Source organism: Ostrinia furnacalis, unplaced genomic scaffold (genome assembly GCF_004193835.3).
Source record: "Ostrinia furnacalis isolate ACB-3 unplaced genomic scaffold, ASM419383v2 OfSCF6815, whole genome shotgun sequence".
Lineage (NCBI taxonomy): Eukaryota > Metazoa > Arthropoda > Insecta > Lepidoptera > Crambidae > Ostrinia > Ostrinia furnacalis.
The window spans coordinates 37,599-94,726 of record NW_021137054.1 but is presented as its reverse complement, the minus strand read 5'-3'; the positions used below and the strand labels follow the sequence as shown (position 1 = coordinate 94,726).

The window sequence follows — 57,128 nt, the reverse complement described above, 5'->3', positions numbered from 1 at the left end:
ACAACTCCGTTTTATGCAGGCTTCCCCGTAAATACCACGTGACATCAAACAAACAAAAAATAACCGAAGTGTTGCCCAACCAGCTCGGCAGCTGCCAATATAAAAGGATTCGTAAACATTCGCTCGCAAAAGCAATCAGTTTCAAAATAGGCCAGTAGAATTAAACACAAAAATTGATTAAATCGGAAATAATTCCTACAAAAGATTTTTTTGCTTTAATGGCTTCATTGGTTGCCCATTAAGACTCTCCTAAGTTTTCGACTTCGACGGAGTTGTGCTTAAGTGGTGGGGGCCCCGAAAGCGGCGTTTTTTCAGTTTTCCGGTTATACCGCGTAAAGGACTTACCCTATCGAAAAGTGGTCTTCATGATGGTTAAAGGGCACTTAATCCTGCATTGAATAAGATCAAATTCATATGTTTTGGACAAACCGTTCTCGCGCTAAAGTTCGGCAAAGTAGAAAATATACGTATAATTCATGACAAGCCATTGGACGTGGAGAGGCCACGTCCAATGGCTTGTTACCCACATGCTTCCAAGCCTTGTAAAGGGTCGCCTTAATCAGTGTAACCCTAACAAGGCTCAAGAGTTTGATTCGCTTATCCTTGTTCGTCCCAGCCGTTCCTTAACTGCGGTTGCTGCATCTCTTCCTGACACTCTCCTGAACGACTCTGTGTTACCTTATGTGGCTGCCTCTCTTCCTTGTACCCTCCTGTACGATTGCATTGCTTAGCTATATGCCTGGTCCAAGGTTCGACGCCACAAAATCAACTTTGTACGCGTGAAAATAGTTTAAATACTATTTTCCGTGCTTGCAACATTTTTCTTTACTGCTTCGCCTCTATTAGTCGTAGAGTGATTGTATATATCCTATAGCCTTCCTCAATGTATGAGCTATTCAACACAAAAATAATGATTTCAATCAAACTAGTAATTCTTAAGATTAGCGCGTTCAAACAAACAAACAAAAAACTCTTCAGCGTTTTAATATGAACTTGTTGTTGTTGATTTTTGGCGTCGAACCTTAGACCAGGCATACGGCTAGGCAACGTAGTCATGCAGGAGGATACAAGGAAGAGGGGCAGCCACAGTAGGTAACACAGAGTCGTTCAGGTGAGTGCCAGGAAGAGGTGCAGCAACCGCAGTTAAGGAACGGCTGGGACGAACAAGGATAGGCGCATCAAGCTCGTAAGCCTTGATAGGGTTACACTGGTTGAGGTGGCCCTTTTCAAGACTTGGAAGCCTGTGGGTAACAAACCATTGGACGTGGAGAGGGTCATTAATTATACGTATATTTTCTACTTTGCCGAACATTAGCTCGAGAACGGTTTGTCCAGAACATATGAATTTGGTCTTATTCAATGCAGGATTAAGTGCCCTTCAACCGTTATGAAGACCATTTTTTGATAGGGTAAGTCCTTTACGCGGTATAACCGGAAAACCGAAAAAATGCCTCTTTCGGGGGCCCCCACCACTTAAGCACAACTCCGTCGAAGTCGAAAACTTAGGAGAGTCTTAATGGGCAACCAATGAAGCCATTAAAACAATAAAATCTTTTGTAGGAATTATTTCCGATTTAAAAGCTAATTCTACTGGACTAAAAAGGCCAAGCCGATAACTGGGTTTTCATCAAAAATCTCCAGTTCGGAGATTTCAATCAAATCCCTCTACAATATTTGGAATTTATCAATGAACCCAGTTTTGTGTAGCTACAAGGTTTATGAAAAAATACTTCAATTTATCAAGAATTTCAGGTAAAAAATCAAAAGGTATTTTTCAGACAATTTTATGACATAGCTTCCATGGTAGGCAAACTATTCAAGTATTTTGTTATGTGACCTAGATTCTAAAGGTTGCTGATGTACCAAGTACCAACCTAAGCAAAAATGTATAGTTTTTTTGATAGGACATCGCAAGAAAGGCCTCGCACCGAACGAAAGCTTCTTTTGCCCTTTAATTCTAATAGCTTCTAATTTAGATCGAACTAAAACATTTTGAAAGTTGAAAACTGTAGTTTCTATGTGACCTATTTTAAAAATCCTTGAAATACCCGATAAATAAGTACTACCTATTGCTTAGAAACGTATAATTAGATGAGGGCCATATGTTGGCCTCCCTAGACAAATTGCTGTTGACTTTATTATACTTTATGCATCAGCACCATGACCCAATGCAATTCAAACCAATTTACTAGATATCCATGGTCAAATGGAAAATAGATCAAAGCTTTCTTTGATTGAATACTAGCCTTCGCCCGTCCTTCGATACAGCGAGCCCTCTGTATCTAGGAGCTCTACTTTTGTAGAATAAAATATACATACTTGGAAATTGTGTTTCATCTGGTAAAATAATATTCATAATCGGATTAGAGATCCAGAAATGTTTAAAAACATTTTAAACGGGTAAAAGCCATTTTTTGCTTTCGAATTTGTTTCTCGTAGTTTGCATGCCACTGTTTAAAAAAGTAGAGTTAAGTAGTACCTTGTTTTCAAACTAAGCTTTTAGACGACTGGGCAGCTCAATTATTACTGTTAATTCTATTACCCAGCGGGGATTTATTTTAGTCTATTTTTCAATATCCATTAGCTAATCGGGTTAAAGGTGAAATTTATTTAAAATGTTATTTTCGGTCTGATGTGGCTCTAAGATTAAAGTAGAAATGTAGCATATTACGCCTAATACTGGGAGATTACCTATTCAGATTGGTTCATAGTGAGTTCGTGTCTCAGCATCATAAACAAGATTGCTATTACTCTGAAGACACCTGATAGGTACTCGTAGTTTGAGCCGTTCTTTTTCTATTGTTGCTTTGTGTGGTAGGCAGCATTATATTCCGCTATTTTTTTTTAACAATCCAATGTTTGTCTACGAGTAGGCAAGGTTATAATGTAACGCATACGAGGTGTTTTCGTAGGTTATTTAGGTCTTTTCATTCTAAGACACAAATCACAATACACATCATACCTAAGCCGTAATAACCTTTTTATTCGTAGAGCAAGAACTACTTTGCCATTGCTTCGTTATTTTTATAAAAGCCGAAAGCATTTCCAATCTCCGTAGTTTATCTTGGAACTAGCGGCCGCCCGCGACTTCGTACGCGTGGTTCCAGTTTTACCCCTTTAGGGGTGGAGTTTCGTAAAATCCTTTCTTAGCGGATGCCTATGTCATAAAATCTACCTTCATACCAAATTTTGAGCCCGATCCGTCCAGTGGTTTGGACTGTGCGTTGATAGATCACCATGTCAGTCAGTCAGTCAGTCAGTCACCTTTGAGTTATATTTTTAGATTAGGCTTCTTCAAATCTAAATGAAGAGAAAGATTTACTTCAATATTGCAGTCATTAAGTTACGAGTATGATACTTGAAATGAAATTTCAGTGGTCTGAAACTAAAAGGCTAAACTGAAGCTAAGAACTAAAAGCTTGTCTTTTCTGAAAAGCTGTATTTTAGTAAGCGGACGGCAACGCGTTGTGCACTTACGTTTTTGCGCTTGTAATTAAGGTTTTGACCTATATGGACTAAGCGCTGCCTCTGGGAGCTTTTCTCTTTCTTGGTGACAAGGGGCTTGTAGAAAGTAAGAAGCATCCTACAAGCTTAGGCTGAGTTGCACCATATTACTTTAACTTTGACAAACGTCAAAAATCTATCAAACTCCATACAAAAGCACCGGTTATTGTTATAAGTTACGGATAAAGTAAGTTGGCGCAACTCAACCTTATTAATGTTTATGAAATGAAACACAATTATTATTGAGCTAAATTTAATAGTGATCAACACGAACAAGAAGATGTCGAAACGATGTCTACGTAACAACTTTATATGTTTCTGTTAATTTGATGTCTTAATTAATTTTAATATTAGTTCAATGTAAATATTTATGTATTTCAATAACAATGTTGCTTGGTGTTTTGAATTACATCAGGTATTTGTGTAGTGCCATGATTGCAATATCATACTAACGGATAATATTATTAATGTGTATTCCATCATAATCTGTCGTACTTTAAGCGATATACAATTTGTGTTTAATCACTAATAACAAACTTTTCTTAGCACTAGTACAAAAAATAAACTGTCGAATACAACAAATATTCCTTATTATAAACTTTATTTTCGAACGCTGTTTAAGTTTAAGTAGTACTAAAAATAAATGCTATTTAATTTGTTTCTTTTTAAATCTAGCGAGAGGAATTGACTAGTAGCTGGGGCAAACTCGGGACGTCCTGAAAAGCACACCTACTAATAGGTACCTACATAATAATAAATGACACGCATTTTGTGCTACTTCATGAACCAATGACGCTTTGATGCATGTCATTACTGTGTGGTAATGGAATGGGAGCATGCCACTACCCTACTGACTCTGTCTATACCATATTTATATTTTCATTTAAAATTATGCTATCATAAATCCGCATGCAATATTATATCTACCACACGCAAACAATGATTTAAAAGTACAGTTATTTATTAACATTGAGGTACAGTGTGATCTACAGATTTATTTTATAACATTTAATGAAATCCTTTCCCATTCGTGAATTTATATTCCGACACCGGTCACCGGCAACGATACGGGCGGCACCGACAGGCATGAAACGTCGTTTTCCATACATTTTCAATGAGTTTTCATAGAGATACACACATTAAAAATTACTGCGCCGTGTCCGGGGTCGTAATAATGCCTAAAAATATGACAGTTTTAATTCCACGCAGCACAACTACTACAGAACCTTTATATCTGAGGACCACGCAAAAATACCATTTAACAGTCATGATGACCCTTATTACATCTAAACTAATTAGGTACTTGCAAAGTTACAAACCAAGTCCTAGAAAGAGATAATCACTTGGAGAACGCTTTAAACGCATGAACACATAATGAAACATAGACTACGATACGTCAATGTTCTAATCATTGGCGACACTCGCGCGCATTCTTCGGTCTTTCTGTCTGGACTGACCTCTAAACCTCTCCAATACCATATCTTCGAAACAGCGTTCGTTTTCACAACCACGATGGGATGGCGATGACAACTATACATAATGAACAATATGATGTTTTTTCAGTCAGCAGCTGAAGGGTACTCTTTGATTTGTAGATGGAAGATACAAATGGCACTGACTCCGCAATCTCGGTCACTAAATTAAATTGAGTAGGTACGTATAAGATTTATTATATTTAAAATTAAGGATAAAACGGCAGTTATCAAATCAGCTGACATTATTTTTAAAATTATTATCTGAGATACATATTGTCCAAGAAGGTAAAGATGGAACGGATGATTCTCTGACTACCCATGTCCATTGCAAAAGAATTGCAAAAGTACCAAATATAAACCTAAGAATAGCATTCTTTAGACACTCAATTATGATATGCTTGAGTAAGAATCAGAAGCGACACAAACGCCTATCGGTCTTCTTTGACCTAATATAAATCTCCGAGTGCAGGCACTTTTAAAATACTCGGCTATACGGCTTTAGACGAACTACTAACTAGTACCTATGTTCTAAGGTGAGAGAGATTTTTCCACTTTTCCTCAGCCTTTAAAATAAAATAAGCTTCTCATAACTGTGTGAATTCATAAAGTATTTTTCTGTCGAAACTGCAGTTCTTATTTTCTTTGAACATGTCACGTGGAACATGGTTAAGATACACATACCATTTGCTTTGGTTACTTAGAACAGGATCTGGTTTAAACAAACATATCAATTACCTACGACGACTCTAATATCGTATCTAACATCCATTTTTTATCCATCAGCAGCTAGCTATGATTCTCTCTGGTCTAATTGGATTTTTGTTCCATAATTAGACCAGAGAAAAACAAACTACCAACCGGAATAATGCCCAAACACCTTTTATTCCGGAATAGTTCATGGAAATCTCAAAATTACCTCGTTAATTAATTACAAACTTGTTAGCGCTGCTGGTGAGAATTCTGGGAAAACGTTTTGCATTCATATTTAGCTGTAAAAGTTTAAAACAATATTTACGTATGTCTCGCCCAACTTGTAGTCGGATTCGTTGAGTTTATCGTGACCGTCTGCGACCCGTCAGCTGCTGCTTCAAAATAAATTAAAGCTTTAAGCAGACAAACAATGCACTTTGCATACCCAAAGAATGCATTCCAGGTAATAGAAATAACGTAAATGTTATGGTCTAGAGAATCACCCGTTTATGCAGGAATTATTTGTTTAAAGGCGAACTCTACGGCGACAGTGCTGCCTTTTTAGTGTTTCTAATGACTGGGAATTTATTAGATACAATATCGGTCCTTTTCATTAGTTAGTTATTAGGTAGCTTTATAGGAATTCAAACCACATAAAATTACAAATAAATAATGAATAAGTATAAAAATCACACGTCAATATCATGCAAAAAACATTTAAATATATTTCAGGCAGCACACCAGTTAATCGCCTTAACACTCGTGACGATTCGACTTTTATTGTAAAAAACAGTTCGTAAATAATGTAATCTCTTGCATTCCATTTTTTTTTAAATATTATTGAAATATTTTTGCAAATTGAATTGAAAGCCATTCCAAATCGTCACGAGTGTTACTAACAAATAAAAAAGAAATGAAAAAATATTTAAACTTAATTTGTACTTATATTGGTGTTTGTTTAACTATTCCATATAAAAAGTAATTAGCCTTAAATTATGCATTAAATTGTAAATATGTACTAAAGAACAGATTTGGCAGCATTTTCGGACGAATCCTTTACAAAATAAACATCATCACCTATCTACATACTTAAATATATTACTTATACTTAAAATTAAAATACATGCATAAAACTTATAATAATTATACATGTTGTTTACAGAATGAGAAAATGACCTGATTATGAAACAAGAAATCGCTACAATAGAAAGATTGCTTGCGAAATTGATTTGCGAAATTGTAACTTCATAGTTATTGACAGTGACTGAATTTCTGTTATTTGGTAGCGTACTATTTTGAAACATGTGTACACGGTCCAATAAGCTTCTCTTGTGTATATGTCAACGTGAAATTGTGAACTCTGACAGTTTATAATATACCACGTTAGATTGTAAACTAAGGTTAGATTGTAATTTAACTACGTCAGATTGTAATCTGACGGAATTCACAATTTTACGGTGACATCTAGACAGGTATAGATCGTTTCATCCACAAAGACGCGCCCCACCAATATTTGGTCGAGGGAAGCTTATCCGAGCAATCCGAGCACGTCGAGCGTCATTATTTTAGTGTCTGTGTGCATGAGTGCACATGCATGTATAATTTAGCGTGTACCGATATCACTCAACTCACTCAACATTAGCGGAATAATGGTGGGGCGCGTCTTCGTGGATAAAACGATCTATGTATATAAAAATACCTACTTTAAACATATTAGCCAGTTGTTTCTGATTAGACTAGAGATGGGTATCTCAGCACTTGCATCACCTCAGTAACAAGAAATTCTAACTTGCGGCATGGTGTAACAAAATGGAACTGTTAATATCATCATAGTTTCCCTATTCCATTCTTTATACTTTATACCTTCCCTCGCATTCTCTCGTTAGTGCGCTACATGTGCGTGAGTTGCCACAGGCGCAGTTAGGGCGCTTTCACACTATCGTGTAAAGTTTACACTGTAATCACACTTGAAATTCGAATTTTTACGGATCGGTTTTTGCGGGACACTGCAAATGGAATATTCGTGTGAATGTTGATAAAAAAAACACATTAGGTACTAAACAGAATCTTGAAAAAAAACAGTTCCTGCAAATCGGGATATCTCCGTGGGAAAGAGCCCTTAACTGGGTTTACGTATTGCGTTACCCATCACTAGATTAGACACCTTGTTTGTGAGCCACGCGAGTAATATAAGTCGAATCTAATCATCGGACCATTAAACAGTTATCATCCAATAACACACAGTTCCCAACTTGCCTCCGTACGAACCAACATCGCAAGTTTCAATGCACAAGTTAACCTAATGATATTAACTATACTAACATCCCAGACACTGATATGTTTACAAACCACTACTACTTACTAGAACCAATTAGATGGATGTACAGAAATACAGTAATTTGTATAGATATTACACTTAACGTAGTAGAGTATTTGAAACATCAGTACAACGTGCTAGGAAATAAAAACACACAGCTCATATCACTAGCTATTTAATATAGCATATGAATATAACTTCTATTTAATATTGTCGTACAAAACGAATATCAAGCAGACTGTAAATGCTTTCGAGAAAAATATTTTGCTTATTTTATTTAGAATACTAACACACCATATTTAAAACTATCCGGATTAAGCCCCAGCTTTACACAAAACATTTTATGACCAAAACGAGAAAACATATCAACACACAGATTTAAAAGTTCTAATATTTTATCTATATTGTAATTTAATGCATTTTTTATACTTTTGTTACAATTTAGGACACTATTTATTGTACTGCAATGAACTATAACATTTTCTCGGCTGAGAATTGTTTAAATAGAATTCTATTGGATAAAATCTACTGTAGTTAGGCACGTAGCGAACATTATCTCGAATTTTAATCGAATGTTTTGTTGACAAGCACCAGATTTTTATTGCTGAAAATTTGTGAACAAATCCAATTATTTCGGTAAACTTTGTTCAAAATAATAACATCGTTGCGGTAAATTTTCAACCGGCCAGCGTAAATAAAGCTGGCTTTACTCTACCATGGATATTTTGGAGGCATGTATCGTTTAATAAGCGCATCAAAAGCCTTATAGCCGTAAGCTCCGCGCGTGCATGACCACGTACAAAGCTCTAGTCGAGCTTACCACGTCGTAAAACACAAAACATAATTCCAGCTTTTGTCAATTTGTCGCTTACAACCTGTATTGTGTATTTGGTTCTGAGCACAGTTCTGTATATAACAATATCAATCCGACATAAATCAGCAAACCGTTTATCATTTGTTAGAAAAAACTACATCGCTGTCTCTATCGGTTTCAAGATCTACGACAAACAATCACAAATTATTAAGACTGAGTTGCACCACCTAACTTTAACCGTAACTGTAACGATAACCGTTGCTTTTTGTATGGAAATCGACATATTTTTGACGTTTGTTAAAGTAAGATGGAGCGACCCAGCCTATGAATTTTTCACAGGGCTGCATTAAAAATAAAAATAAACTTGATGGTGGCAGCTCTTTAGCGTCAGTAATGGTCTTTAAATATGTCCCCGAGCTCAAAGTACCTGCTAATAGAATCATGTAATTAATTAGGTTTTTATGAAGACTTTCTTTATACCTCTTAACCGTTTCTTGTTACTTACTTCTTATTTTTTACTCTCTTTTACATTCTATATTAAAATAACAAGTAGGTACCTATTCGGTAAATATTATTTATTGACAGTAACTGAATACAAATTAAATATGTAATATCAATAATTTGAACAATATTGGAAATAAATCTATACCTAGACTTTTCATAAGAACTTTATGTAAATACCTTACACATTTATATTATTTCATCATTATCATCATCATTTCAGCCCTATGGCTGCCATTTCATATTATCTAACTTACGTATAACAACTTGTAAAATATGTCAACTTTAAATCACTCTACTTAATATCAACATTTCTATATTAATTTACTAATAACTACGCTAACCCATGCAAAGTAAAATAAGCCTTACCTACACGTATGTTACTAAGAATTTAGTGAATTTTGAGAAGTGAAGTATTAAAATATTTTTAGTTCGTCACTATGGGATTAAAACCGTAGTAGTTATATTTTACATTTATTTTTAACATAAGTTACTTATTTAACGACACATTCAACCTATTCACTGAATAAGAGAAGTCATCTGAAAATAGACCATTAAAAAAGAAACAGAATTCATATATTATTTTAATTTTTATTTTTCCATGAGTGCACCAAGGCAGGATCTCTTTCGAATTCCATTTCTAGCAGCACGGGGAGAGTTTGCACGAAAGTTGCTAACGGAAACTTACTTTACGGAATGGAAAATTGCAGGCGAAGTTTATTTATCCTTGAATTAATGTTTATCATCGCTTAGTTAGTGCTCTAACTCCGGCTAAGAATTTCCGAGAGCTCACCTTTGATAGTTATACTATAAATTAATCTTCAAAGTTACTAAAATTATTGTCATTTTCTCGGACAAGCTTTGTTCTGCGAAATTTAGAGCTTAGCTGAGAACGAAAGTCATCAACACACACAAAACTACAATTTTTACTGATTGGTATTCTTAAATTCCTATTCACTTTAAAAATACGCTCAAAAGCTTTGAAAATTCTTGCTGCAGATGCAAAAACATAATATTTGCTACCTTCTGATAAAAACGTACGTGAAACATTAATTCCAAAATATCATAACTAATCTATCAATTATTGAAAATAAATAAGTGAACAACAAACCAATCTACTGAATGCCTTGTTCGTTGATGCGACAATATTGGATTAATTAATTGCGTGTATAATTATTGCACCCCAATTGAATTCAGCTTAATTACACTTCTGTTTCCAGTGATCTGTATCATTATCATCTGATAAGTGATGAGTAGATCGATTAGATCGACCGCAAGCTATTGCACTAATCCTGATAGTGTGAAATTATCAGAGTATATAGTACCTAAGTACATACAGGGTTGTCCAGACCAGACGGACATAAATTTGTTTTAGAAATTGGTTTAGGGACCCATTAGACCCCGCTGCGCCAGGACAAAAGTCGCTTTCCATCCGATTACGAGTTATAATTTTACTAAATATCTCTTTTTTGTTAGCTAATGCTAATTCCAGTTTTTTTATTGCAACTTAGATACTGCACTCTCTCAAAACAAAAATCTGATTGATATGCAGCAAGATAATTCTGGTAAAGTGACTTTGTTCGAACTCTACGGATTTGTTTAAACTCCATCGATTATGAAATGAAGTGATTCTCAGCACTATTTTCCGGTGGGATCCGATAGATACCTAAACCAACTTTTTAAAAAAATGTATGTCCACCTGGTCTGGACCACCCTGTATAATCAATGGCGGTCTGTCCGGCATTACGATACCATAATAGGCTTAAACATTGACCCCGATGACGTGTCCGCCCTACTTAAATATCTGACTATAGTGTTTACTATGGGGCTTCATTGGACACATGGACATTAAATTGTACGAAAGCTTTATAGTAAGTGTGCCGTTCACTCGTGGAAGACTGCGAAATATTGCAGCACAAAACTATTTAAACTGTCGAAGCGCGATTTTATATGTTAAATCGCGCTTTCAATAAATCGCAACAAATTCGGATCAAACGGAATCTATTAGGTATTACTTACTTGTTCACCAATTTACTAATATAAATTTTAAATCCAAAGTTATAAAGTGTTTTATAACTATTCTATTATAATTATTGTTTAATGCATATCATCAACCCAACTGTCGCAATTTAGTAGGTAGGTACCAAACCTTAAGTAGGTACCTACTTTACGTACCAAATTTTTCACCAGACAAGAATTTTTCATACGTGTTGGGGATCAAAAATAACGATCAGAAAAATAGAGTTACGTGATATTAACGATACAGAAAGTGGAATACTTGTAAGTATATTTTCCAATTTCAGGCCCGGAGCAGGAATCCTCCCATGATATGCACGTTTTATTAAATACTACAATACGAGTACAGCATCCAATATAGCGTGCCGAGTGCTTGTGACATCCGTGATATGATCGCAACGAGAGCGGAGTTTACTAGATTAAACGGCAGATTTCCCCGTAAAGTTATTATTATGAGTTTTGAATTCCAATTTGCTGAAACTGGCTTGTCATGAGTGTTCCTGAAATTGAGTTGCTGTTCATTAACTGTCGAAATGATCAATGTTTATGAAAATGTGAACATTAAAAACATCTAAAATGCAAAAGCAGGAAACATAAACCCGTATTTCTTGTTAAAAAGTTTTGCAAAGTCTACCAATAGCGTTTCATTTGTTTTGTATTGTTAACGGGAATAATAGTTATGGGTCGACAAAAAAGAACGAAAGGAAAGCGCTGCGGGCTTTGTTAGCTACGGACTTGAATTTCAATGCTCATTATTATAACCATTTTCATTTTTATGCTTATTTTTCTAAGACAATAATTATTTTCAATCTAATTTTAAACAAACAATAATGAATGTTGTTACGTTTAATAAGCTTAACAAAAAATGACACTCTCTAATCTTTACATACTATATTCTGACTTTAAGACGGACGAAACATGAAGCCTTTTGCATTGCAACTGTTCTACTATACACCATCAAACTGTATATTTAAATAATCGCATAATAAATCTCACGAAATACCTCTACACCGAATATCCTTCTGCACAGCGAACATTTTTCACCGAGGTATTATGTGCCGATACGATAACGCCGCCTAGACTCGCGGCTTACTAAAGTATTGGCAATTTTCGAAGATTGTGCAGATACGGCTTAGCTTGAGATGAGAATTTGAGATGCTGCTGATTTGGTATCGAGACGACAAGAATCTAAGATGTCCCTGACGGTTTGTGTGTGTTGATGACCAACTACGAGTAGGTTAAAATAATCAAAATTCGCGGCTGTAGATAAACTAAGTATAATAATCTCTAAAAATATCTCCAGCATAAACCTTGACCGCAAACATCTATCAATGAATTGCCTTTTTATTATTTCTTAAATTGTCCTTCTAAGTTAAAAGGACTATTTGCTAGTAGGTATAGGGGAAGCCCGGGCAAACCGAATAACCCAGGTAAAGCGGATAAGCGATTTTTCTGGAACGCAATAAGAGATGGCTTTACAAGTTGCGGCTGCGTAGACGAGTGACCCCTCTGACTACGCCATGACAGTTGGTTCAAAGCGACTGGTGCCTTTCGTTTATTTTTGTGACAAAAAAATTGTTTAGTGTGTTCTTCTTACGATTTTCGATCAGGTTTGTTCTCATTTCATTTGTTTTTACTGTTAGCTAACCCAAGAACGATTTAGTTTTGCAGATTAACAATGTTTTCTAGTAATATTTGTAATATTAGTACCTATTACATTAAACCGCAATTGAAATGTTAAGAAAAGGCATGTTTAGAAATACACGTTTTGGGCAAAGCGGATAGGGCAAAGCGGATAACTTATCCTTGTATGAGTATAACTTGTATTTTATTTTTCTTTTCTTTTCTTTTCAGAATAGTGTTTAAGTATAAACGTAAAACAAATAAGAAACGTAAATGGTATTAACTTCTACACCAGTTAAAAGCAAACAAGCAATAAAATACAAAAAAATGATAGTAAAATGGATCCACCCATGGAGGACTGGATCCAATGCTCAGAGTGCCACCGTTGGGCACATTAAAATTGTATGTTATTATGATGGACTTGACAGTTATTTCTGCGATGACTGTCAGGAGTTACTGCCTAATATGCTATACCCGACGTAGCTTATCCACTTTACCCGACCGGGTCGGGTAAAGCGGATAATGGAAGAGGTTTAGAAAAAGTAATAATTAAGTATGAAGATATTATATTTTGCTACTTTTAACTTTACAATTGCAATTGTGATGATATGTGCCATAAATGAAAAATAAAGGTTGTTCCTAAGTTAAGTAATTCTGTGTTATTTTTTTGTTTTTCCTTAACTTATCCGCGCTGCCCGGGCTTCCCCTAAAAGAACTCTTACAACTTTCAAAGTCGAACGATTTATAAACTTTAGCCGGAGTTGCAACTGTTTATTCACAAATACATTCTACTCGTAGGTATTCCAAGGGACGTTTAAATGCTCTGGAAAATCAAAGTGTGTGATTCTTAGAATTCATACTACCGTTTCTGTTACATAAAATCCTCACCAAAACTAAAAGTAACCTAAAACGTCCAAGTAAGTAAATTAACCTAACGCCAATTATCGTAAAGCACAGCCATGTATTTGAGAAAAATTTGAACACACGATTCCAGGCGATAAATGCTATCCGCGACGTCTCCACGCATTTGCGAGACCATGAGCATGATATTATTTACACATTTTAACATCTACAACAATTACAGTATTTACTTAATCGGAATAAGTTACAACAAAAACAATTCAAAAACAACGTTTGGACAAACCACGAAATAATCCAATTACTTAACAAAAAAGTACTTAAGCAATTAAATAAATATGTGCGCTTATCGTGCTAGCTTTTCTTCTGGCATACGATTATTTCGCCGTAATTTAATGACTAACTCTAAAATAAAATTGTGAATTATTCCTCTTTTACGCTTTTTGACCTCAAAATATTAAATTGAGATTCACCGATATCAAGACAAAATCTACTAAAATATTAAGCTTACAATATCTACTTAATGTAAAATTAACCAATTCTGAAAATGATATGGATTTATTGCGAAATGCATTCAGTTTAGATAACATTTTATTGTCCGAACAAATTGATAAACACCGAGATTCTCTTATTACCTACTACCACAACAATAAGCAATGTTATTTCATGTTTTCTTCATTCATTTCATTCGCTTTACATTGTATGATCTAGAAAAAATATTTATTATTTTATATGCTTAACTAGATCTTCGGCTTTTACGAGTATAATAAAATATGTCTCTATGTCTAACCATATATTTTCCATATCGTGAATTTTATGATCACAGTGATTGGTGTACTGTCAGGTAACTATTTGGAATGATCGCGATCTCTATTCGTTTTAAGTTAATTAGCGTAAATGTACCTAGTCCTGAAAAACATATAAACTTTCTAACGTTAGGTAAATTCAGCTCCGACATAATTTGAGTCGGTTCTACAAAGAACATATTCTTGATGTCAACTTACTTTCTCGTCAATCATTTCCATAAATTCTATCTAAAATTTTGGAGCCATTTGTAACATATGTATGACATCAAGTTCAGTCGTCGTTGTCCATGCCGATCAGCTCCGCCTGCAGGCGGCCCTTGGTGCGGCAGCACGCCGTCAGACACAAGATACGCAGCGCCAGCCGAAATTGAGGACTAAGAGAAATCAGAATGACAATCTTCCAAAACGAGTTCATAATACCAAGCCAAACGACGCCGAAATGCAACATCGGTACTTTCAACTCTTGGTCGGTGATGTACTCGTATAACCTCACCCCCGCGTAGGGCGCCCAGCTGAGCCAGAACGTGGTGACCAGCACGAAGCTCATCCAGTGGCTCGGGTTCGAAAGGTTCTCCGCCAGTGCCGTTGCGTACTCCTTGTCGTGGATCGGGGCTCCACTATTCAGCTTGCGTTTCATCGAGAAAATGTAAAAATAGTTATAGACAATGGAGATGACGCTCGGCCCGAGAACAAGGATCCCAAGAGTGGCGGTGTAGGCATAGGTAGTGCCCCAGTCCAGCATACATATAAAAGTCTCCTTGTCGAAATTGGCCTCTTTTTTGTATCCGAGCAAGGGCGGGCAGCACAACATAGCGGCAGATATCCAAGTGAACACCATCCAACATTGACTTCTTGTGCGGGTTTGTACCTGATAAAATAACTGCATTAGTAAACCATTCATTTTGGAAATAATTATACTATAGCGATCAAATGAGATGAAGTCAACACGAAGTGATTTAGGAAATGACAACTATCGCTCTACATTTGGTAATGGGTCTACTGAAGATGAAACATTAACAGGTTGGAAGGGTTGTGCATTTACATGATCGTTCGAGTGTTACAAAAAGCATGATTTGGTTCGAAAGACTGTATGTTGCTCGTGCTAGTCAGAAGCTGAGAACATTTAAAGCTGATTTAAATATTGAAAAAGATATCTACCGTCGCACTAACCGTCTCATAACGGAGAGGCTTTCGGACTGCTAGATAACGGTCAACGGAGATCCACATGAATGTGTACACTGAGACGGACCAGAGGGTGACCTCGACGTAGCCGGCCAGGCGGCACATGAGGTCGCCGAACATCCAGCGGCCCGTGATGGCCGGGTACACCGACAGCGGCACCACGAACAAACCGCACAGCAGGTCGGCCACTGCCAGCGACAGCAGGTAGTAGTTGATCACTTCATTCGACAGACCTGAAAACAAAACGACCAGTAAATTAAACGCTGCCCGATTGTACACAAATTATTTTAATGAGCGACCGGTTGGCACGCGCGCCCATTTCAATTTGCATTGATTCACATTTTATAAACAATGATTTAATTATACAAGCCCTGTTTTGTTAATCGCTGCATATTAAAGCTATTTTGTGCGTTTTAACAGAATCGTAAATCTAGTTCAATTTGTGACCAAAATGTGCGTTAAGATTGGTCTTTGTTTAATTTAAACTAGGGTAAACCGTATAGCTATTGCCCACTTAAAGATTTCAAACACATTGAGATGAAAAATTAAAGAAAGTATTTAAATTTACGACCATTTATGACTTTTTTCTTATAACTCAATAAACTGTTAAACAGAATATTAACAGTTTTTAGTTAAAACTTACGTAACTTAAAAAATATTGAAATAAATTTAAAATCCTCCAAAAAGTACAGTCATTGCCCATTACTTACACTAATTGCCCACATCAAAGCACAGTAATTGCCCAGTATCTTAAAACAAAATGATCAATTTTAAAATTACAAAATAGGCTTTAAATAAACAAAACAAAACATTAAACTTAAATTCTAGTAGTACAGTCTTCAAAATTTCAAAATAAATTGCGTTTGGCCTTATTAACAAACTATAATATTATCAAATATTTCTTGAGCTGATGTTGATGAGTCAGAATCGGTAGAGACAGAATCATCTACTTCAAAACATAGATGACGCAAAAATTTGAATTTTATATGTAAATTTTATATGTATTTATTTTTTTATCTTCTTTGATATCAGTTCAAGTGGTTGCTCAGAATGTTCAATTAGCTGTTGGTTATTCTTCCCTAAAGTTGTATCTATTTCCTAACAATTAACATTTTCACTAGTAGATTTAACGTAAGATTTTCATTTTTTGTATTTGCGTTTGAATTTTTATCAATTTTTTCAAGCCAAACCATATGTTTCAGCAATTTCTCTTGTAGATAAATTGTTGGATACATCTTGTACAGCTTCGATCGCTTTTTGCAAATTTTCTATGCTATATTGAACTTTTGGAGTCTTTGGCATACTGAAAATGAAACATTAAAAGCCATTTCAATATTGTTACATTGTTATTACAGATTGATATTGTGCTGTGTACTATCCTTAAATAAATAAATAAATAAATAAATAAATAAATATTTATGCCTGTAAATTGCAAAACAAGTCTAGCAATGAGCAACTTAAACACTGCTACTGCATGGTGGCAACACTCTAATAATAATTTCCCTGGGCAATAACTATACATTAACATATGGCAATAACTGAAATGATGGTGGGCAATAACTAAAAATATACAGATTTACGTGCAGTGATTACCCACCGTTAAAATGACCGTTAGAAATCCAATTTTATCAGTTATTTTCGTTGATAATGGAGAAAACACTTATAATTTCATCATTTACTATACACCATTAGTTGAATATTAAATAACTTTAAAAAAAAATTTAACCTCTAAGCAAGTATTTCCTTAGTAAAATTGTTAAAGTCTTTACCTGTTTGAGTAACATTTTCACCCGTCTTGACAAAATCCGCCATAACTTTTTTTTTTTAGTGTTTCCTATTGTAAATTTTAAATCTACTGTACATTGATCTCGGAGCCATCTACTTAGTAAATTCAAATCTAACTAGAGTGATTCAAAGTCAGCACCATACAATATTATTCTTAAAGTGGGCAATCACTACCAGTGGGCAATCACTCTCTGGTTTACCCTATATAATATATGTATCATACATAACTACTTTTAATTTGATAAGTAGGTAATAGTGCTTGTTCAAACTTTTGCAAAACAAAATAAAAAATACGTAAGTAATCTTCTTCAACATACTTTGTCTTAGTTTTTACCTAATTAAATATAAACTTATTTCTTTATAACCATATCTAGCCGTTGCAACGCGTTACTATACTAAAGCCCAAGCAAAGATGTTCTCTCGTAATACTAAATACCTCTTTAATTAAATTATTTAACTTTCGTTGGCTGGGTTTCTTTGACAATAACTTATATCCAAGCATAGAATATTCAACATTTACTCACAACATAGAATATACACTTATAAAGCGTTTATTCACATATTATTCGCTTTGCGCTGCGACGCAAAGGTGAAAGCGGATTTTCTGGAAACCAGAAAATAAACTGCAGTTGATTGGATATGAGATTGCTAGCTCGGGGCATATTTCAAAGAGCAGAACAGAAGCGGGATTGTACGTAAGCATTCAAAGCCTACGAATCGGTTATTAAGGTTTCCTTAGTGAATTCAAAAATAGGAAACAAATTCGTCCCACTAACGTAAGTGCGCCTATTAACGACCCCCCAAAATTTGTATTCTATTACCGCCCTATTTTTCTTTCTTTCATAAAAGACATAATAACAGGTTCCAGAAAACACGTTACCTAAAAAATATCTAGATATGTTTATTGACTATCAAAACGATTAAAGTTTGTGTTCGTAAATAACCCGTAAACGGAGTTATTTGACATTAAATGGGACGCGCCCGCAACGGACGCACTTTTCATACTGACGCGCTCCCAGCTACTTAAGGTGCACCTTGTTATTAATTAGCGATTTTAACACATTTAAAATGAGTATACCAACATGTTTTTGCATAACAATATTAGTTCGTACTTTAGTTTCCTTAATAAACCCTCAATATAGCCCTCTCGCTGTATTTTTATGGATTAAATACAATTTTAAATAAGGGCGGTAATAGAAACACTTTTAATAATTTGGTTCCTAATAACGACCCATGGCGTTGTTAGAATTTTGATAACGTTTTTTATTTTGGTATTTATATCTTTAATTACGCATTTAACCTCCATTTTGTTATCTTGATCGGTTCATAAGAATATTTCACATTATTAAATCAATTAACGCCATACGTTAATTGTCATAGGTTTGGCATAAAACTGCAATGAACATTAAAGAATATCTCTAATAATGTATGACAATAGATTTTATAAAAACCTGTTAAATTCTAATTAGTACCTATTTGATATAAAATAAAACCTAATAAAAATGACACTTCACTGATCACGTCTTCATTAAAGTAGATATTTTAGCTAGTTACTGTTTTTTTTTACGGTCGCTAATAGAATAAATTAATATTCATACTTAATTCTATTACCGCCTCATAACTATAACGCCACCTGCGAAGACTTATAAGCCTGTATTTTGTATATAACTAACATTTATGACATGACACCAAACCAATCATGCGTTATCACAACTACTATGTAACTTTTTAAGATCTTTTGAATAATAAAAAAATAATTTAAAATAATTATACAGTGTAAATTAAAATACACAATCACACACAATTAAATTCAATAAAAAACTAATTAAAAATAATAGTCAAATTAAAAATAAAATATTTAATGAAAATTAAATTTTATTAAAACTCAAATACAGTTTAAATAATGACCCCCACTACTCACTAGAACACCAGGTACCGCGTAATAAAGTATAATAGAGGAATTTATTATTCTACTATTTCTGCTTGATTATTTGTTTATTTTAGAGAAGCGTGCCTTTTCTCTTTTAATTATAAAAAAAAATGGACTTGAAAAAAAAAAACAAATTTAACTAAAACTAAAAGCAAAACAAATTTAACTTGAAAAAATCAAGTGGTTCCCGAACCTCTGAGCGGGAATCGAACCCGTGCCTCTTGGAATATACCCAATTGAAGAGCAATATTCTTAGCGGTCGGTAATAGAAACAGAAAAAACGTTAATAGAAACACACCTCGTCTATAGGTCGGTAATAGAAGCAACTGCTTTTTCAGATTAAATTGCTATTTATTAATTATTGTGTGATTGTATACTCATTGTTACTACTTAAATTCAAAGATTAATTCATCATTGTTATAAATAACTTAAAGTGTCTTTTCTATCACCACGTCCTATATCTAATTTTCTAACGTTTATCCGAAGTCAGCTAAAACTGGCGGTAATAGGCGCATTTACGTTAGCCTACATTACATTGCACATTACAATACTTAATGCGATACAGCGAAACCCTACGATGCTATCGGATCGGGGTCGATTCAACATCACTTGTGTGTCGTCATTGATACAGTTTTTTTTAACACTAGCATTGAGATGAGAAGTAAAAGCCTTCAGAAACTAGGTTGGACGGGGTCAATAGGTGGCATTCCGATCGCAAGATGGAAAAGTTAAGCCGAGAATAAATGTTGGTGGAACAAATGAAAAAGCTTTTACGCTTCTCGTGTTCCTAGATCCTTGTTAGCAGTTGTGAACTCAATCTATTAAACTTACTTTCTTTCACCAATTACTTTTTATCATCCATTAAAGCTCGGATATCTTTCACTGAAGAGATAGCGAAAGTGAAGTACCATAACCTCACTTAACACTTGATATTTTATCCTAAATAAGAATACTATTATGTATTACCAATATATAAGATAAGATGTATTACCTACTTTAAGTTTGAATAAACTATGCTCCATCGTCGAAAAGAAGCAAAACCAAAACATGACCGACTTTGATCTCATAAAGCTTAAAATCTTTGCACTCAAAACGTGATAATAATACTCGTATGTATGTATGTGCATATGGAGGTGAAATGGCACCCATAGCTGGCTATTCTCTGGCACTTTTCTCGAAAATTATTTAGACATTTCTGAAACTATATCGTAAAATATACTTACCATACTTTAAGCTAACTCTAAAAAGCTACTACTCTGATTTTCAATTCGAGATAGTCATTTGAAATACTCGTTAACCTTTAATAATCACGAAATGAAAATCAGCGTATGCAAATGGCGTAGGTGGTACGGTACAGATGGATGAACGTGGAATAATACTCACTGTTACCTTTAAAGTTGAGAAAGGAAGCTATTATAAGAAGGTTAGAGACGACGATGGCTACGCCCATGACGGCTATGATGGCGGCCTGCGTGAGCGACTCGATGGTGGCCAGCGGGCTGTCAGCCACGCTGACGTCATCAGCGCCCGCGCCGGCGCCGCGCGCTCCCATCATCCTCGTAGGCATTTCGGCTGCAACAGACCTTGTTACTAAACGATTTACTTGACTTCTTGGCCGCAAAGCGAAGCGTCAAGTACGGTAATTTCGTCCGCGTGTGATATCAATCGAGTGCCTTATCTTTACTGGAACTCTATCGGTCATCTAATATCATTAATAGTTAATACCTATAATTATTTGAATTTTACATTCTATTGACACTGGCTAGCTATTTAGCTAGCCACATACATTTGTATGTGCAAACCGTACAATGTCATAAAAGAAAAAAATGGTGACCAATGGTCTTTTAGCCACGCCACGGTAATAATATCATACAGTATTATAACTTCATATAAACCGACGAAACGCGAGCTTTCCTTCGAATTTCAAATCTCGGGACGCGGTCGAAATCCAAAAGTTAGGGTTAGGGGTGTCGCGAATGTGCCGAACGGACGTCGATGGCCTAGCTAGTTTTGAAAATGACTAAGGTGATTAAATTTGACTACCGTCATTTACGGTCAAATTTGTCAAAAACAAGTTATTAACNTGTGTGTAGTTACAGGGCCCTAAAGTTGCGCATAACAAATATTCGCGCCATTTTGATCGGTGTAAAACACGACCGTCATTCGGAGTACAAACAGTAAATCACCCCTGGTCCAGTGATATTTAGAAATCCATTTTTTTTTAAATCTATTAGATTTTAATTGTACAGCCAGGGTTACTCAAGATTCTTTCTTAGTAAAATTGTGTAACCTTTTTTGGCATATCCAAGACCTGACCAGACCATATCTAAAAAGAAAAAGAAGACTTTGACATTATAGTGTCACTCTCGACAATGCGTCAGGGGTGGTAAGCATTGTGATTGAAACTTGAACAGGTGGCATGATGTCACGGCACCGCCTGTGCTGTGTTTGAAGTTCCACGTGAAAATATGGAGGTAATTTAAATAATTAATTTCTCAGCCATTTCTTGATGGATTTCAAAAATAACTTCACCGGCTTTTTTGTTGTGGTCTATATTTTAATCTCATTCAGTGAAACCTAATGTTTTTAACATCACGAAACTTCTCCATTATTTATTTAAAGTAAAAAATTACATTCGTAAAGATAAGTAATGTCCAAACCTGAAAAGACGGTTTATTGAAATTCATTAAGAGCTGCGAGATACTCGCAACTTCAACTCATTCATCTTCAGTAATGTTCTACGAATAATTTACGTTTTTGTGTTTCGTTATGAGTAATTCAAATAGTGCTTACAATAATTACCAATACTTAGGTTTGAACGACACTTCTTCGTTCTCCCAGCTTGTGTACACATATCAACACTCAGCAATACTAGAATAATAGTCGTACATGCCACTGTTAACGACACAATACTGAATGAGGTAGAACCTACCTCAATCAATTAGGTCTAGGTCGCTTTTGTCTTATAATTGCCTAGTCACCGGCGCGTACGGCTATCTGTCACCGGCTGTCGATCTTAATTACTGTTATTGATTGTGTTTTAATGGCATTGCCTCACACATACAATAAAAGAGATACAGTAGTACGACAGTAAAAATGTACTTTATCATATTGATGCAGAGATAGTGGATGTTCGTAGCATCAGAACATCGTCATACATAACTTGTTAGCGCGTCTTGCAATTACTTATTGCCTTCACGCTGTTGCATTCTAAAGTGGCAAATCAAGAAACAAATTACTGTCGTGAGATGCTCGTCTCTATTAAGGCGATTAGAGTCCTCAATGACCTTGAGCGTTTGACCTTCACGCTTCGCACAACACCCGCGCACCCCGCACGAAAACTCCGATTTGACACCGATCAAAAATACACGGGCATAGGTAGGTACAGAATAGAAGCTCTTTCTTCATACATTACTGCCTATTATTTTAAACTTGAATTGATGAACCTTGATTTCGATGTCATTCAACCCAGGCGCAAGTGATCGCCCGAAATGTTCTAAACTAGCGCACCATATAGTAAGGTATTTAACAAAAATTACAAATCCATGAACATTTTGTATGGGATAATATTTTTTATTTTATTTTATTTAGCTTACAATGTATGTTGTGTGTAAAGTATGTTTGTTCGGGTGGAATTTTGCAAGCTGAATTAGTTNTGAACTGTAGTATTGCTATCTTCTGATTTAAATCTCCTTGTAAATTCTTCGAAATAGCCAATTCACTAACCAAATCAGAAGTTAAACAAATAAATAATTAATATTTGAAACTAAGATTACCTAGTTAAATAAAAAATCACAAAATTGTCGGCCATTTAGGCTTAATGTGTTGGCGAATCAGGGAATTACAATCCCAATTCCTGGGTAATCGGTACCATGTGGCAACATCGGCCCAATCCGGCCCATCATGGCGGTTGTTTACTATTTTGTTTATTAAGCAGTTTTACTAATTTCGTTTGAGATTGTTTACAAGAAATAATCATTGTTTTATCACAAGAATTGGTGCAAAATTTTGTAGTGCGTGGTTGCGGTAGTACGTGGTGTCCTGGAAGTGACATAAGATTCCACGCGTAAGTGTTTATTTCGTGATTTCCGACATTGGATCATTGTAAACATTTTTCACATTTTTTACAGTAATTTCTTCCTAAAACGTTTTACCAGTAATTACACTTATCATTTTTAATGATACCTATGTCAAGAAATAAGGATTTTACATTGGTTTCATTGAATTTGAGCAATTTTATATTTTTTGTTTATTTAGAAAGAGCGAGTCTGCCCACAGAGAGCGAGATAGTGATACTTAGTTTGTGCTTCAAGTAGGTATTCGGAGTGTGGCCTCCATTTTTATCTGTAGCTTCATGCATGCAGCGCGTGACATTTGACACGCGAGTCGCTTCTCGCGACCACGCGAGGTGGGCGGCACCATAACATTATAAACAGGCTATGTAGTTAACGTGAAATATTAAAGAGCTTTACGTTTGTTTCATCGTTGATATCTAAAAAAGACAATTTTAACAGACAGCGCTTAACTGAGTAAGATCCTGCAAAGTCAAAGCTTTTATTTAGTACTTAGGCCCTTTCCAGGGTGCTTATTCACGTTCCAAATATAGCTTGCCTTACCACCACTTAGGGACAACATATGGGCTGGGAAGAAATGGCGGAAGAAACTCAGACACCTTTGTCTTTGTGGTGGAACAAAGCTGTCATGGTAGGTATATGTCTTGGCCAACATCTTGGCATATCTAAAGTTTCGCTGACGTTTGACGTAAAAAAAACACTCCATTGTCGCAAAAACCTAAACTCAGTCAGGCGCGCTATGCCTGTAGCATGAAACAACCAAAATATTTAGAATTCTTACCATTAACTTAATAGAATAAGTGTGTTAGTATACATGTCCGCACCGTCCATGATGTCATAAGGCTGATTTCAAGAGTACCTGTTGAAAGAAAATAGAGTCAACTCAACAATGGATAAAAAAGTTTTCAAATAAATCTTCAAAATAAAATAAGTTCTTATGATTCACCAGTCAACTAGAATAAATTATTAAGTATTTAATTACTACAGCGTTATTGACAATTTAATATTACAAACCTATAATGCTATAGGTAGCTAATTAACTAATGAACATCACTATTGATTGACAGACACACATTTCTATTTTTGTTTTTGCCACGCAAATCTTTTACAGTTATAGGGTTTGTAATTAGCGCAATTTACCAAATTAATTTGTCTCTAGGTTTATTAGAGTACAGTGTGCCTACCATGAGTTTACGTTAGGTGAGCTCGCTAGCGAATACGTCAAAAAATTTTATGAAGATTTTATTTCTTGAAAGTAGCCGCTAGGGGCGTTGCACAATATGTCATACATTTAAATGTCATTTTTTTACGCAGTCGCTAGCGAGCACACCTAACGTAAACTCATGGTAGGCACACGGTACTACCTATTGTCGACTCTATTGTAACCTTGCTAACTAACCACTCTAAAAAAGCCATAATATATTTTCAGATAACCATTAACCTCGTTCTAGTCCTAATTCATTCTGCTACTAATGCAACAGGGTTACTAGGGCATCATTGGCCAATTTTCTACCTGTTAATGGTTATTTAATTGGGCTGTCGTGTTTCCATTAAGCTAGTCTAAATCCGCGGCGAAGTCTCATCTGTGTTGGCTGTGGAATTAGTTCGGAACACGGCAGCTTGTCCCATTTCCCTCTAGGCCGTTGACTTTTCAGATGCTATCTAAAGCCTTCATTTCTATTTCGGATACGGCAACGTAACACTTTCACTTAGTAGAACGGCAACTTGTTGTTTAACTTAAGGCCGTTTTTGATCAGCAGTTATGTCAACTAATTGTTGTAACCAGTGGTTATTATCTAAATATAAGTCATCAACCCGACGATAACTATGGTTTAATTAGTCACACAGAAATAACACTGTGCTGTTCAAACCAATATATTACACAGTGACGCTATATGTGAATATTAATCATATAACATATTCACACACGATAAGCAATGAACGCTGACCAACTTTGCGAGCAAGTATTCATTATCTCCAATCTTTCATCTTTCGAGACGCGAGCATATATTAAAACTTTAATAAAATCCGAAGGCAAGTGTCCTACTTTATCAAACACGTAGCCTTTGCTTAAAGGAAGCTGAAGATATCTTGGAACTAGGTTACCGTCTTTTAGACCCAGAGGAGATAATAAAAACGATTTAGTCACTCATGCGGTAGCGGTTTATTCCCGGGTACGTAATCCCGGTACTAGTCGTACGAATCGCAGGTTTCGCCGTACTAAAGCCGCCACTATTCCCCAGCGATCCAACGAATACACTCTAGTAGCAGCCGCCAAATAAGTTTAAAGCTAAAAAATTTTTCATTCTCAAGCACATAACAATGGACAAGTTTCCAATTTTTTTCTTTTAATAACTCTTGAAAATATAAGTAAGTAAAATCTAAATATATAAAAGGAGAAACTGACTGACTGACTGACAGATCAACGCACAGCCTAAACGGCTAAACGTAGGCACTTGAAATTTGGAAGGGACGTAGCTTAGGTACCGTAGAGGTGCACTAAGAAAGGAATTCCCGAAATTCCCACGGGAACGGGAATTAGCGGGAAAAACGGGATTCACGCGTACGAAGTCGCGGGCGGCCGCTAGTTAATAATAATTGTGAAAGAATAATAATAATAATAAATAAATACTCTTTATTGCACCACATAAAAAGAAACAGAAAGAAAAGGAACACATAAGGTACAATTAGGCGGTCTTATCGCTATGAAGCGATCTCTTCCAGACAACCTATAGCGATGGCTCCTACGTATAAAGGCGAAACTGCCGCTTACGCCTTTTTCCAATTATTTAAGAAATGATTTCATTTTGCTCTAACCTATAACGTCAGTAAGAAAAAAAATTTTTTTTTCCATTAGATTCAAAATAAAATTTTAGGCAAATAGGCGTATGTGCAAAACTACGCCACGTATAAAGCCCAATCATACGATTCGTCAATCTATACGAGTAGTTGCTTACATAAATATATATTTTTTATAATCCAAATCTTAAATAAAGCCATGAAAATATTTAGCAAATTGTTTTATTTATAAATTATGACACATTATATAGTTATTTAATTTTTAGCGTTAAGAGTCGCATCTCAAACTAATTTGAAAATTATAAATAACTTGAAAAAATCGAACTGCCTAAGGCATCGTGGGTTCAATTCCCGCCTTAGGCAGTTCGATTTTTCAAGTTATTTATAATTTTTAAAAATATGACACATTATGTTAAAAGACCTAACTAAATCTCGAGCACAGTATATGGGCGTATTTGCGTTAAAACGTAATAACGATACATTAAACAACTTTTTCTAACTGATTTATTATTGATATAGCACATGATAACAATTAAAATAATTACATGCATAAATAAAGAGAGTAATCGCTTAAACAAAGAGACGTAGCGAAAATTCAAACGTCACAAATGTAGTCCTTGAACTATTGTATAACATATATTTTTTTCAACTATTTCTGTCCAGCAGTAAAAGAGGAGTAGGCTTTACAAAATGCCCATTTGACGCGGATTGAGGACACTAATCGCCTTAACTGTTTATTTACCGAAATTATAACTAAGTTTATTATCATTACCTACAGTTAACGTGCAGAATAAAAACACATATTCTCCACTTTTTAGAATAGGTAAAAACATTGTTCCCTGGATGTAACAGAGATATTTCAATCTATTTCAATCTCTAGCAAACGGTAAAATCGTGTTTTGTGTAAGAATATACTCGTACCTTCCGGATTAAACGTTATATCGTTTCTGTCCTTGATTATTTCCGACGTGCCTTGAGAATAGATTCAAAGGAAACAAAGAAAATACATTGCGACTTAAAAGGAAAACTAGATAAACGGATTTAAGCTATGTGACGGATTTTACAAGAGATACTTCAATGTGTTTGCAGAGAAAAGAAAACAGAATTAAATGTGGAAATATTGTAGGACAGCTATTACCTACTGTTTTAGATGCTTTGTGAACCTTTGGCACGTCCTTTTTCTGTAGATATTAAAATGAGATCATGCTTTCAACAACTTTTAGTGAACTGAACTTCAGATTTGAAACAAATGCGAAAGTTTGTGTGAATATTTATTAATGTATGTTTGTTACCTACTCTTTCACGCAATAACTACTGAACGGATTTTGATGAAACTTTAAAATTTTATTTAAGCTATAATTAATACTGATACTGAGATGAATGTTTGTGGCAAGAACGTGATAAATACTCGTCACTTCAAGGAATGATATTCATGTATGTAGACGGTGTGCGAATTGGGCGAGCGTCTAGGAAAAGTCGTAACCCAAAATTCAGTCGCGCGCTCCCCTGTGCGCGTCTCGCTATTGACGCCGCGGTGGTCTGGCGGGCGGCACAGCCAGGGTTGCCAACTGATACAAATATACAAAATAATACATAACTACGTATTAAGTTGACTATTTAAACTATGGATTTTTCTACTAAGGAATTTATGTGTATTTTTTGCATTCTAAATTGACTAGAATTTCTAAGATCTATAATTAAATTACTTAGCGTCACCTAAGTTATCTTTAATTTAAGATCTTCAAGCGAGAGTTTAGACAGGTGATGAGCGGTAAGGAGTTAACTTTTCGTGGTATCAATGAAGTGGTTAACGTTAATTAATTAAATGAGCCCTCAAGATAAGTAGGTATTATGTATGAGTTGATAAAAAACTTCCCGAACCTACGTCAATTTCTGCGATAGACTTTTGGCTTATTCTTAGAGTTTTTGAAGTTGTCACCCCTGCACGTGGCGCCGCCACTGCCCCAAGTGCGCATGACGGAGGGAGACTTATCCCTCAAGATCAGCCTACTTACAGAATCTCCCAGCCAGCCGCACAGTTGGATTGCTATACACTAATAACTTACTATAATAACACCAGAATACGCAGTCATTACCTTTATTAAACTTTCATATGTATAAAGTCAATCGAATATAAATCATTCATTCATAATTTTGAACTAATGGAATCATATTTCATGATAAGAGGATTCTCTCCCAGCTCGATTGTTGTAAGGGGATTATAGCGTAGTTCAGAGAACTCCAAACCGCACGCGCGGTCTATAGAACTATCAGACTTGCTTCGGCAAGTGTTTAAGCATATTATCGGCGCGAACTTCGGTTTGTCTTCGGTATCAATTTAATAAAGAAGTTAGTTAAGGGTCTCATTTGATCTTTACTTGATAATTAAAAGTAAATATGCTTATTCTTCCTAATGAAGTTCTTCTTCCTAAGCTATAACAGCACTTATAGCAAGCCTTACGCCTCATACTAATATTATAAAAGCGAAAGTAACTCTGTAAGTCTGTTACAAAGGAGAAAGGTACGAGCAAGCATAGTTTGAGATCTAGGGAAAACAGTTTTATCGGGGTTAAGCGGGATACCCCTTTAAAAACGCGATAATGTTTTTCTAAGATAAACTGAAATTGAATCGGTAGAAGCTGCGGACAATAGATAGTTATTTATTTATTTAAAGACTTTATTGCGCACACATAAAAATATGATCAGTACAAAAAGGCGAGCTTAATGCCAAGTGTCATTCTCTCCCAGCTAACCTTGGGCAAAACAGAAAATTTCAGTAGGCGGTGCTAAATAGCTGCTTAAATTTATACCAATATAATACCTACATAAAATATTATAATATGTTATATGTTTATAGTTAGTAATATTAACAAATCCTATGCTACGCCTATACGCTGTATTTTCAGTTCGTTCCTCTCTTGTAATTTATTCTGTCTATATTTTTCGTAATAACATTTCGCTGCCACCAAAAGCGTATTGTTTTCGAATAAAAATCTATTTAACGAATAATAAAAAGTACCTTTTATCTCATTGTTACTCTAATTCGTTCCTAGAGGCAAACTTTCACATTTTATACAAGGTAATTTCTAGAACTGGTGACCCGATTCTAGGAAACCAAAAGAAAGCTCGTGCGATATTCCGGTGTTAAAAGCAGCTTTGCATTAAAAATACACTGTAAAAGACAGGTAGGTAAAAACTGAAACGATTCTTAGGACACCAGAAAAATGCTGTCTTGGAAAAATTTCCACTATCCACTTTATAAATATATTTTGTGAGGAAGAAGATAAATTGAAGAAGGGCCTATTTTATCTAATTAATTAGGGGCATATGTATGGACTTAAGAGGTAAAAAGAACTCTCAAAGATATAGGAACTAAATAACTATAATGCCTGTCTGTGGATCTTTTTACAGCCAAAGACTCGTATAGGATTGGTTATAGGTATACCTACTGGATCTGCGGCTGCGACCTATCTAAGCTGTAAAAATATCAAGCTGGGCTAGAATCTTAAATCTTTATTTGAGGCAAGAATTAACGCACAAGTAAGAGTAAAGGATCCAAAAATGGACATTGCAATAAGAAGGTATGGGAGAACATTGTATTAACTCATGTCTCATTTACCTAAGTATAATGTAAAGAAAAGAAAAATAACTTTCGCCAGGAAGACTTGATAAAATAATAGTGGAATTCGTAAAACATTCACCCAAGGCCCAGCATCAGGGCACGTCTTGCATCTACTAAAATAACTAAGTGGATATTTATCGGGACAACACCAGCGTAATTGGTACTGCAGCGAAAATTGAACTGTAAGCCCTGCAATATCTGAATTGATGAGCGGGGGACGGCGTCCATCAACAAAATTACAATTAATCCTTAAGTTTTCATTTTCTACTGTTTGCATTCATATTATTTTTAGCCGAACAATATCACAACGAAATTCTTATCTCTAGCCAATTTTATCAGGCAAAAATTACAGAGTACCTATGTATATTTCAATAGAAACACTTGCTCACTTATAAAAATCCGAAAAAAAAAAACGACCAACAACTATGACATACTTACATTCACTAACCAGATTAGTTTAGTGCTTCAAAAGAAATTTCTTACATAGGTATAACTTAAACGTTCCAATAACTACCTACTGACGAACCAAGCAACAACTATGACTGGATTTTACTCATCATAATAATTATGACTAGCTCTAAAATGTCATTACTATTTTTTGATCTTAGAATTTGACATCCAAAGTACGAGACTGTTATTTTTACTTGACTGACCGTAAATAAAATAAAGAACCTAAACATGATTAAGTGACCTGGTAAAATGTGTATGTTATTTTTTTATTTAAGGCACAGCTACAGAGAACAAACATGTTTTTTCTTTAAACTAGGTTAGTCCTACACAGTTTACACAGACCTTGAGGCAATATACTAAGAATGTTGACTTCAATAGAGCCTTTATAACATTTCCCGGATGCGAGCAGAACATGAACATCTACCTTCTTAGACGTGTACCCAAAGAATGTGTTTATTTCCATCGCTTCACAATAAATAAAAGTGATATTTCTCTCAAAATACAAGTGATGCACGGAAATGCTGGTGCAAGTTTGTTCAGAATACAATGCATTTTATATTTTACTAGCATTCTGGGGATTGAATTGATACTTAATTCAAATATTCAAAATGTGGGTTAGTATTTAGAATTTCTGGAACTACTTGTGTATAAAAAAAACCGTATCGGTTACTTTACTTCAAGGTGAGGAGGAAATAAGTTTTTCGGACAAAACTCATATAGAAGTATACTTTGCTTGTATACTTGCAAGTATACTTAGGCGTAGGAGTGCCTCCTACGCCTAAAGTATTCATTTCACAAAAAGTTTAGGTAGACATTAAAAATAGGAAATTATCTCTAGTTTTAGTTTCTCTAAGCATGTTTTGTCATAAAATTAATCCGAAAGGAAACATTTAAGAAAAACTGCTACCTACTACGTAGTATTTTTCCAATATGGCGGCGCGAGCGACAACCATACGAGGTCGCAAAGTTGAAATTCGTAAAGAGCACATCGAAATCTATATAAATACCAATTTTCATTAGGTACTTCCGGAAAACTTTCCAGGTAAAACTACTAAATGACTGGACTATTCATTGTTAATTAAGTAATTAAATCCTATACACAATTAATTTAAACGTTCAACGTTCTAAATAATTCTATCAATAGTTTTGCAAAGGAGCTTAATTTGACTAATTTATCAAACAAACTTCAACTGCTGGATATTATTATTCCAATAACAATAATACAATTGGTATCTGGAAATCCAAATAGATTTTGAATTGAGTAAATATTGAGCACATAATATTGATTACTTTGTGTGTGTGAATTGGTATCTCTCTATATCTCTATGATAAAAACTGAGGATTTATTCTGACATTAATATTTGTCTCTTGTTTGGTCGAATCCACCCTAAGTTTCTTCATTTTCTCAGAATAGTTTTTTTATAAAGGTTAATATATCTACTTAGTTACTTTTAAGATTAATGTACATAATATGTATACGCGGTAACGGTACGCCATAAGGACGACTGTACTTTTTCTTAACAGTTCAATAATTTTTGCGGGAAACGAAAATCACAAAGTTGAATTTTATATTGTGATTTTTTTTTAATTTAATTATTTGTATTCTAATTAACATAACTATAGATTTCTGAGTAACTATTAAACCAGCATCTAATGCCCATACCTAATTGTCAATAATCCGGTTGTATATGAACTTACTAATCCGTAGATGATTAAAACCAAAATACACCACAGATCTGAATATTCAGGTACCAAGCTAATAGAGCCTATAATACGTTAACGAGGCACTTTGTATCCTAAGGGGATTTGGTGGAGACGGCTTTGAAAGCTTAACACTGTGGGATCATACGTATCTGATAAACTTTGTACTGTATATGCACTCGGCGTCAAATAAATCGCACTTGCCGCGACAATAACTTTAAACATTTTCTTCTGAAACAATCATGGTGCCCCAACAATATTAGTTAATAAGCCCAATTACATATAGAAAAACTTTTTTTTATAAACAATTAACAGCTACCTTAGATGTAACTTAAAAAACGGCCAAACTTGGGGCTCACCTCTGGGACCAATTAGACCAATTATTTTTGTGGACGTGTCCTCTTTAACAGGTGGATAGCGATTATTTCCAATTTAACAGTTTTATAGCCATAAAAGTTATCTCAAGCATTACTACCTGTCGCTTTAAAAAGAGACTCAGGATCCTTCTAAATGAGTATTTCTAAAAAAAAATGTACGTAACGAAACGGTAGTAACGAAATAGTAAGGCCATAAGGCTTGTTATACATTGGCGAAATATTGTGAATGCTCTTCATTTATTCAATTCAAAATATTTGTAAGTATGCACCCACATACGGGGTAATATTAAGGGGTTAGAAATAAAATAAGGGAGTAATCATTCATACTATTTTAATAAAATTATTTTTGTTCCATCATGTTTATCCATTTTGAGTCGTTCTCTGTAAGCTTTTTGCCTTTCGGCATTGGTTTTTGGCGGCATTCCTAAAAAAACAAAAGAAGTAATCACATAAAAACGTAATCTAAATTATTTGATTATTTTTTGCTGGTGGCACTTCTGTAAAGCAGTAGTATCCAATCCTTTTGTTATTGACGCTCTATATTTTTCGAAATAAATTAAGTAGTGAATATTACTATGCTTAGTCAGGTAATAACAGTGTACACTCAGCACTATGTTGTACTTTTTCGTAACGTAACGAAATTCGTAAAAAACGTTACGAAATATTAGACAAAATGAGATCAGAAACAAGTATTTTTTTGATAAAAGCTGTTACAGCAAATATAAAAGCTTAATAAATGTTCGTACCACGTATTACAAAAAAATGGTTAAATGAAGACTTATCGTTCTATATAAAATCGCTGATTTTACTTCCTGTTACGAAAAAGTAATCCCTCAAAACACACACGTTTTCACTGATTTTCACGATAGATTTAATGGCGGAGACGTCAGGCCAACAGCCATTCAGAGTGCAGCTATTGTTGTGCGTGTAAAAAAAATATGGAATTGTTCAGAAACCATGGGAAAATAGAAATAATCGTAACTAAAGAGTAAATAACGAAATAGTAAATGAGAGCGACTCATTTTGTTTTTTTGCTTTAAATTGACAATTAATTATGACACCCCATAGAAAATCAATTTGATACAGAAACTGCGATTACTGTAGACCGATAATACAAAGAAATTTACAATAATTTAGTTACGTATCGCATTTTATGAAACAAAAACACATGAAAAAGCTAGGGTGGCAAACAGGGTTTTCACTAATTTTCGCGATAGATGTTATGGCGGAGACGTCAGGCCAACAGCCATTCAGAGTGCAGCTATTGTTGTCCGTGTAAAATAAATACGGAATTGTTCAGAAACCATGGGAAAGTAGAAATAAATCGTAACTAAAGAGTAAATAACGAAATAGTAAATGAGAGCGACTCATTTTGTTTTTTTGCTTTAAATTGCCAATTCATTATGACACCCCATAGAAAATCAATTTGATACAGAAACTGCGATTACTGTAGACCGATAATACAAAGAAATTTACAATAATTTAGTTACGTATCGCATTTTATGAAACAAAAACACATGAAAAAGCTAGGGTGGCAAACAGGTTTTTGTATGAAAGGTAAAAAAGGACTATTTTTAAAATATCTAAATATTTGGTAATAAGTAGGATTATAGCTATAATTCTTCGTTATCTTAAAGATTAATATTCATCCTTCAAAATTGTGTGTGTGTTTTTTTTGTGTGATGATTTATAAATATAAAACTTTTGAACTGTTTCAAAGCACACTTTTTTTTTTTCAAAATGTACTTTTTTTTTTGAGAAATACTCAAATACACATTTTTGGGGTATCAACCTTTCCGTTAATGAAATGAAGTTTATAAAGGCTTTCAAATGTTACCAATATTGGTGGGAAGTGGGGATGCATACGTTTGAAAGTGCTTGTCGCAGGAGGTGCGATTTATTTGACGCCGAGTGTACGAGTATGTACCTATTCTGAGACTGACGTGCTGGCTTATATATCTTAAAATTAATAGCACCATATTTACTCAGCTTAGATTATTATTATCTTCTCCTTCTTCTTCTTTTGTTTAGTGGCAATCAAGCCTGCGAGGCTTATACAATACAGGGTGGGAATGATAATATAAGTGATCTCACTCGGTTATTTCTAGGTATACAAGATATCGGAACCCAGTTTACTGATCCTGAAAGTGCTTTACGAACTCTATCTAACGGTATCAAAACTAGATTACAGAATTAAGGTAAGTGCCCCCTACTTCGGTATATTAAGGCTCTTACGACTTTTTTTAACATTTTATTTAAAAATAACCAAGCATGTTATCAGTATGAAAGCTTTTGTATGCTAAACTTTGGTCTTTTGACAGTAACTTAATACATAAATTATAGTTATATAGTTTGAACTTTTTTTTATATTAATTGTTCTGCGGACCTCTTGTTTGGATCCTGTTTCGTGATAAAATTTTGCTCTGTTTCTAAGTTCGTGAACTCATGTCCCCTATTTCGGGATAAGATTTTAAGCATCGAGTTAAGATTAGTTATTAATGATTAAGGGTTTAATAAATTTAAAAACTATATATAAATTTAGAATAATAGAATTAAGTGAAATTGACGATATTAGCTACTTACCTGAAATATTCATGAGAAATAATGTGTCTCACTACCAGCGTTGCCAGACGTCCCGATTTTGGCGGGACGTCCCGATTTTTAAGTCAAATTTAAATGTCCCGCGCGGGACAGGCTCTGTCCCGCTTTTCGGAGAGAGACACTCACTTCACCAGACTATTGTTTGAAACGCCATATTATTCTAAAGAATAATTTTTTTATTTCGATTTTTGTTTTTTTTTTTCTTTTTACAAGCTTTTTATTACTTTCACATGTCTGGTGTCTGTCGTCAAATCTTGCAACTTAAAATTGACCCACTTCCCGGTTTCCTATTGAGCTGAAATTTTGCATACATGTGTAAGTCCGATGACAATGCAATATTATGGTACCATTGAGCTGGTCTGATGATGGAGTCGGGAGGTGGCCATAGGAACTCCTAAACAAAACGGCGGAAACTCATCGAGTTTGGGTTCGTTGGATTTGTCTTTTCGAGCACTTTAGTGTTAGATAACGTCCAGGGTCCTGAGATTAAGATATAACTAAAAAGTGTAAAATAAAATTATAATAAAAATAAACTTTTTTAAAACAAGCTTTTATTCTGAATTTCGAAAGCTTGTAGCGCAAACAGAGAAAAAGAGGAATAAATTCCATGCGCGATACAAACTTTCGAAATTCAGAATAAAAGCTTGTTTTTAAAAAAGTTTATTTTTTTTATTCTAAACACGAATTTAACGATAGAGTAAATCTGATTTAAAATATTATTTTTTTGTTAAAATACATTTTCTATGGCTAGTTTTGCTATCCATTGTCACGTAAACGTAATTTTAAGTCAAATAAAAAGATAAATATTTGATAAACCTTTGATTACATACGTTTTTTTACTATGTCCCGCTTCTGACGGAAGAATCCCGCTATTTTCACTCAAAAAGTACTAAAGTCCCGACTTGGCGAAAAAAAAAAACTGGCAACGCTGCTCACTACCTACGTATAAAATTTTGATTTGTTAATTCTAACAATATGTGAACATATTTATGTAACCATTAGAGATGTGGGGGGGTATGCCCTCCCCCCCCCCCCTCTTCGTACCCATAAAATTTTGATTTGTTATTTGTAACGATATGTGAAAATATTTCAAGCCATTAGAAATGTGGGGGGGGGGACTGACCCACCCCCTAATCCCACCCCTGAAGCCTCAAGTCAAATGAGGGTAGCCCCCCCGCCCTGAAAATAACCCCAGATACACCAATGACTAATAATAAAAAGTAAGTAATTAATTAATTTGTTAGGTAGGTAAGTATTAAAAACTAAAAATATGTCGATTTCTTTGATGGTATGTGTCATAAAAGTACCTAACACTATACATTTATGTATCACGAACTTGGGAAAAAGTAACAATAATACGGTTCCTTGTTTCGTGATACTAATTACTCCAAATTCCCCAAGTAAAATTCATAAATTATTGTCAAATTGTGTCAATTAACTATTATCTCTCCCATATACAACACAAATAAACAAAGATAAATAAAACAAATCGAATTAAAACCAAAATTACGCTGGTAGTACTTATGCCAATTTCTCTTAAAATTGGTCATTTATGTGAACTTCAAACTCGTGTCATATAAATTCTAGTTAACGAAACATATACCGAATTTAGGTCATGAGAAACTTAAATAAATGCATTATTTGTTTCATTACTTACATTTAAATTATCATAAATAATTATTTAAAAACCAAGCATCAAAATGTTATCCATAATATCCTTGATTTGGTAGTGTCACGAAGTAGGGGACACCCAAAAAATAATATGTACGCTATTTCGTGAGTCAATTAATCGCAATTTTAAAGGAATTCTACGTTTTCATATAACTTTTTTCTAAGCCAAATCAATTGTCAAGGAACGCATGAAACCACTATTACAAGTTTTATTCAAATGGACGTTCCTTCGCCTTTCTAGAAGCTTAAGAAGTTGGAGCGCTAACCTTACGGTGAGAGCAACCTTTGCACGCCGCACGGCTGTTTTTGGCTCTCTGAGAGTTTGAAGCTTCGTATTGCTCTCATTTTTGGCGCCACAATGTTGGTACTTGGTTTTTTACATAACCTAAATAATAGAGTTTTTGTAGTAATGAAGAATTTTTACAAATAATATTCCATTTGCTTATTATTTGAGCTAGAAAAAAAACTTACGAACTTACGTACTATCACGAACTAGTAGCCGTTTACCTTAACTGGATCTATCTGAAAATTCAATGTTTCCAGATCGATCCAGTTTATCCTGTAACCTATTATCGATATCGGTAGAGCTCATGAAGCACTTTCAGGATCAGTAACCAGTTTTTGGAAATCAGTGTGCCTACCATGAGTTTACGTTAGGTGTGCTCGCTAGCGACTGCGTAAAAAAATGACATTTAAATGTATGACATATTGTGCAGCGCCCCTAGCGGCTACTTTCAAGAAATAAAATCTTCATAGAATTTTTTGACGTATTCGCTAGCGAGCTCACCTAACGTAAACTCATGGTAGGCACACAGGTATAGTTTGGGTACATATTCGAGTGATGCTACTTGACTGCTTTGCTCAGCACTGCGTCGCTTGCATACTGAGAAACGCTCACTAGATGTGAAAAATATACGGGACCTATCCAATAATAAAAGCGAGACTGCCTTGAAGTTCTAAAAGCAAGTCTTTCGATATTTCCAATCAATTTGGATAAAAAAGTAACAAAAAGCAACTAGGTAAAACAAATAACGATTTAAAAAAAATACAGAATTTGTTTATTTTATTTAGTTGACTTTTTTAAATTTATTGTGTTACAACTGTATCAAATTATGACAATTTTAATTAATCTAATGTTTTCCAGAACTAATGGAGTAACTTTTTGTGATTTTTGAAGTCATTTTCATGATTTTTGTTTAGATAAATAATCATTAAAAATGTAATTTACGTAATAACAAAACATAGCTTACGTATAATGTTTGAATGACTTAAATATCGCCATCTGTGATAGTTTACAATCTAACCTCAATTATTGTATCTTATTCCACAGAATAAAATATAGCAATATGCATGCAACCATCTTTATTTTTAAAATGAAACTACGAATCTACGGTTTCGTAGCTCGTAGTGCCTCTGCTACGAAAAAGTAGCGTCTACGAGACGTTTGTCTTAGAATATTAACGAGAAACTGCGAGAATGCAGTTCCATACTAGGAATTTACAATCAAGTATACCTACCAATATCCAAGAACAATTAATATAAAGTATTTACGTAAGCTGCTATCACTCTCACCAATGAAATATTCATTATTATTCCGAATAATTTACCCTGCAGATATTCGTAGATCCGTAGCTAAGCGGTAATGGTGAAAATAGCTACGAGCTTTTAGCAATACAAGTAAAACAATGAGCCAGTGAGAGTAGACGCGTTTGGTTAACGAACACGTTTAAATATTCACGGTGAACATTACGTAACAAAATGGCTAACTAAACTACACGGCGCACTACCAAAACCTTGTTACCACAGAGTGTTAAATAATATGTCCATCAGCATTAAACTCCATTAAGCTATGCACACGTTGTTGCTAAACGGTCAAGGTCTGATTGTGTCGACCTTAACTCATCGATCCATACGTTCAAACAGTAAACATCGAGCTTACACTACATGCGCAAACAGCTTTAAACTTACTCGTTCGATATGGTCCTGTGTGTATAGATGTTATGAACTATGCGCCACCGCTGCAGCCGTGAACTTGACTGCGGCACGCCTCGTGCACCCAACACAATAGAGCGATATCGGGAAAAGCATTCACGAGAAACGTGCACTCTCTAAACCACACAAATGGACGCCTACGGAAAAATCCAATAAAATGCAATCTACTTCAAGTATGGCGTTATGCGCAGCTGCAAGGTCCAAGGCCGAGGGTCCTGGACGTGCCCCGACTAGCACCCTCCGACATTACACTGAATCGCAGGGAATTTAATATCAGGATAAACAGAGTCCTCGCTACTGAACGCACAATTCCATGGTTGCGAATTGCGTCGCGGCGCTTCCATCGAACTGTCACCTACACAGCCATTCCGTTTTCAAGTTTCACACAACAAAGGGCACAAGAGGGAATGTTTCTAAAAATCGATAAAAGCCTTTGGAGGCTAATGGGGGATGTTTTTGTTGTGTCAAACCTTATTGCGCACATTGAAAACACGACACTGAAACGTTTGCAGAACTGCGCCGATGAAAATCACACAGTAACATCGCTAAAAGACTCACTCGCTTAGCTTGCACAGCACATAAATGTTCACTTGCTAATTCGCGTTTTCTGAGAGGTCTGCAGAGGCAGCAGCCGGCTGATCGAGACGCGTGCCTGCGAAGCGGCGTCGAGGAGCGCTGTGTTATTGTTGGGCGGGCGGCGACAGCGAACGCGGCACTGAGAGTCAAGGTCAGCTCGTGGGAGCTTCGCTAGCGGCCGGGCGCTCCAAGGTCGACACCCGCCCCTCACCTCGCACAATCAATACTAAATTATAAACGGAAAATGCTTACACACCCAGTTTCTTTTGGCTTTATCGCGTGTTAGAACTTTTAAATGTGTCCGTGGAGCAGGGAAAGCTCAATGGATACTTCTCGCCGGTCGCAATTCACGTAGCCGCAAGTTTATTGCGACGGACCGGCGCGGACGAGCGACTACGTACTACGGAGTGCCTGCTCAGTGGCGCTACTGCTACGGTTTGCTTGTACTACATGTATGTATGTTACTGTACGCTCGCTCGTGTATGCATGCCCTCCACTGTTATATTATACAGTATCACAAAGATCCTGTATTCACGTGATATTGGAATGTTTTAACTGGCAGGATTTTTTTGTTTCGGCAGCTCATTTAAGTAGCGGTAAAATTAAAGCCTCTTAAACGTGTTTGCTGTGTAACTCGTATAGCTATACGTATTACAGTAGCAGTGCTACGACTGTCACTTTCCTTAATCCTAGCAACGGGATTGTAGGTTAAAGCCCGTTGTGTGACATAAAAGAAACAAGATTAGTATAAGCTTCTTTAGACTTTAGATTAGACCTTGGCGACCATTTTTCTAAATGTATGATGCCGGTCAAGATATAAACTTTGAAAAACGCTCAAAAAGGATTAAATGATAATAAGTAATAACTTCTCATGTTAAGGTAAAATCGATAATTGTCAATTTTCGTGTCCTGATTTCGTTCGGAATTGTTTACGAATAAAAAATCAAGTTTCTTAAAGGACTAATCCCTATAAAGATTATTTTGATTTAGTAGGTAAGGTACATTTAGATTTCGTAACAAATTGTACCTACTGAGCAACCATTTTCAACCGACTTCAAAAAAAGGAGGAGGTTCTCAATTCGACCCGTATGTTTTTTTTCTATGTTTGTTACGCGATAACTCCGCCAATTATGAACCGATTTGAACAAATCTTTTTTCGGCGTATAGGTACAACAACCCCCAAGGGTGGAAAATTGGGGATGAACTTTTTTATACGCAATATCTCCGCCGATTATAAACCAATTTGAACGATTATTTTTTTGTTGAATAGGTATTATCAAAAGGGTGGTTTCATGCGAATTTGAAGAAAATATTTCACCCCCAAGCCCCAAGGGTGGAAAATTGCGGATGAACTTTTTTATACGCAATATCTCCGCCGATTATGAACCAATTTGAACGATTATTTTTTGTTGAAAAGGTATTATTTGTGTTCACGCATTTGAAGTCAGTTTTTTTTTTTAAGTTATTATTATCCGACTGCGCCAGAAGGAGGGTTATGTATTTCGAGTGTGCATTTCTTTAGCACGGCCTACAGCCTAAACGGATTGGCCGATTTTAGCGTGAGAGGTGGCGTTAGATTCGAGAGTGACACTGGCACTCTCATGATTAAGACGAATTAAAATAGGAAAAAAACAAAAAGGCGGATTTTAGGCGCCATAATGTCTTGAATAAATTTTTTTTTTTCAGAATCTGTCGAGTAGGGTATCAAAATAAAGGGATTTTTAAGTAGCTTACTAAAATGTATGGTACTTAACTAAAAATATTTAAAATAAAATTATTATTTAAAAAAACAAAAAACCCAACTGCGTGAAAATGAACTAAAAAGATAATAAAAATGAACTAAAAAGATAAAAAAACAAGACAACTCAGTGACTAAATAAAACAGCTATCAATGACTAATTATTTTGTTAGTGATTTGTATTGGATGCGTCCGACTGCATTTGTGAACACTAAGGCTGAGTACCTAGTCTTGTTTTTATCTTTTTAGTTCATTTTTATTATCATTTTTTAGTTTTTTTTTTATTGTTTCTGGTGCAGACCAAACCAACGCAGTAGAGTAGGTACCAAATAGAACACACATATTCTATTCGAATCTAATTAATAATAATCTAAAAGAATTTGAATCGCCAGCCAGCTCGAAATAGCTATCCTACGATGTTTTAGTTATTAGACGCCTACATAGCTATCAGTATTGGCATCTTCCCTAGCGAACACGTTTTTATAGCGTAAAAATAAAAATAAACGTGATACGGCAGAACTATCGCGCTCGAATTGCCTCCATTGAAATGCCGGGAAATATTTCAGATATTCGATTATTTGTAAGCGAGTTTTTCCAGCCAGATAATGGACGCTGCATTTTATTTTATTTTAATCCGATTAACCACATAAGGCCAATGAGTTTCGAAAAAATACAATTTATTATCGGATAAACCTATTTGCAAACATTAACACGTAAATCATATTTTTACTTGTTCGTGTTATTTATTTATTTATGTAGCCTGTTTTTAAAGTCTGCCGAGAAACTCCGAGTTGCACAACGAGCAATGGAAAGACAGATGCTTTGCGTTTCCCTACAAGATCACAAAATAACGAGTGGATCAGAGAAAAGACGGGGGTCAGCGACGTGGTGGGAGGGATTGAGAGCCGTAAATGGAGATGAGCAGGGCACTTTGCACGGATGAACCATGATCGCTGGGCCAGAAAGACCCTGGAGTGGAGACCCCGCAACAACACCCACGGCAAGGGAAGACCGCCTAAACGGACAGACGACATTCGGCAGCAGGCTGGAGTAAACTGGATGCAAGTGGCCAGGGACAGAAGTCAATGTTGGGTTAAGAGAAGGCCTATGTTCGAAGGCCCTAAAGGCTGATATAGATAGGATGTTTATACTCTTTAATTAAATCGAATAAGCCTTCGCAGTTCGTTATCCATCGAGTTTAGACCGGTTCACTGGACTTTGGCCTCTAGTATAACCCGTTTTAATCACCCTGCAAACACAGGCGATGGTTACTGCTTCATAAATATCTACGTCGTCCACTTTGGTCGGTGCTGCGACAGAAATGGCCGACCCACTGCANAAAAGCAGTTTTTAGGTCAATTTTCGGAAAAAATTAAATGAAAACAAAAATATCAATAAAAAAAAATTACCACTTAGGGTCAAATGGGCGAACGTGTATTCTTAAAATGACCTTACCTATACACCCACGAAGTTTGTCTAACCTTCCGCCAAGCCCTGTATTATAACTAATTTAAGTATGATTAAAATATTCTTGCAAATGTTAGACTTGCTGTTTTTTTAGTATTATTTTGATTTATTTTGATATATTAGTATTATTATGATTAGAAAAAAGTCAGCTTCTTTGTTATTAATATTTAAGTATACAATTCTTTGTATTAAGTATGTAAAAATTTAGTTCGAGTTTTCCTTTTCGTAGTAATTGGCAAGCAGAACGAACGGGATTTACCTATTTAGTATCCTAATTCCGAAGTGGTTTCCAGTTATAATACACTTATGATAATATAATCTAAGTACTGTAAAACTGGAGAACATTTATTTTAGTCAAAATTAACAATTAAAATATTCGTTAAAAATTTAAAGTCGTTTTTTTATGACGATTCATTAGAAAAGAGGCGCTTCATAGGTTCCGCACACAGGCGCTGGCGGCGGTCGGCGCGGCCCTGACCCACTGCCACCAACTTGCTGAATTTTCGGACCATGTCCATCCAAACTTTAGCATTTTGCCGATTGGCATCGTTCCCGATTTTATCCCTTAACGAGATCCATCGACTTTTTCGATGCTTGCTTAGTGACGAGCAGAACGGATCAAATTAGAATAAACGATTTCCTGATTGGAAATAAGCCTCAACAAATGAAATATAGGACGACTCCTGCTTGATGGACAGTCTTTCCTATAACATATCACATATTATACCTATTTGACTAGCTAAGTAAATGACATAGAATAATGAGCTTATAAAAGCACATAAAACTTGTTATCATTGTCTTTTGTCTTTGTAAGAGGTCTTTTTTCTTACGCTGCTGCTTCTTCTTAGCTCACTGGCCCATATTGTGTCACGAAGCAGTCAAGTTAATGTTTTAAAGTTTGCATTTAAGAGAGCTTTGATACACTATGAGAACGTAAAAATTAAAAATATTATTATTACAGATATTTTAAGTGAAGTGAAGTGAAGTGAAGTTACTTGCTTATTTTAAGTGAAGAAATAGAATAATACTCGTAGGTTTCTTTAACATATCTATTATAACAGTCTTAAATTAAATTTCAAGTATGTAAAGAAATAGTATTAAAAAAAGAAGAAAAAATGATTATTTAGTACCAAGTAAAAAATAATATTCATATAAAAATGGTGAACGATAATATAAAGCACAATTTTGGAATGGGCTTTAATTATTCGCACGAATTTCACTTAAATTTCTGAATGGTGATTTTCATACCTCGCCGTGTTAAAATCACCCGAAATTATCACTACAAAATATGAAAAGGCAGGGAAATTCGCCTGCAATGTAGCGCTCTGACGAGTTCCTCGAATCGGTTGTACAGGTTGCGCACTGCAATGTTCATTCTCTAGATTTAATGATGGTGTTACAAATTAATTAATTATTTGTTACGCACTGAAATGTGACTCTACAACCTAACTACGAGTATTTACAGATGTTTGTAAGCAATTTCTCGCTGTAGGTAGATAACTAAACGATTGGCACTGAAATATTTGGCACATAAACAGTCTACAATATTGATAAATGTTTTCACGAATCTAAGTTAAACTTACCGCTCTACATCTGGAGTTACATTCTAACGAGTGAATTTGTATAACATTTCAGCAAGTATCTACCGGTGCAGAACAACGTAGGGCGCTGTCTGAGGTAAAAATAAATAGATATTAGGGATAAGTAGGGTTGACACGTCTTAAAATCGCAAAGCCGAACTGGACAGCGAGTTAAGCCCAAAAAGGTAGATGTTTTAATTAAAAAGTCTATACCTCTAGTGTTAAACTTACAAAATAAAACGAGTCTTTTCCCACCTCTCGTTCGCTCCGCTGCAACTCCTATGTAGTCAGGATCTACAGCTTGACCGCCAATAAAAACCCAACCAGTGATGGTCAAGTTTGTCACAAAAGTTAAACTGTAATTGGACCCGCAACTAAACTAATGAGAACATAGAAGGAGTTAGAAGTTAAGGGAAACTTACAAAAAGCCTATCCATGTCCTTATCTATCTAGATTTTGATTCTAACCGATCCAACCCTACCTACGTAAATGTTCACTCGCCCTAAAGCGTTTGCTGAACACCACATTGAACATTCAAAACGCTCTCCTAATTGAGCTTTTGCTTGGATTGCACCAAAGGTAACAGCATGGTCATGGAAATTTCCTTTGATAGTTTATCAGTTGTAGAAGCAATCAGCATCAACAAACTTCCTATAACAACTCGTAAACATTTACACAGAACAGGTAGGTACTAATACATTGGGAAGCTTCAATTGATTTTAGCAGTCACATTATTATACCCAACGATTTACAACAAGTTCTTCATTCGTCAGACTCGTTATGAGAAGGTTAAACCAACGCGTCATTTTTCTTCATTGCTACTATCCGTCGTGGGTGTTTTCATATAAGAAAGAACCGTAACATGAACTTCGTAAAATGAATCTTTTGCAACGACCACGACATCCACGACGCGTATGAGTTGTTTCTTCGCTCATTGTCCGAAGTATTCGCTCTTTGGTCGTAACATTTCATGTATTACATTATAAATACTTGTAATATTTCTTGATTGTATCGAACTAATAATTAATCCCTCAAGAGGCGCAGCGGTGATCCTAGTAAATCCCGCTTAATGCCGTCGTTCTCTAGTGTGAGCTGAGCATGGATCAATACGACACAGATGGATTGGGATTGTCCACAATCCTGGATCGTACACGTGTATATGGATAGATATAGTAGATTAGATTGTCCGTGACGAAAGTCTCGGCTGGCGGGCAATGCTCCGTGTGATAGCTCGCATGCTGAATAACTTGTGGGTAATTGATATCTCGTCTCTCCATCGCTTTATCCGTCCGTGTAACTAAGGCTTTGTTCGGATTAGGCTCTCAATTAGACACTCACTGTCTGCCGTCGCTTCGAGCATTTCGCCTGGATGGATTTTAGTAATTTTAAATTCGCTCGCTAAAAGCTAGTGGTGAAATTTCATACGCAAATTTATGTAGCCGAGGAAAGAAAGGAATAGCAAACTAACTAATTAATTATTCAGTGTGGTACGTCAGTTTGCTTAGAAGCACTGCCGCTCAGTTGATTACGCTCTGCACCGTTTAATCGCCGATTTGCGGCTCTATCTCAGATAATGTAGGTAAACATGGCGCCTAATTATTAATTAAGAAAATGTAGGTAGCTATTCTGTGATGTGATAAGGTTAGTGTTTTCATACTTATTTCATTGCCTATTATGACAAACCTGAACGGGTTAGATACCTAATAAACTGTAAACTGTTGGTATACCATTGTAATCAAATAAATAAATAAACTTTAAGTAATTCAGACACCTAATAAGTACTCAATTTTGTATTTTCTGGTTCAGACCGACTTGCTTAGGTGGAAAATGGGAGTTCTATAACGTTATAAACATTACATTATGATCGTTGAACCTTTAATCAAAGTGCTACTCTTTTAACACTTTCATACTAGTTATTGACTTCCATATCATTACTTTTTGTGTAACTAAGTAGGTAGGTAGGTACCTACTATTGCAATTTTAAAGACGGCAATAAGCTAGAATGAGTTCATCAACAAAAAAAGACCAGACATTCCAGGTAAAACTATCAAATAACTGGACTCAGTTCTCGTTTAAAGACAGACTGCTATTTTCATTTTCCGTTTTATTAGCAAATGTGCAAATGTCGAAAACCACACGACAGTAACAGCAATGTATTGAAACAAAGACGAATAGAATAGTTTCCCAGAAATGCCGCGACAAACGAATACAGAGAGCTTTGCATTTGAAATTGTCCAAATTGTTAAAGCATTCTCTCTCACCTAGCAGTGGTTTGTTTGAAAACTGTGACTGTTCTCTTTTTATCAGAAAATACTTTATTGTACTCTTATAAAAACGAAACCTTTATGAAAAAAAATGTTGAAATTCAAATAAGTATTGTATATTTTCGTGGTATAATAAATAAGATTAGTAACATGACTATGAAACCCTAAATTCAACATTATAACTTTTCTTAGCCAAAACAGTAGGATAAAAAGATTTTACGGTGACAATATAATTACTCATAAAAGTACCACACACAGGAGTAGAATTAAACACAAAAATGAATTAAATCGGAAATAATTCCTACTAAAGATTTTAGTACTTTAATGGCTTCATTAGTTGCCCATAAAGACTCTCCTAGGTTTTCGACTTCGACGGAGTTGTGCTTAAGTGGTGGGGGCCCCCGAAAGGGGCGCTTTTTCGGTTTTCCGGTTATACCGCGTAAAGGACTTACCCTATCGAAAAGTGGTCTTCCTGACGGTTGAAGGGCATTTAATACTGCATTCAGCAACCGCAGTCAAGGAACGGCTGGGACGAACAAGGATAAGCGAATCCAACTCGTGAGCCTTGACAGGGATACGCTAGTTAAGGCGACCCTTTACAAGGCTTGAGAGCCTACGGGTGACGAGCTATTGGACGTGGAGAGGGTCATTAATTATACACATATTTTCTACTTTGCCGAACATTTGCACGAGAACGGTTTGTCTAAAACATATGAATTTGGTCTTATTTAATGCAGGATTAAATGCCCTTCAACCGTCAGGAAAACCACTTTTCGATAGGGTAAGTCCTTTACGCGGTATAACCGGAAAACCGAAAAAGCGCCCCTTTCGGGGGCCCCCACCACTTAAGCACAACTCCTTCGAAGTCGAAAACCTAGGAGAGTCTTAATGGGCAACCAATGAAGCCATTAAAGCAATCAAATCTTTTGTAGAAATTATTTCCGATTTAAAATCTAATTCTACTGGCCTAGATGAACTTAAGGCCAAAACCACAAAGAAAGCAATTATGTAGTGTAAACTCAAACAAATACAGATAGCCGAAGGCTGCAATAATGGTGCAGTGGCGTTGCATCCTTCGCAAAAGAAAAATAGAAATGAAAAGAAGACAAAGAGAGGCATAAAGCTTGCCCCGAGACGACACATTTAGTAAGCCATGACCATTCAGACTTAACGTGTAATAATCTTCAGCCGTTTATAAGACAGAACGTACCTAATAACCAAAAAAATACATATGTTAATAAACAAAACAATAAAATATTATAAATTGTATATTCTTTAGTTTTAAGCTTGGCCCAACAATCTTAGACTGAGTGCTCATAAAGTGGCGAAATCACCCGCAATTCCATTCATATCTCTCCCTAGACAGCAATCGTGTAAAATGAAAGAACAATTTCTGATAAGTACCTACTAGTTGAAGCACTGCAAATGTTACATTACATTTCAAATGTTGAAGACATGAGCGAATAAGCGACGGATGAGTTTCACTAGCTATCGATTTGACCGCCGAACTCGTAATTTTTTCAAGGATAAAAAATATGGCGTCTAACTACTCTACCGTCGGAAAATTTGGTAGATCAATATACACTCCTATTTCCTCCTTTAAAATCCGCTCAAAAATGGATTCAATCTCAGTAATAGAATAGTTTTGTGATAGGTAAAAATAAAACAATCAAGCCTCAATCTAAGCTCAGTTAAGTTCGTTAACAAGTTTTACATTGTTTACGGTGTTTTCCGTTAAAATTAGAGCATAAATCAAGGAAGCGAAGTGTTGTCGATTTACTGGAAACCTACTTAATTATTAAGTGCAGTTCTGCAAATAACAGCTGAGAGAATATATTATATTAGAATATATAGCAGTTTTCGTGTAAGGTATCGAAATAATCTATTTGTATAAAAATGGATCGCTATTTCCCTTAGTCATCGCATCACGCGTTCACGAACGGCTGGGCCAATTTCTCTAAATTTTTTTATTGTGTTTGTTATAACCAGGAGCAGGTTCTTATATAAAAAAAAACCATGTTATTAACTTAAGACAGAACAATGTCTGTGGGGACAGCTAGTGAGCAATAGAATTCAAGACTGTAGTACTAATGAGCACTTGTTTGTTTTACTTCAACGACGACCTACTAAATGCAATAATCGGCACATTTAATATTTACCCTGTAGTATTAAGCTCGCCGTTTAAACATAAATCGAGGTTTTGTGAAATCCTATTTTCTAATTTAATGTTTAGTTAGCGTCAGCTTTGGGAATAATTAACTAAAATCTATGCTAAAATGTCGGTCGGAAAATTGAAATCGCAGTGGCTGCGTGTCGGACATTTCCACAACCACGAAGTTCCGGGAATTTCGCGAATTCCATTCAGTTATAGAACGATGTTGACAAACTGAACACCACGGACAATAGCCGGATTAAAATGAACAATTCAGCTGCATTCGATTCAACAATTTGCTTAATTTACGATAAGTCCTGTAGGTACAATCGGAAATTTATTAATCGCATTGATATTGTGTGAATTCAAGCTAAAATAAGAACTTGTACAAGTTTGTGTAATTTTGTGATCTTAATTAATGGAAATGGAATAATCTATTTAAGCATTTAAATTAATATCAGATCAAAAATCTAAGTAGGTATTAACAGAATATAGTAGGTACCTATAGGGAAAAGCGAGCGGCTTTTGGCTTCCATTGAATGAAACAACACAAAATAATCACTGAAGCCAAAAATGGAGAACTGAAATTAATAATAAATATCCATTACATACTGAAACAGGAAAAATCCTAGTTTTCATAAAGCAAACAGGAATTTTCATAAATACAGCTGAAAGCCGATATTGTTATGGACTTTGTCTCGAGGCACTAAGTTTTGTTGAAAGAAACTAAAGTTAGGTCCTATAAAGTTTTCTGAATGCCGATTGACCTAGCAGACCAAGTTCTTGGAAGCTTAGGGCGTCAAGTTTGCGGCAGTGCCGGCGGTGAAACGCGCGGCACGGCTGCCTTGCGGTTCTCACAAACCTCAGACAGTGTTGTATTTTTAGTGAATTCTTAAAATTTTAATCAGAATCCGTCGATTCTGTCTAAGAATTTACTGGATTAAAAACCACGTCTTCTTTACTTGATTAGTGAATAGGTGCGCGGACGCAGCGATATAGTCTTACGCCCGTATTCACAAAAATTACTATGAGGTCTCACACTCACAGTGCGCGTGGACGCACAGGGTGACACACGAACCAATCACAGAGCTCTATTCAACGCTGTGCGTTCGATTTACTGCTTCACTTAAGCAAGCATCGTTTGTTAGGAGATTTCCAGCCTGAAATCATATTTGAAGCTGCTGACTATTTTGAATACGACCGTATCTTACTTGATAAGCAAAGAATAATATTTTTTCATAATATTCTAGCTTCCAACATAGACTACGAAGGACAAAAGTTGAAATTATGATATTCAGAAAGTAGAGGCAGGACTGTAGAAATAAATTGTCGGACTCAGACATTACACGACATGATTGACATGATTACAGAACGGGAGCTGGATGTGGTTCCGTATAAAAAATAGGACAAACGTCTCTACAGAACCAAAGATAAAACTTCGCGGACGCGGTTTTGTACATTTTGTCTTTTTGACAGACGCCAGCATTTAAGACGTGATTGCGTTGCGTATACCTACACCAGCGTTCCGCTTTGAGATGTGTATGTGTAATACTTATGCACCATGAACTATACATATACATACCTACTCGTATAATAGGAATTTCGCAATGCAGTCTTTCCGAGTTAATCCGCATCTCGTTACGGCTGTTCTGTATGCACTATAACAGTTATATTGTCGGCTTTCGGATTAAGTGGACCACGTTTGTGAGCAGCGGTCTCCCTCTAATTAGCTCTAAAGCTTAAAACGAAACGAATACATTGAATTAGCCGTCAAAGAGTTAACGAACAGGTTTTTAGATTCAAATTTCTTTGTCGCATTCGTAATTCACACGGATGGTGACGAATTGCGATTTATGGGAAGCTTTATTTTGTAGTCGACGAGCATCGCATACCTACTTACTTACCAATGACTAAAATTTAGTTTTTGGATATCTAGCAATATTGATTCTCGCATCAAAACGCTAAGTATTTAATTAATTAATAAATAAAAATTGTTAGTAAGTAAGTTCCTATTTCGGATAATTTATATATCCATTATTATGTAGGTGTAATATAAAAAAAATCTAAGGTTAAGTAATAAAAGGTTAGTATGGTTAGTAGGCGCAGGATCGGTCGTTATGGAAAGCCTTGGGGAAGGCCTTTGTCCAGCAGCGGACGTCATTTGGCTGAAACGAAAGAAGGTTAGTAAAATCTTGGTTGAAAGAAAACGCGCAGACGGACCATCATGGGCGTGGGTAAGGTCCCGTGATCAGTCTTTGCACGAGATATTTCCAGCGGCGATAATATTTAAGCAGATTGCTCTGAATCGAGTTTCAAGAACTATTTCATTGGTTACAACCATAAGCGTTACAATGATGTCAATTGTACTGATGCCAATTAGGTACAAATATTATGCGAGGCACATTGGTTCAATCGTTATTTTAAACGTCTGTTTCAGAAAGTTCAACATAAATGTGTGTCTGTCAATCAATCTAGGTAGGTCTTCGGAATCTTTCTTCAGGAAAAGTGTAAGATAATGGTAACTTGGAGATTGTCACAAGTACTGTCCATAGAGTATAGAGGTGGTTCTCGTTGCTTTCAAAGGATGCTCTTCTTCTAGACTTAAATTTCTGAGACAACTTAATATTTACTCTTAAAAATATTTTCAACCTATCGGAGCTTAACACAAATAAAGAAAATTTGACTTTTGACTACCTGTTTTCCCCATTAGATACTGCCCGGGTGATACATAAAACGATTCGCAATTAAACATTTAAACCATCGTAGTTGACATTTCGCAGGCAATTTAGTATGATTCCATTGACATTCCATGACATTTTATAAACGGCGTCGACCGTTTACAAACACTCGCTGTTTTATGAAATGCCGAAGGCAAATTGTAAATTGCCTTGGCACTTTATAATATGCCACAACATTTGACAGACAATATTCAATTGCCGTTTACAAAATGCCGAGGTAAATTAAAGTATTTTGTTCTTTTACGGCGTCGAGTAAAAAGTAAGGTAGTGGTGTTGTGACACAAAAAATATTGTAAACAGTGTAAATTACACATGTTCAAAGAACTGTTCACAAAAAAATTTTTTAAAGACATTTTGTTTTACGATTCACAAATAGGAGCAGTAGTCGTGGACAAATGAAAAAGTTTTTGAGGTTATCCAGCACGTTAAGCTAACGAGTCCATAGAATCTGGTGCTCGGAGGACTGCTGCTCACTCAAATATAACAAATAAGGTATATGGAAAAAAAGACAGAAATAATATTTACGTGCTATTTCTGTCTTTTTTTCCGTATACCTTATTTTTCCTTAACTAAGTGATGTTCATCATCATAAATGTTTCTTTCTTTCTTTCAAATAGATATAACAGTACATGCCACTTTTAGTTTGTAACTATTTTTACCTATATTGAACATTCTTTCATTATTATTTGGTGTTATGGGTTTTATGTACGGTTATACTTAATTAAGGACTGACTATGGTAAGCTTATGTACCTACATTATCCGTTTGTCTTAAATCGAAAGTGTCATATTTTTCATCAAAGTTGCATTATTGTTACGTAGGTCATCAGTTTAAATTAGTTTTTAATTGTTGATTTGTTACTTAAATATTGTAATTATAGGAGTAGCACGTATTTTAAATTTGTCCTATTTGAATAGATACCTACCTGATTATTTCTGAAATAAAGTCTGATTTGTCCAACATTATCTTTTATGTTGGTCATCCTATTGCAACAATCATATTCGAAATTTTATCAACTGAACGAATCGCTAATTTGCTTTAGGCATTTCATAAAACAGCGAAGGTATGAAAACGGTCCACGCCTTTTGTAAAATGCGGAATCATACAAATTGCCTGCGACAGACATAAGACTAAAAAATCCGGGTGTAAACGGGTAAAGAAAGAGTCAAACCAAATTAGGTTAAACCCTTGGGCAAAAAATCTGCGCGTTTCTAGTTACCATCCGTTCTTTGTGGTTAACTATTTTTCGTTGTGGTTAGGTATTTTATCTAGCATTTGGAATGCGCTAAGATAAGGCTATTCATAATTATTGTCTCAGCATTTTTGGTAATTTTAGATGTGTCCAGCAGAACGTATTGAGAGGTTTGCGAGCTGTTTCTTTATTACTGTAAAAGAGTTTCCTTAAAATACTAAACATACTTACCTACTCAATTAATAAAAAGTACTTTTTTAACATTATCACATTATCTTTTATTTTTAATACCAGTATATAAATATCATTTGTGATTGTATGGAAACATTAAAGTTGGAACTCCTTAAGAAAGAATTTGCATGTTTGTTTCTCATACACAAGATACGAGTAAAAAAGCAACTCAGTGAGTCAAGATTCCGCTGGAGAACTTATTGTAAACTTTGAAGGACTGCAAGATAAAGTAAATAAAATTGTTGAGAAATGTTGAAATGCTGCGTTCTCACTGAATAAATTGTTTCCACTTTTCAACATTGTATTGTTTTCGTTTTATTACTAATTGGGGAAAAGCTCGTAACATCCATTACTTATTAAACTAGTAGTACCTAGTACTTGATTATAAATACTATTTTGGTTTTCTTATTAAAATATTTTTATGCCCAGCGTAATTTTAATAAATATTGTCCTATAAAAAATAATGGCTTGAAATCGTAGTAAACTCACTTTTAAGAAGTGCCACAAATGGATCATGCTATTGCACAAGCAGTAAAAATATAGCAAGTATTTTTCTTAATAAAAATAAGCCTTTGGATTTTCACCACATCTTAGAAACACAGTTCTTTGTTTTATCGCAACTTAAAAATAATATTACAAATTATTTAAAAAAAAAACTGCTACTAAACCATTTTAAAAATAATTGAAATATTATGAAAAGTTTGAACTCAAATCAATTAAATCAACGAAGAAAAACAAANAAAACACGTTTTTTTCCATTTAATCTCTAAAATGTACACAATAATTAGTGTACATTGATTTCACAAAACAAACAATAGTTCATTCTTGTAAGTTGTACTTGATGAAATTTCATTTCATATTATTTATTAATAATTCAAAGCAAAAAAGGCTTATTACCTCTGAATTGTCAAAAAATGACAGCTGTCAGAATTCCGTCGAATTAAAAATCGGACTTTAGATAGAAATTCTAAGTAGACAGATGTAATTTGAATGGGTACTATAGGTGAGCAGCCCTATCGCATGTTGTCATACCGTGACGTACCGCGGGGCTGTTGACATTTATTTCAAAAATATGGCTGAGTTGGAATACTGTATAGATAGTATTACCGTGCCTTAACACTTGATAGTCCCGCCACAAAACTTCGTGATAGTTCATTAAAACTTTTGAAAAGTTTGAAACAAAGTTTGTTAAAGTTTAAAAGTTGTCGAACTTACTTTGCCGGCATGTTGGCGTGTGGTGGGGGTGTGAGTAGGGGTGAGGTGCGCGGGGGGCGGCGTGGTTCGCGCTCGCACCGGCTCCGTGGGGCGAGTCGGCTGACCCCGCGGCGGTTCGACGCCGACTGTACGCGGGCACTGCGGCTGGCGCGGCGCGCAAACTCCGCACCAACCCCGCGCACGCCGCATCACCGCCCAACCTCTCCACCATCGATTCATCGTTTAGCCACTTTTTATCACCGAAAGTAAAGCTCAGTCGACGAATTGGGTCACTTACAATTCACGCACCGGCGACGGCACCTTAAGTTTCGGCGGCCGATGTGCGGCGCCGCCGGCCGCCGGCACGCGCCGCCCCTCGCCGCCGTGCGCCGCGTTCGCGCCATATCAGTCATAGCCCGCGGCCGCAGTGCCTAGCGAGACCTAACTTAGGTCTTGCGCTATAAAAAATTACTACTCTACTCCTTGTGCCGATTAATTAAAAAAAATGAAGATTTAACATAATGGTAAAATATTCATCTTTTTTATATTAAAAAAAAACAAAATTGTAGATAAATTAACCCTAAAATGGAAAAGAAGAAATGAAACAAGAAATAATTTGACAAGACTTTTATTGAACACGAGAGCACAATGTGCTTATCATAAATACACTTAACAATACATATCTCGTACAAAGCTTAATATCATAGCTTAACTGCTAAAATAAGAGTGTCTTACAAAAAGTAGAGTCCTATTTCGAAGCAATTTGGTGCAAGTAACGCCTTAAAATAAATCAACATTAAATATTCGAGAATTTAAATCAGTATAAACTTATTACTTTATTTTTAAATAAATGCTACTTCACAGGTTACTAAAGAAGACGAGTTATTGTATACATTTTATTGGAAAAGAAGAAAAATTATTTAATTCAATATTTAAGGGGATCGCCCCGCCCCGTAAGCTTTGTCATAGACAATAATGTTCGCAGATTATTTTACACTACGGGTTCAGTCAAATGTCATAGCCTCACTATTTTACACCTATAATACAAAATTCATAATTTATTAAGCTTTGGTTACATTGCTTTAGAAACTTTTATTATAAATTATGTACAGTACATGTACTTTTTAAAACGATATTTCGAATGTGCGATAGTTTTTTAAACAAAATATAACAATAAATGTCTTTCGATATTTGCCCTAACATTCCTAGCGCCGAAATATAGTAAAAAATCTTTTTACATTTATATTTATGCTGCATTTTGTTTAAAAGCCAAACGGAGCCAATAGATCTCCGAGCGCAATAGACTCAATTTCGTCCGAGAAGTTTAATTAAAATCAGTATTCGGATACATTTTGCATAATCTTTTTATCAATTTGGTGGCTCCTCAAGACAAAAAGATCATGATGAAGCCTCACATCTACACCCTCGACTTAACTTCGCCTTGAGTGGAAAAACACTAATTGCGAATATTTCAAAATAATAATAAAAACCTCCTTACAGCTCAATGGGGATAGTTTCAGTATAATTGTATAAACTGCAGTATGCTAGCGCCTTCTTAAATTATTTTTCCGATAAACCGGTAAATTAACAACATTAGTCATTGAATCTCTATAAAAATCCGACGTACTGGTTATTTTTTTAAAATGAAACAAGCGGAATTTTATTTCATGTGAGTATATTAACATTAGATGTTAGAAATAAGAAAGGTGTGGCAATCACGTGACTATGGTGACGGCATGGCGGAAATTATATGCTCCCGTTTTCAACTTGCCGGCGACGCGACGGGGGCGAAACGGCGCCGACAACCAAATTTAATAAACACCTTTGCCGACAACACCCGGCACCCTGTCGTCTAATGGAAAAACACACCACACTACCCAGTTTAAAATTCTAAATAGTAACACGATTTACCAATGTTACCGTGATCGCGATGAGCAAACATTTTCTATTTATATTTGAACGAGTTATTCGTTAATCCACGACTATTGCAAAACCAATACAACAATAATTTGTTCGAAGTATTTGAATGTTCACTTTTTAAATACATATTCTGAATTCAACAGAAATGCTAAATTTTTATTTCATGGAATATAACATCATGGATTTTAAAAATTGTAATCAAAAAGTGAGTTTGCACAATAAATATTTGAAAACTATCCGGGTATTGGTGTCTACTTCTGTAGCATTTTAACAGAAATGCTAAAAAATTTTTTTTTCGTTGAACGCATCATGGATTTTTAAAATTGGAATCAAAAAGTATTTTTAAAGTTTGCACAAAAAATATATGACAACTATTCGCATTTAATCGGTAACGTTTCAATAGCCAACTATCGCTTAACCCTAAACACTCGAGTTTCGTCGAGTATAAAAATACGTAGCAACTTATTATGTATTCGGACTGTGTGGAAATAATGCAGAGACAAAGAGATTTAGAATGGGCGCGGTGACAGTTTCTGCCGAGTGGCGGGAAACATGACTGCCGGCTAGCGTCTGTATCATCGGATTTACGCGTTTATGCTGCGGCTGCGGCCATTGTCTCTGAGCGTAGATGGGACATCGGGTGACCCAGTTACTGAGAACCGCTTTACTCCCATCAACGATATCTATTCAGATACGAATTCACACTTGGCGATTAAAATCTATGTTATCTGGACTTCATGATCATTTCCAGTATTAGTGTGCTACACAAGAAACCTGGTGACCACCATGACCATGATAATAAAAGTAGGTACCACATGTTAATTGAAGTTTTTCAATTTGTATTTTAATAAGCCGTCTCGTTAACTCACTCCACGTTAAGAGTTTTTCAGATATCGTTTAGTCGTACAGCTGAAGCCACGTAATACCTAATACCAAAATTTACAGGAAGACGTGCACTACATATTTGTATGCAGTAGTTGTGTAAAAAAATCAATCAAACGAATCTTTTTGTTCAAGTTTCGTCCGACAACTACAAAGTACAATGAGAAATTATTTTACTTCACTATAAAAACAATGGTTCAATACAAATCCAAATTTTATTGTAGATATCGTAATACTATATCGTTCAACTTAGATGTGACGTCATCTGTAGGAAACGTAGAGAGTAACTGCCGATATAGGTAATACGCGACGTGGGATACCGTACAGCAAACGCTGAACTCGTTTAATAGCTAAACAGCATAATATAATATTTTGAGGTTGATACTAGAATTAAAGGCTGTATTCTAA

General features: G+C 35.4%; 1 protein-coding gene and 1 long non-coding RNA gene across 7 annotated transcripts; one reads left to right on the top strand and one right to left on the bottom strand.

Moving 5' to 3' along the window:
- The first annotated feature begins 12,737 nt into the window (after nt 1–12,737).
- Nucleotides 12,738–13,268, top strand: LOC114362847 (uncharacterized). Its single transcript, XR_003656719.1, has 2 exons — nt 12,738–12,927; nt 13,172–13,268. It is a non-coding gene; the product is annotated as an uncharacterized LOC114362847 (long non-coding RNA).
- A 383-nt stretch (nt 13,269–13,651) lies between these two features.
- On the bottom strand, nt 13,652–54,054 carry DopEcR (G-protein coupled receptor DopEcR). 6 transcript variants are annotated; one of them, XM_028318388.1, is made up of 5 exons: nt 53,940–54,054; nt 24,356–24,433; nt 20,885–21,073; nt 15,763–16,019; nt 13,652–15,472 (listed from the first exon to the last, which is right to left on the bottom strand). In XM_028318388.1, exons 3-5 carry the CDS (start codon nt 21,066–21,068, stop codon nt 14,876–14,878), a joined length of 1,038 nt encoding a protein of 345 aa, XP_028174189.1. In that variant the 5' UTR covers nt 21,069–21,073; nt 24,356–24,433; nt 53,940–54,054; the 3' UTR covers nt 13,652–14,875. The 6 variants fall into 6 exon arrangements, with proteins under 6 accessions (XP_028174189.1, XP_028174194.1, XP_028174195.1 ...); XM_028318393.1 differs by having other exon boundaries at nt 15,775–16,019; XM_028318394.1 differs by having other exon boundaries at nt 15,775–16,019; nt 20,891–21,073.
- Between the last annotated feature and the right edge of the window lie 3,074 nt (nt 54,055–57,128).

Excerpts from the sequence above, each read along its gene's own strand:
- DopEcR (XM_028318388.1), bottom strand. The coding sequence starts at position 21,068 with ATGCCTACGAGGATGATGGGAGCGCGCGGCGCCGGCGCGGGCGCTGAT. Across the intron at positions 16,020-20,884 it reads TCTCAACTTTAAAGGTAACA|GTCTGTCGAATGAAGTGATC; the intron begins GTGAGTATTATT and ends TTTTGTTTTCAG. Across the intron at positions 15,473-15,762 it reads ATGAGACGGTTAGTGCGACG|GTACAAACCCGCACAAGAAG; the intron begins GTAGATATCTTT and ends TTATTTTATCAG.